The sequence below is a fragment of the Nicotiana tabacum genome, chromosome 6 (assembly GCF_000715075.1).
Source record: "Nicotiana tabacum cultivar K326 chromosome 6, ASM71507v2, whole genome shotgun sequence".
NCBI classification, from domain to species: Eukaryota; Viridiplantae; Streptophyta; class Magnoliopsida; order Solanales; family Solanaceae; genus Nicotiana; species Nicotiana tabacum.
In genome coordinates, this window is record NC_134085.1 from 15,077,550 (window position 1) to 15,149,638 (window position 72,089).

General features: G+C 38.7%; 2 protein-coding genes across 4 annotated transcripts in view; both read right to left on the reverse strand.

Annotated features, from left to right (window-relative positions):
* Positions 1–16,372: 16,372 nt before the first annotated feature.
* LOC107762705 (adenylosuccinate synthetase, chloroplastic-like) lies at positions 16,373–19,860 on the reverse strand. The gene is made up of 4 exons (XM_016581084.2): positions 19,395–19,860; positions 18,058–18,750; positions 17,488–17,799; positions 16,373–16,676 (listed from the first exon to the last, which is right to left on the reverse strand). Exons 1-4 carry the CDS (start codon positions 19,731–19,733, stop codon positions 16,506–16,508), a joined length of 1,515 nt encoding a protein of 504 aa, XP_016436570.1. The 5' UTR covers positions 19,734–19,860; the 3' UTR covers positions 16,373–16,505.
* Positions 19,861–70,346: 50,486 nt separating this feature from the next.
* Positions 70,347–72,089, reverse strand: part of LOC107785408 (uncharacterized) — a 6,221-nt gene continuing 4,478 nt past the window's right edge. For all 3 annotated transcript variants that reach the window (XM_016606714.2, XM_016606713.2, XM_016606715.2), the window contains 5 exons: positions 72,027–72,089; positions 71,573–71,804; positions 71,354–71,452; positions 71,072–71,257; positions 70,347–70,825 (listed from right to left, as the gene is read on the reverse strand). The exon at positions 72,027–72,089 is cut by the window's right edge and continues 18 nt beyond it. In XM_016606714.2, coding sequence (XP_016462200.1) covers positions 70,721–70,825; positions 71,072–71,257; positions 71,354–71,452; positions 71,573–71,804; positions 72,027–72,089 — 685 coding nt within the window. In that variant the 3' untranslated portion in view covers positions 70,347–70,720. The remainder of the gene's footprint in view (positions 70,826–71,071; positions 71,258–71,353; positions 71,453–71,572; positions 71,805–72,026) is intronic.

Sequence of the window (72,089 nt, forward strand, 5' to 3'; positions counted from 1 at the left end):
AATATTATGGGAAACTTACCTTTGGTCGTTTTCTGCTGCAGGGTTGTTTCAATGCTTGCGTGCTTTATCTCTTTTGGGCTAAACCTGCTTCTTGCACAGCTGCTTTGTGTCGCACCTGTCTCAATTTTCTTAAACAAAGAAAGATTATTAGTTTGACAACGGCGGTTGGTTTGGGGGCCTTGATTGTTCCAATTGCTCTGTCTTGGCCCAATTCTTGTTGAGAAACTCTGCTATTGATTGGATTTCACATGCGAAAACCTTTGGACTACTCAGACTTGCGTTTCCAGATTTTGTGATGATTTGTCTTATAAGGCTTTGGCTTTTCTGTCCCTTTCTGCTTGGGGACTTTGGTGGGGATTTTATCAGGGAGACTCTGTGGGGATTCTTTTTTTTTTTTGTAGCAAACTTGCTGGGGATGTGCTGGGGTGGACTTCTTTGGGGAATTGTACAAGGGATAGCCTGTGGGGATTTGTCGGTTTTGGAAGCAAATCAACTATCATGGCCAGTCGGGATGGGACTGACGCGCCACCGAGGTTGTACATTTTATTCGACTCTCGCCAAACGGAGCCTTGTAAAACCGGTCCTGCCACCTTTATTTGCGATTACTACGGAATTAAGAGTTAGATCAAAAAGAACTCAAAGAAAACTATGTAAAGGAGAACATATGAGTTTAAAGAGAAACGCCCCTTTCGGGCAGAAAAGAAGGACTTATCTGGAGTGTATGCCAGTTTCAAACTGACATGACATGCCTTTTGGACTGGATGCCCGACCTCCGAGAACTTGCATTTCCTCATGAATCAAAACAGATCTATATATTTTTTTTCAAAAACCCGGGAACCTTGCCAGGACTTTCTGAGGTGGAATCATCTTTTTGGCCGACAACGCCCTTTGCGGGTTTTCGCTAGTCGACCTCTCTCATTTCTCTTCTTACTGTCGCCTGCTAGTACTCCTTGCGAGTTTTTACTAAACAAGCTCTCTCATTTCAATTTCTCTTCTCTCGTCGCCTCACGGTGCCCAATAGGTTTTCACCGACAAGACTCTCTCATTTTTTATTCTCCTCATTTTGTTGTATCGGACCCAAATAATTCCATCTTCCTATTTTGAAATGCTTTGCTGATTGATCAGAAGGACTTAAAAAGGTTTGGGGTGAAAAGAATTTGGATTGAACTACAACTTTGGAACTCTTGGGTGGGATCATTGTTGAATCGTTATAACTTCTGCCCCAGTTTTATTTTCGGGGGAATTCCTGGATTTTATTGTTGGTGTGACTGAACCCCACGGAGAGGTTGCCTACGTATCCTTTCGGAATCAAGTCAAACGTAGTTCAGGCACACTTTTGTTTTTTTTTTTTTTTTGGATTTTTGTTTTTGTTTTTGTTTTTTTTTGTTTTTGTTTCTGTTTTTGTTTTTTTTCTGTTTTTTTTTTTCACTTTATTTTCAACAATATTTTCAGGTTCCAAAGAGGGTAATCAAAGAAGAGTAATCAGCTCAAATGGGTTTTGCAAAGAGTTGATAGTGTTTGGATAGCGAGAATGAAAGCCTTCGTCATCTCAAACTGTGCAAAGATATCGCCAGAGTGATTTAGACATATCACTGCACCTGCTTTCCAAGCAAGGCTGACGTCGTTTCTTCCGACGTCGCCCAGATACAAATGTTCCATTTGGTAACGTTTTTCGATGGCGTATGGACCCTTCTTTCTTTTTGGTACAATTGCTCGTGACAAACCGCAGTTGTTAAGGTTATCATTTTGTACGGGTCTAAACCCCTTTACTGCTCTCAAACTCTGTTTTAGTGACGGACATTCTCCCAACCATGAACCATTTTTCTTTAGTTGTTCCTATTTTTCAAATTCTTTATATCTCAAATTTTGACTCATTATTTGAAATCTGATTGGAGTTCTCGGGATCCGGGCATGAAGTCCGCAAACATGTCATGTTATTTAAAGCTGCATTTATCAGAATTGAAGAGAACACAAAAAGAAAACATAGAAGAAGAAAGTGAGTAATCAAGCATGATTTCATTTCTTGGCATTTTGGGGAAGACAAGGAAAAAGGTTGACATTCAAGAAATTAAAAAACATGAAACTGAAGAAAAACATCTGAGTCACCCTCTGGGGTTACTCGTGATGCAGAGAAAGTGGCAAGACAGGTTCATTAGGACCTCCGGTTGATCAAGAATGGCGTAGCCTTCTAGTTTTGAACTAGGTGCTTGGTCCCATATACGATACTTCAACGGTGCTAGTGCCCTCTCCTGGCTGGACCATGTGTATTTCGCATAGCTTTTCCCTTGTCGCCTCACATATTCCCTTGCTCTCGTCGAGCGGGGACACCTTATCATCTCCTTCTTTGTTGCATTTTGGTTCCTGTGGTATGCGTCCGACAAACACTGGCTCGTTCGGCCGAGGTTGTTTGATCGTCCCCATACCATGGAGGCCTGCTTGAATACATCACTTATTCCTTTTTCTGGCTCCGGAGATACCCTGGGTCCTTTCTCTGTATCAGCAATGGCGATTATGGCTTTAATTGCTGGATCAACTTCCTCGTCTTCACCAATCATCCCAACTATCGGCCCGTTGTTGTGGGCGGGCAACGGATTATTGGTCACATTTGGGATATCCTCATCTCTCAACACAATCTTCCCTTGGTCTAACAAATTCTCCACAGCTTGTTTCAATGTCCAACAGTCGTTGGTGTCGTGCCCTTATACCCCTGAATGGTATGCACATCTGACACCCCGCCAATATGATGGTGATCCCGGGTTCTGCCCGTTCGGTGGTATGGGCTGCAACAAATTCATTTGGACAAGCTTAGGGAATAGAGTGGAATAGGGTTCACCGATTGGTGTATAGTTGGGTCTCCTGGGTGGTTCCCGAGGGCGGAAATTATTTTGAGGAGGTCGAGGATTGTAGTGGTTTCGGTGAGGAGGCTGATTCCTAGGATGTGGGGCCTGCCCCCGATTGACTGGTTGTGTCCGCTGTATATAAGGCTGGGTGCTCATGACCATGTAGGGCTGAGGAGCGTAGGTCACATTTTGGTGGGGGAAATACTGTTGCGAGGTTCTTTCCGAAGAACAAAGCCCGGGATTATGATATTCTCCCACCTCTGCCACTGTCATGGACGTTTCCTCTTTTTTCTTCCCTCTTGCCATTCCTCCAGACCCGCTTTGGACGGCTTGGGAGGTTGCCCTTATGGCTGCCTGACTCAAAATTCTTCCCGTTTTCAAACTGTTCTCCACCATCTCTCCAATCTTAATCGCTTCTGAGAAAGGCTTTCCCATGGCCGACATCATGTTTTGGAAATAGTCGGACTCTTGAGCTTGGAGAAAAGTAGTGACCATCTCTATCTCGTCCATGGAAGGTTTTACCCTTGACGCTTGCTCACGCCATTTGATGGCGTATTCTCTGAAACTTTCCGAGGGTTTCTTCTTTAAGTTTGACAAAGCATTTCTGTCTGGTGTGATGTCGATATTATATTGAAACTGCCCTACGAAATCTCTGGCAAGATCATCCCATATATGCCAGCGAGATACGTCCGGGTCCATATATCATTCCGAAGCGACTCCCACCAAACTTTCTCCAAAATATGCCATTAGCAGCTCTTCTTTTCCGCCGGCTCCCCGCAATTGATTGCAGTATTTTTTAAGATGTGCAATGGGGTCACCGTGCCCATCGTATTTCTCGAACTTTGGGGTCTTGAAACCCGCTGGAAGGTGCACGTGAGGGAACATGCATAGGTCGGCGTAAGAGACGCTCTTCTGTCCGCTCAATCCTTGCATATTCTTCAGACATTGTTCAAGGCTTCTCATTCTCTTGGCAATCTCATTTTGTTCTACAACTTTAGGGTTCTGATCCTGCCCTGGTGTGGGCTCGCACTGAGGCGGTAGAGGATTAGTACTGGTAGCGAACCTAGTTGGTTCCATTGAGAACGATGGTGCTTGGAATGTAAAAGAAGAGGAGTCAAAGCTTGGCTTGTATATGGCAGGCTGTGCCGTAGCCGGGCAAGGCGATGCAGTAAAGATGTTCATGCTTGCATCGGGGGCTGACATTCGGGGATGAGGGTCAGAAGGCGATCCAACAGAGAAGGCTGAGGTGGCTGGGTACCCGAATGGGGTAGCAGGATAATCTATGGGAACATTTGAAGTCCCACTTGACCTGGAGAATAATTCAGGGAATCCGGGGATGACACTTGGCGGCTCTTTCCCATTATTCCAATCGTCCAGCATTTCCAGCATGCGGAGCCGTAGGATTCTGTTTTCTTCCGCAGTTGCGGACTCAGATGTGAGGACGGCTGAGATCGAGCTTTCCTCGGAAACAGGGATTGTTTGCAATGGAATTTCTGAAGACATTTCCACACTGCCTTTTGACCTGGTGAAGTAAGTGTGAGTACTACTCCTGGTCCTAACAACAGGTAGTTGAACACTTCTCCTCGACCTCGTGAAGTATGAGTGCGAGGCCAGACTTTCACCAAACCAACCGTCTTTCCAAAAGCCCTGGATATACTCATCGACAAGCGCACGGTTAATTTGCATCAAATAACAGATAGTTAATCTCACGTTGGGCATGATGCACCTATACAGTTAAGTGGATTACTATATGTTTGCTACGAGAGCATGCGTCATTCCGGCATTTTTCCTCTTATCAGTTCTTCCCCCTTTTTATTATTATTATTATTATTATTTTTCTTTTATTTTGCAGTAAAAGAAATGCGACCGGATCCGATGAGGATTGCCTACGTATCACGATGCCTACGTGAATCAGATCATTACGTAGTTCGAAACTAACAAAAACAAAGAAGCAAGTGCTCATTTAGCATAGGGCTCAAAAGATTTGGCTATTCTTTGTTCATTTACTTAAAAAAAATTTCTTTTTTTTTTGTTTTTTTTTTGTTTTGTTTTTTCTTTTCTACGGAAGAAAGAATGTATATGATGTTGCCCCTTAAATTTTGAAAAAGGGACTTTTAAGAAAATGATGTGAAATTCTGAGTTTTATTTATTTACAAAATCACTTCTAAAGAAAAATCCTAATATTTCGAAATTCAAATTTTCAAATATATATATATATTTTTTTTATTTTATATTTTTTTTATTTTAAAAAAAAACATTTTACAAAAGCGAGACTAAAGCAAAGAGTATTTTTTTTTAGATTTTTATTGCTGGTTTTTAATTCTTATTACATTATTTTATATGAAAGGCTTCAGAAAGAAAGAGATTTTTTGTTTTTATTTGGGTTTAAGAAAACCTTTATATTATATATATATATATATATATACTTTTTTTCTTTATATTTTCTAAAGAAAGAACTAAAGGGAATTTTTTTGTTTTTTGATTTTTGGAAATTGGGGCCGGAACCGATGAGGTTTGCCTACGTATCTCACATCCGGTGAGAATCAGACCCGCGTAGTTCGGTCAAATTAACCGAATTATTTTAGAACAAAACTCTTTCCTTTTCAACAAACAACTTTCCAAAAAGACTATTTTTCTATCTTTTGTTGTTTTTTTTTTCTTAGTAAATAAAACATTTTCACCTTTTATTATTGCAAAATTTCAACAGCGTTTTGACGGTAATTGGGCATTGCTATTTTTCAAAGTAGAAAATTAGTCCTATACACTGATATTATTATTTTTTTTTTATTTTTATTTTCAAATACTCCAAAGTCAGGTAACATGCATGTCCGAGACAAATAAATGCGCGGAAACAAATAGGATGCAACAAGATGGTCTTTTCATTTCAGGTTGCTAGTCCTAGATGGACCCAACCCCTATGTTGAGTCCCCTAAGTCAAATGCAACATGATGCAAATAAGCGTTCCTACTAGGGATCCGGCATGAAGTCGAGTTATACTAGGTTTAAACCTTGGTATTTGTTCTAGACTGTGTACCCGAGCGGACAACTCGAGTCGAGGAGGGGCAACTTACCGGGAACCAAAAGGCCGTTCGTCTTCGTAACTTATCCGTCCTCTTTCTTATTCCAGGTATCGACACTAACAGAATAAGGAGTCTCGACCAGCGAGCTTCTCCCCGGAGGTGAAGAGAGAAGGATTCGGCACAGTTTATATGCAGTTCAGATAATATCAAAGCGGTAAAAGACAACATTTAGTATGTTATGTCAAAACATGTAATAAATATCAGATAGTGAGGCCAAATACAACAATTATTCTAAGCTTGAATTCTTGAACCCTGAACCAGCGGTTCTGGGTCTAATTCTCCAGTAGTGGTTTTGTTATACTGGGTTTATAACCTGGGTATACGTTCTAGACTGTGTACCCGAGCAGACAACTCGAGCCGAGGAGGGGGCTACGTACCGAGGACCCGCGAGATCGTCCGGCTTTGTAACTTGTCCGACCTCTTTCTTATTTCAGGTATTGATACTAACAGAATAGGGAGTCTCGACCAGCGAGCTTCTCCCCGGAGGTAAGAAGAGAAGAGTTTCAGCACAGTTTATATACAGTTCAGATAATATCAAAGCGGTAAAAGACAACATTTAGCACATTATGCAGAAACATGTAATAAAGATCAGATAATAAAGCCAAATATAACAATTATTCTAAGCTCGAATTCTTGAACCCTGAACCAGTGGTTCTGGGTTAATCCCCAGCAGAGTCGCCAGAGCTGTCACACCTCCTTTTTGCGCGCCCGTCCCCGAGGGGTAAGATGCGCGGGTGGAGTTTTTCCAATTTAAGTGACAATATTCGAAATGGGATTATTTATTTAATTCAGAGTTGCCACTTGGGAAAGGTTTGGTTTTTGGTGTCCCAAGTCACCGGTTTATCTTGAATCCCAAATCGAGGAAATTTTCGACTTTTTCAAATGAAGTCTGCGAACCAGAAATTCTAAGTAAGGAATTCTGTTGACCCGAGGGAAGGTGTTAGGCACCCTCGAATCCCGTGGTTCTAGCACGGTCGCTTAAATTGTTATAATGGCTAAATAGCTGATTTAAATACATGTTGTGACTTATGTGCTTTTATTAAGTTTAAACCGCTTTTATTATTATCATTTATTTTTATAGAATTGCAACGTCGTGAAAATGCATCTCGAACCACGTCACAATCAATGCACCCGTAGTTGTTAACACATTTCGACTCCGTTGAGATTTGAATTTGGGTCACATAAATGTGCACCCGAATTTAAGAATGTAATTTAATTAAGTCGCGCCTAAAGAATCTAACGCGTTATTATCTTTGGGGAAAGCAGTGGAATTCACTAAACAGCCTAGCCTGAATTCTAAATATCTATTATGATTATTTATCGAGGGCCCCGCGATTTTTATTTGGCGAGGCTCGTCTCTATTTTAGAAAGGATATCCTAAAGTTGCTACATTTCTAGTGTGTTTGTCTCTAAAAATAGAAGAAAAGATGCATGCTAACCTCATTATAATGCTTTGGCCAAATCCAGATTTTTAGTTAATCGTCTGATTAATTATTTACAGAGTGAAGAAACGTTGTACCTCATGAAACATACTTTTAACTTGATAGAATAATTATATACAAGATTGATGAAATGCTACGACTGCTGCAAGAGCTCCCTAACTCTGACTTATTTAGACAAGATTAATTAAAACTACTTATTAGAAAATGTGACTAATGATATTTGAAACTCATCCTATAAACTGCCTAATGAAACTGAAACTCAAGAATCTGAAATTGTATTATCTTTAGCTAGATTTAAAACAACCATTTGCCCTTACATATTCAAAGCATGCTGAAAGAGCGAGTTTAAGTTAAACAATCGTATTAAATAGCTGCACATTTCATGAATTGTATTTACATCTTGTATACTACTTAAACGAATAAAATGTCGCAGTTTCAGATTGGCATAGACTTTAATTAAGTACCACCTTAATAATGTATCTCTATTAGGCTAACTGACTGGAGACTTACATATCTTAACAACATTTATATAAAAAATTCGTAAGCAATGCAAGAGATGATTATAACATTCTTCAGATCTTTCGATTCAACTTTCATTGCAACATCAGACAGATTCGAAATGTGTACCTGAGGAAATGCTTACAATGAAGAAAGTAGGGGAGTCAGTTGAGCAACAGTGCAAGCGGAACAGCAGTAACAGATGAACAACAGCAGGACAAATTCCCAGTGCAAAAATGCTATTTAGAGCCGATGAAAGATGGCAGAATGTAGCAAATTCCCAGCAATATAGAATCAGAATTTAACCAGAATGGATCCGGAACTGAACTGATATTACACACAACCAATAATCTCAAACAAAACTCAGGATAGATCAATATAGAACAGGCAAAATCCAGACTAGTTGAGAATCAAGACAGAGATGAAAAATGCAGTTCCCTTCTTCTGTGTTAGGCCTCTCTTTATCTATTTCTGTCCGTGTGTTTTCAGATCACTCTCCCTTTCCTGTTTTCTTGTCAATGCCCCTTATTAGTGTATTCCCTTCCTTCTAATGGTTCTCCCTCTGTGTGTGTGTCTATATGTGTATATATATGTATTTTTGCTCTCTCTTCTCTTTTTTTCTCCCAGTCTATCCGATCTCCTCTGATTCTATCCCCTTTTTTATGTCTATCTCCTAATGCCCCCTTTCTCCTGCCCAATTTTGTCTCCTTTTATAAGCCTCGACACCATCTCTTTTAACAGCCTCTTTTCCAAATGTCACAGTACCCCTCTCATGTGTCTTTTACCTTTTCAGATCCCAATTAGTTATTTAAGTATATAACCCCATCAATATTCCCTGGCAGGCTTTCCTTTCCTATTTTATTAACTAAAAGCAAGCATGGGCAGTAGAATATATCTGACAGCATATGCTGTCAAACCATTTCTAAATCAAAAGCCCTTTGTACAGGGACCAGGCTGTGCACAATGCACATGCTGTGCACAAGTGCACATGCTATCAACTCAGATTTCAATTACAGATCAAGCCTTAGGTTTCTGAAATCATATTAACAACTATAAGTAACTGAACTTGGTTCTTAATTGATTCAGGCAAATGTTCAACAGAAGCAAATCGATTTATTTTGTTCAGGCAGTTGAAACTAATTGACGACTCATGTCGACTCGACTATATTAGCATTAACATACACAATCGTAGCCAAAAATCAGACATTCAAAGTATAGGGCACATGACTTGAATTGTACTGGCTAAACAAAATTATACTTCGAGGAATCAGTTAATCAATACAAATTTGGAACACAACCAATACACATGCCTTATCAGAATAGGAGGGGTTCAAACAAACACCGTGGTTCAAGCAAAGTGGACAAACAGAAGTTGGTAAAAATTCAAAGATACAAATTGAAACAAAACATGAACAGCCATTCAATCACTCACATGGACCAAACAGAAATAAAGAAAGCAAGCAAGACTCACCTCAAATCTTGAAAAATCAAAAACCTTGACTCGGACTTGGACAGACTTTCTTAAGGGTGAACGGACTTTAATCGAAGTGTTTCTCAGATGAGAAACACTTCGATTAAGGTCCATTAGACCTTAATCTCTTTGGTTTGGACGGACATAGGCCAGTGATGAAGAACTACAAAGTTCCAAAACTCAGATCCGGGATTCATACTCCCCTGGTCAGATTCGGACCAAACCAAGTATGGTTTGGTCACGAGGGGGGTCTGGGGAGTGTCTGGTATGAATTTAGGGCAGATTGGTGTAGATTAGGTTCCGACTCGAATCTTCAAATGAAGATTCGAGAAGGTGGGATAGGATTCGAGGTGCATGGTTGATAGATTTGGGTTCAGGATGGCAAGGGGGTTCTAGGGTGTTAAGGGGAAGGTCATCGGCGTCCATGCCGCCGGGTTCTGGTGAAGGGAGATGAGGGCAGCTCTAGGGTTTCGTGGGGGAAAGGATGAGGATGAAGGCTAGGGTATTGGATGGGGGGGCAGGGTATGGTTGGGGACTTATATATGAGATGGGAGGGGTTGATCTTAGCCGTTGGATGAGGCGAGATGGAAGGCTCAGATCTTTCTTTTGATGAGGAAACGGCGTCGTTTCTCATTCAGAGTTTGGGGGTCGGTTTGGGTAAGACGGGTCGGGTTAGTTTATGGGTACGGGGTGTGAGATCTTGGCCGTTGGATCAGTTTGGTTTGAATGGTTGAGATGGATCGGCCTTGAAACGACGTAGTTTTGGTGTTAAACTACGTCGTTTTGTGTCCTGGGGTGGGCTGTTCGGACTGGGGGTTTGGGCTGTTCAATTGGGCTCCAAATTTTGAAATGGACACGGCCCAAACAAGTTTTGTCTTCTTTTTCTTTATTTCTAATTTCCTAAATACACAAACTAATTAAATAAAACCAAGCACCACTAATTAACACTTAACATATTTATTTCACGCAGATAAAATGTTAAAGGTAGGCAAAATTAAACACGGCAACAAATCAGGAAAAAAGAAAAAATGCGTATTTTTGTAATTTTCCATCTAACAAACGGGTCATGGTTTAAATTACGCATGACACATACATTTTTTAATTCTTTTGGAGCGATTGTCGCGTAAAACAAAAATCACGTGCTCACACGAGCTGATGTCGAAATGTTAACCCGTTCTGATTTGAACGAGGTCGAACTCTTCTCTTTGGCGATGGCCCTTGGCCGTAGGAGTGTTATTTCAAGCTGATGTCAAAATGTTAATCTGTTATGTCATTGTCAGATTTTGGCGAATCATAGGTGTCACACCTCCTTTTTACATACCCGAGGGGGTACAAGGGAGTTTTTTCCAATTAAAGGACAATCGAAACGGGATTTGTTTATTTATTTCAGAGTCGCCACCTGGGAGATTTAGGGTGTCCCAAGTCACCAGTTTTAATCCCGAATCGAGGAAAAGAATTAACTCCATATTACAGTCTGCATACCAGAAATCCGGATAAGGAATTCTGTTAACCCGGGAGAAGGTATTAGGCATTCCCGAGTTCCGTGGTTCTAGCATGGTCGCTCAATTGTTATATTTGGCTTGATTATCTGATTTTTTATATATTGAACTTATGTGCAAATTTTTAAATTTTGACCGCTTTTATTATTATTTTTTACGAGAATTGCAACGTCGTGAAAATATATCTCGAACCACGTTACATCAATGCACCCGTGGTTATTGACATATCTCGACTCGGTTGAGATTTGAATTTGGGTCACATCAATGTGCACCCGAGTTTAAGGAAATTAAATTATTAAAGGCGCGCCTAAAGCAACTAGCGTCTTGTTATTTTGGGGAAGGCCATAAAATTCGCTAAAACGGCCTGTCCCGAATTCTAAGTATTTTAATATATACATTTAGAGGGCCCCGCGACTTGTACATTTGTTTGTCGAGGCTCGTCTCATTTATTATTAAAGAATTTGCAACGTCATGGAAATGCATCTCGGGCCACGCCATAATCAATATACCCGTGATTAGAGACACATTTCGATTCCGTTGAGATTTAGATTTGGGTCACATAAATGTGCACCCGAGTTTAAGAAAATTAAATTATTAAAGGCGCGCCTAAAGCGACTAGCGTATCATTTATTTTGGGGAAGGCCGTAAAATTCGCTAAACGGCCCGTCCCGGAATCTAAGTATTTAACACATATTTTTTGTGAGGGCTCCGCGATCTGTACATTTTTTATGTGGCGAAGCTCGTCTCAGTTTTTATTTATTTATTTATTTTTAAAAGGATGCCATTTTTATGCCTTTAACAATACTAAGCCTTACGGCTTCTTCACGACTAAAATCTCATAACTTGTCAAAAATTTAATAAAATGAGTCTAGTGAATGAGTGTTTCGGGAGTAGTAAGAGCATGTACTAATAATAATTTTGTCCGAATGACCTAAGCAAAGGAAAGGACGAACAGATTAACATCAAACTTGTGTCATAGAACAACTGGTCCAACTTAATTAAATGACATCGGATAAACAAGAATCACGTAACGCAAAATGAGCAAAAATGCATATGATGAAAACATAAGCAGAAAATTATCATACCAATTTCTATATTGCATCTTCGAACATTTAACATAACATTTCCTTATCTAATACTTGAGGTTTACTAACCTTTGAACCCCGGCAAACTCAGGACGACAAACACGACCCCGACAGGACTCAAGCCGGACCTCTCTGAACGAAGAACAACGACGGAACCTCGGACAAACACCTCGACGTACCGGTCCTCGATGAACCAAAGATGACCTCGATGGAAATAGAAAGCTCGGACCCACAACTGTCAACAACCAAGGATTGTTTGGTTGCTACTGTATTTTCCGGCGCAACACCTGGTACGTGAAGCTGCAGCAGGAGGGGTCGTTTGGGCAGTTGAAGAAGAAGTCGATAGGATCTTTCTCTTCAGGTGGTTTTGGGCGATGGGGAAGGTGACGAGATGGAGGGAGCTGGGCGACGGTGGACGTGGGACGGAGAGGGAGCTGGGCGAGGGTGGTTGCTGGTGGGTTTGGACGTGGGGGAGCAGCTGTGGAGATCGGAGGGTCATTTGGGCAGTGGTCGATGGGGCTGAACGACGAGCAACAGTGGTTGTGGGGAAGCTGGAAGGGTCGTTTGGTGATGGTCGATAAAGCAGTAATGGAGGACTGCCGGTGGTTGTAGGCGATGGGGAAGTGGGGGCAGTGACGATGAAGGCGAAGCAGCAGTGTTCGTCGGATTTAATGGAGGAAGAAGGCGATGGTCGTCCGGACGTGAGGGGTGAAGCTGGTGGCGACGGGATAGTGACGACGCAGCAGTGATTGTTGCTGCTCAAAAGAACGAGGGGTCGTGAGGGTGGTGTTTGGACTGGTGGTTTTCGGACAAGATGGTGACGGAGTTGGGAGGAGACGGGGTGGTGTTTTGTTGCTAGGGTTTTTGCTTTGGTTTTCTTCTTCTTTCTGAAGAAGAAAGATGAACAGTGGTCTTCTAAAAATTTTTCCAAGTCCTCCTTTGTGTAGCTTTGCCCGTGCATTTAGTATCTCTTTGCTAGGAAAATGAGCCCCACGCGTGGTGGGGTTCGAGACTTGTGTCCCCCACGCGTGGTGGGGTTCCCCGTGTACGGGATTCCGTCCGTGTTCCCCACGCGTGTCCCCTCATGTGTGGTGGACTCGGATTATTATGGGCTAGGTCCGAAATTAGGCCTAAAAGCGGGTAATTTGAACCCGAATATTATTCTTTTGCCCGGACCCGATTAAGAACACGACGTTGTTCGACTAATCCTATGTAAGCAAAATAACTACAAAAATATAACTAATATTTAAAATAAAACTATATCTTTTTTTTTAAATATTTTTTCAAGATTTAAAATAGCTACAAAATATTAATAAAACTATTTTTGTAATTTTCGTTTTTTTATATAAAGATAAAATATAAAGTAATATTTTTTAATTTTTCAAAATTAAAATGACTATAAAACATTAATAGAACTATATTTTTTGGTAATTTTCGAAATTATATAAAGTACAAAATAAAATACAATTTTTGTATTTTTTCAAATTTATGAGAAATACATAAACTAAAATTTATATATATATTTTTTGTAACTTTTCTTTTGCGAGGAAAATAAAGTAAAAATAGTCAAAATAGTTATATTAGACCTAAATTAAATATTTAAGCTAAAAATGTGAAAATTCTCGGGGAGGGTCAAAAATCAGGTGTCTACAATAGGCTACCATACTGTCTGTAGAAATCAAAGCGGATCTTGGCGTACTCGATTTTGTGCCCCTTTTTTTGGGAGAGTTTCGGGTGTCCCTTGGGGGAGTCCCAGTTTTGCTTATCCTCTGCGTTTCCTAGGTGAGTCCCAGTTCGCTTAATTTCTGTGCTTCCTGGGTGAGTCTCAGTTTGCTTAATTTTGTTTGCATTGGAGAGTATGATGATGGAGAGTATAAAACGTTGTTGTTTTGCTGACTGGGGGGGGGGTACCGTATGCGTTCATTTCATGCATATATTGGAATTTCCCTGTATCTAGTCCCTTCATCATTCGGCCTGGAGGGCTCATCGGTAGGCGGGGCGATGAATTATCCCTAGAACTTGGAGACGTCCCCCTCATCACTTCGTTAAAAATCTCCTCGAGAAAACCCAATTGGGACAAAAACCGGGTGAGAGAAACGGAGTACGACTTAGGGGGCGTCATTTTCCAGAAGTTGAAGTGTTTGGGATGGTGATATTCCAGTTACTTTGTAGTAGTTTTTCTTCCATTGTTTCTAGTTGGAATGCTGCTTTACTCGCTTGCCCGTGCGACACTTGTGTTCCTGTTTAAGCAAACAACAGAGGGTAAACCAAAATGAGATTTTCCTTACCTCGATCCAATGAGTCGGTGAACGGGGGTAGCCTTATAGCGTTACTCGCTCTGCCTGGCATTTAAGTGGTTGATGGATTTGTGGTTTTTAGATTTGGCGCCCGTATTCAGCTCTCCTTGCTTTTTTAAAGGTGTCATAGTTCCGCGTGGCTTGGGTTCGCCTTAATTTCTGCGCTGTAGAAATCGAGTCCCGATTTGATCTCGTTTGATCCGTACCATAACAAGGGAGACATGTCATACCTTGTTCATGGATCGTCCGATATGTGGGGGATGTGAGAGTAAGGCCGGATGTGGCCATTCTTTTATAGGATTGCGCAACAGGTATCGTTGTCTCGTGTGGGTTTTGCATGGATATTGGTTGTAACTTCTGCTTTTATGTAGCAGCCTGATCTGGATTAGCATGTGAGGTTTACTTACCGCTCTTTCGGGTGGGTGATTATATTTCACCGGTTTTGGATCTGAAGGAAACAAGAAAATTTGGCTAAGATATCCCCATAGACGGCGCCAAATTGTTTGAGCAAAAGAGTTTAAGGCTCTTTTGCCAACTCCAATTATCAATAATAAAGGAGATAAATCTTAGCCAAACATAATTAACTTCGGATCCAAATATACACATCGGAAAATAACGAAAGGTAAGAATGTATCAGATTTATTGATATCGTAATCTTATATCAAACACGAGAATTGGGCTTACATATCTAAAGCAAGAAAGAATCGTATGTGAGAGAGAGCAAAGAGGAAAAGCAGAGCCCATGTTCCTCCGTGAGAGATCTCCCCTTTGTTAGTGCTTACACCCATCTATATATATAGTTCCTAGAACTTCTATTCAGTGGTCTTTGACCAACATGTTTTTCTACGACTGTCCTTTTCGTCATTACTCGAGTACAATATTGACTTGACATATACTGTCGATGATTTGACCCCGAGGTCGGCCGTGGTGTTCTTTACTATTTCGCCACCTGAGCGAGATCCCAGCTTGGTCGACCACTATGGTCAGATTTTGACCTATACAAAATATTTGTGGAGTAGTATTTTAATGATGACAAATAGTCTACACATATTTGATAACTAGACTTAGTTATTAATTGTTGTTGAATCAGTGAATTGATAATGTATTCAATCTAACCCATTCACAATCGATTGTATGAATCATCCACACCAATCACCAGTCCGCTCTGCTCAAGTCTTTTAACGCAATAAATAAATAATTTAACTTTTAACACAAATGAGAAATCTTGCAAATCGCTAAACAAGAAATCAGTCCAAACCCATTCGCTGTTTATCTTGTTTTCTCTTTTAAGTCTGATTCTATAGATTGTAGCCTTAAAATTGCTGTCCGTCATATGATTTTAGGACGTAACACCTTGATTCAACTACTTTTACGCTTTGATTTGACTATTTTACCACTGGTCATTAATCTACCACAACCCTCATCTATACAAACTTAAGACCAGTTATGCTTCGGGCTTTGGAACAGAGATGGAGTCAATATCTTCAAATAAATAACTGAACTAATGATGTTAATGTTTCTATGTGCTTTTACTATTTAAGTCATGGTAGGATTGTACATAAATTTGCTTCAAAATTTGAGGTCTTTGGCTCTGAAACAAAAAGGATTAACGTTGCGTACAAGAATCAGACAACAAAAGTTAGAATGGAGACAGTTTAATATGGCTAAAATATCATCACAATCATCCCCTTACCCTTCTACAATCTCTGGCAAGTGAACAAGAGATTATGCCACCAGATCACTACGACGAAGGAGAAATAGTAGGGAACTACTTCGATAAATTGGAAAATTCAAGAATATAAAAGGATGAGAACTGAAACATCATTTGTGTGGATGAATGAGGCACCATTCTAAACATCCCTCTGCAAATCTATAGTACAGAGCAAAGTGAAAATTTCACATCGATAAATTTTCAATAAGTTACAGTGCTGGAATCAGAGGAGAGTAAACTGAAGACTAAAATAGAAGAGGATCATCCAAAGCACTCAGTCATTTCACCAAATTGAGATAGAAGCCAAGATAGTGACGCAGCCAAAGCTTCTTATTGGAGGAGATGTGAACTCAAGGCAAGCAGGTCCCAAGGCAAGCAGGGAATATTTTTAGCCGCATATCGCTTCAGGAGCACCAGGGGGGAGGAGGTTGAAATCTGGCTTTGGAGATGAAAAATACATCACTGAGGTCATTTTATCAACTTTTTAACTGTGGTTACCAATAGCTTAACAACACAAAGGGCATTAGTTCTACCAGCACTTTGAAGAATAAGATCAGGGCAATATGACCAAATTCCCTGAGATCACTTGTAGATGAGGGCATCACGACCAGGCCCAACACCAATGTAATGGATAGGTACTCCAACAAGTTCTTCTATCCTTTCTACATACTCGCGTGCAGCCTTAGGCAATTCTGAATACTTTCTTATGGAAGAAATATCAGTCTGCCACCCAGGCAAGACTTCGTACTCAACCTGGTTGAATGAGATATACAGTGAAGATATTAAGTAACAGAAGATACTTATAAAGGAATTAAGTGAGAGTGAAATGGTAACAAGAATTAAGAAACCATGCTTATAAAGGACGCCAGAACAAAGAAGATTCATATAAATAGCCAAGATAGTCAACAACAACAACAACTACCCAGTATAATCCCACTAGTGGGGTCTGGGGAGGGTAGTGTGTAGGCAGACCTTACCCTACCTGGGGTAGAGAGGCTGTTTCCAAATAGACCCTCGGCATCCTTCCCTCCAAGAACTCCCCACCTTGCTCTTGGGGTGACTCGAACTCGCAACCTCTTGGTTGGAAGTGGAGGTTGCTTACCATCAGAGCAACCCCTCTTGCCAACGAATCATAATAAAATGGAGAGGATCACAAGGCAAAAGGGGCTTAAATAGAAAAAATCCAAAAGCTTCACATTCTTCTTTTTCTCGGTGGAGTCAAAGAAACTTTCTTAGCCTAGTTGGGTAGGAAATATATCCTAAGAGTAAACCAAATTTATATCATCATAGAAAGGGGGGAAAACAATTAAATGCCATCACTGGCATATGTTTCTTTCTCATTCATAAATATGTCAGTCTGTTTGACATTCATGTAAAACTTTAAATGAATAATCTTAACTTCAAAAGACAAGGAAATAGAGGAAAAGAGCTGGTAAGTTCCAATGAGCCTATATGTAGTTTAATCTTCAGCCACACAAATTATTAAGACCTCTGACATCTTATAAAAACTGGATACCATGTTTATGCTAAAAGGCTGGTGCAGAATAAAAGAAAACAATCTCACCTTGATTTGGTCAAGAAGACGAAGATCAGAAGGAAATGATTCAACTGGTGTACCATCTGGCTGTCTGTAGGAAACACCCAACTCAATTTCTGAAAGATCTGACAACACGTCTAGCTTAGTTAGATTTAAGGAAGCAAATCCATTTATCTGACAGCAAAATCTCAGTGCAACTATGTCTAGCCAGCCACAACGACGGGGGCGACCAGTCGTCGTGCCAAACTCCTGCCCGGCAAATCGAAGGAGGTCACCACCTTTACCCAAGATTTCTGTTGGGAAAGGACCAGAACCAACTCTAGTAGTGTATGCCTTAACCTGCAAGCAATATATCAGTTAAAATAAATTGTCTTTATCATCAAATTGCAATAGCATGGTGAACTGTTTCCAAAGTTCATTGTAGGCTAAATCTGAAGCACTATATTTAGTCTCCTGCTTTGCATGTTGGATCCACACTCAATAACTTTTTAGAGGAAAATTGATTTTTTTATCTCACAATATTAGCGAGACTTTCTGGCAAAACTGAACACCAGGATTTTCATTCTTTGGTAGCAGAGAAAAAAGAAGTTGCCTTACCACACCGATGAGATCACCAACCACTCGGGGAGCAATGCCAAGACCAGTGCAGATTCCACCGGCTGATGGACTGGAGGATGTCACAAAAGGGTACGTTCCAAAATCTATGTCCAACATAGTTGCCTGACCACCTTCAACCAAAATCTTCTTTTTATGAGATATAGCATCATTCATGAAGTGTACAGTATCTGTGATGAAGGGTTCCAACCTCTCAGCAAATTTCTTATAGCGTTCCACTTCTTCCTTCAGCATGTCAGGGCCATAACTAAAACCTTTGAACCTTGAAGCTGCATCGGATAGTAAAAGATCAAGCTTCTGGGGGAAAGTATCCATATGCCTTAAATCACTTACTCTTATGCCATTTCGGATGACCTTGCTTGAATAGCAAGGCCCAATGCCTCTCTTGGTGGTGCCAATAAAGGATTTAGCTAGTTCAGCTTCTCTAAGCCCATCTACTTCTTGGTGAAAATCAAATAATAAGTGAGCACGATCAGATACCAAGATCCTTCCTTGACAAGAAACTCCATTAGATTCAAGGCCATCAATTTCTTTAAATAATCCTGGTAGATGCACCACAACTCCATTACCAATAACACATAGAGTTTCCTCATTCAGAATACCCGAAGGAACAAGGTGCAGAGCAAACTTTTTTCCCTCTGAATTGTAAATAGTGTGCCCAGCATTGGCTCCACCCTGCCAAAATCAACATTGAAGGGCTGAGAGTAGAAGGAAAAAACGTATCGACCATTTATTCTTAATTGCTTCCCCCCACCCCCCTCCCATTTTCTCTCTCCGGATAAGGGGGAGAAGGGGGAGCATTGCTTCTTGGAGCCTTAAGCAACCATAAATTAGATTTATACCCCGTGATTCTCCTCCCACTTCTTTTGTTAACTTTTTTATGACAGTTTTGATTTATACAATTATTAAATTTTATTACAAGTGTTTTTATGACTTAGCTAAATATTACATAGTTTGATTTAAAATTTGAGCTAAATACAAAATTGGCAAGTAGGCCAAAACTAAATGCATTCGCTAGCAAAAAAAATGTACAAAATATATACTTATATTATATGTATACAATACACATATATACAAAATATCTACGTTTCGTCGGCTAATACTTTTTAGAGCGGCTAAGAATATACATTTCGCCTCAAATTTTGGGAAATTCCTGATTTCGCCACTACTTAGAGGACAAATGAATTACCTATCTCATTTTTCGAGTTAACTAAAATTAAATATTTCGCTAGAAATTCAATAAAACCAAGGCCATTACTGTTACAAAAAATACGACAAGAAATTAGTTTAGCGAAAATGCTTAGGATATCCGTGAATACCTGACAGCGAGCAACTATATCGAAATGCTTAGCCAAAATATCAACGAGCTTTCCTTTCCCTTCATCGCCCCACTGGCAACCCAACACGCCCGATACCTGACTCAGCGACTCAATCCGACTCAGTTCCGACTCCTTCGAATCCACCACCGCCGCGGACGGCGGAGCAACCGGCTTCGCAGAGCAAACAACAAAGGAGGAATAAGAAGAAGTTCTCTTCCTTTGGTGGACCTGGAGCAGCCTACAATTGTAGGTCCCACTGAAACCCAGGGCCCCACTCCGGTGGGTAGCTGCCGTAGAAGTGATTGGGGTAGGGCCCACCCTGAGGGTGGAGAGATTCATGGTAGTCGAAGGGGGTGGGATGGGTGGGTGGCGAAATTGAAAGAGAAGCGTTTGAGGGTTTAGTTAGGGTAGAAAGATATTATTTGAAAATAAATTACGAAACGGAGAAATAAAAGATTTAAATTGTATGTAAAGAGGACTGATATTAGGAGCAAGTTGTTTTTTTTTTCTAGTGCACTACTTGTAAAAAACGCCGAAATTCTTATTTGCAAATATTGTTTGGCTATGTTTTCTAGTGCAAGTTGTTTTTTCCGGTGCAAAGTCTATCGGAAATAGTTTTTTTATTTGTACAAAATAAGGGTAAAGATGCACATTCACTACATTTTTTTACTTGTACAAAATGAGGGTAAAGATACATATTCACTACTCACATCATGTCACACCTGTAAGATTATTCTAAATTTGGCATTATTGTTATTTGGCTATGAGTATTTAAAAATGCTGAAATATAAGATTTAAACTTGAAGTTAAGATACTTACTCCGATCCAAAATAAGTGATCTTTTAGCCGTTTTCACACAGATTAAGAAATCCACCTTTTAACATTAATTAGCAATTAAATTGACCATATTAACTTTTACTATCTCTTTACATAAATACTCCTAACACATACTCCAACACTATTTACTCCAAGGGCAATGTAGGAAAAAAATAATTAATTCATTCTTGAAATTTGAAAAAATTACTTATTTTGGACCACAAATAAAGGCAAAAAAATCATTTATTTTGGACCAGAGGGAGTACTGGTTTAGATATGTGTTTTAAGTGAAAATAATGATTTTCACTAATAAATTTTGAGTTTTTACGGCAAAAAATATCAAGTAAAGTTTATGTCCTAACATAATTTTAACTTTAATTTTTTTTCTTTTCATTTCAACTAAAAATGTACTTTTTTTTTCAGTTTCAGCTCAAATATTAAATTTAATTAAAGAAAAAGGGCATTATTTGGGGAATAATTTTAAATGGGGAAATGGAGGATTTAAAATGAATACAAAGGATTGGTATTGGGAATGAAGTTGTCCCTGTAACGAATCTTTGGTGTTGAAAGGGAGCCAGAGAAAAGACATGAGAGGAGGAGAGTAAGTTTTTTTTCTAAATATTAAAATATAGGTAAATCTTTTTGAACATTTATTTCGTGATAATAGAAGCATGTTCAATTTTTAAAATGTTTAATAAATTCTTCACAAAACTGACAAGTTCATTAAGAACATATTATGAATATTTCAATTTTTTGAGAAAGGGATTTGCACATCATAATTGAAAGTAACAGTTTAAGACAATTACTTAAGGTCATATTATTTCGGACTTATTTTGATGAAAAAACTGTTTAAATGATTGAATATTTTCATATATTCTTATTAACTGCAAATTGTTTTATCATTTTGTTTGTTTTTGAAGGGCCCTCTTGTTTGGTCCTTTGGTTTTATCTAAAGTCAGCTAGTGTTGGCCTTACAAATCGAGAAAGCACATACAAAATAGTACTTTTTTATATTTAAAAAAAATTATTTTTAACCTTTTTATTTTTATTCTTAATTAAATATTTGTAGCAACAAAAAAATTTATGATTAACTCACACATCCAGAAGATGAAAGTAGCAGAGATGAGGATATTGAGGTGGATGTGCAGGCATACAAGGATAGATAAGACTAGGAATGAAGATATTTGAGAGAAGGTGGGCGTGACACCGTGGAGGATAAGATGCGGGAAGCAAGACTCAGATGGTTCGGGCACATTTAGAGGAGGAGCACTAAGACTTAAAAAACTTTCCTTTTTTCTTAAACTTCATTATCAATTAAAGTGCACCAAATAAATCTAGACAAAGGTACTAATAATAAATAAAATTACTCTCTCTATCAACCGGAGGAATATTTCTATCAAATTGGATCTATATTTTACCTTCTTACCCTATTTGGCCCACTTTATATATAACTTGAAATTTGTTTTCGAGATTGTTACCAAATAGCGACCAGATTCAATACTTTTTTTGGTATCCAATTATGTTTAATTTAATATATTAAATGGACGACTATTTGAGTTAATTTTTCTAAAATTGTTTATCTCTTAGTCCAACATTAAAAATCCATTTTAACCTACATATGCTGGGGCATGACAATCAAATATGGCAGGCCTTGAACGAATGAATATTTCTCAGACTCTTCCACTAAAGTCTTCGAAATAACAAGGCTTTTTCAAGTATAACACTGACAATTTTTTTTTCTTTCTTCTCTCTTCTTAAGCTGGAAAAAAGAATTTCGATTAATAGGTGTCTAAATTATGGGTGTTAATCAAGTCGGGCTGACCCGTTTTCAGCCTGCTTCAACCCGGTTCAGCCCGCTACTGTTCACGTCGGGACGGATTGGGACGGGGGCCGAGTTGTGTACGTTCACGTTTAGATTAACGGTGCCCCGAACCCGTTATACCCGAATTTCCTTAACGGTCTGAACACGGGCTGCAGTCCGTTAGCAGCCCGGTTTTCGTTTGAATTTTTTTTCTTTTAATTAAATTGGACCGTTCCCAACGGTCAAATTCAGAAATGACCGTTGGGGAACGACAAGAAATTGCAGAAATGGTCAATTTCGGCCCCTCCATTAATAATATAGCCCTCCCACCCCAAAATCTATAAATAACCCCCCTTCTTCTTTCATTTTTTCTCACAAATTCACTCTCTTACTACTCTTATTCTCTCTCAAGTATCAAGCTCTCAATTCTCTCTTGATATTATAGTTCTTAAATTCTCAAATCTCAAATTCTCAATTATTTATTATTTCAAGTTTCATCAACAATTTAGTTTAGCCATTACAAAATTATTATTATCAAATACCAATTATTCAAGTGAAGTGTGGTATCAATTATCAAGTATTCAAGTATTATCAACTATCAAGTTTCAGTCTATCAATTGAAGTTTGAATTTTGATATCAAAAATTCAAAATTAGTGCGGCATAAGGAATCCCGGTACACTCGTTCCATCTCTTTCTCTTATTTGGTGTACACTTATTTTATTAATTAGTTTCTTAAGTTAGTTTCTTAATTTAATTTCTTACTTGAATTTCTTAATTTAATTTCTTACTTTAATTTATATAATGGATTTACTTAGAGCGGCCAAAAAAGCGTGCACTAGAGGTGGTAGTAAGAAAACTTCAAAAAGAACAAGAGGTGGTGTTGGTTCTTCTAGTAGCTTTACACATATTTCTGAAAGTTCATCTGAAAATTTAAATGTAGATTATGAGCGAATGCAAGAAAATTATGGTGTAGATGATGATTTAGATGCTTTGTTAGATGATATTTAATCACCCGATAATCTTGACACACCACCACCTACACCTGGTAATGCTAGTTAAACTCAAAATGTTAGGGGTGCACGTGCAACAAGTAGGCCTCCTCTCCCTATTAAGAAGAATCGACGATTAAGAAGTAAGTGTTGGATGTTTTTTGAAAGACTAGAAGATCAAAAAAAATATGTAAAATGTAAAATTTGTAGTGAACATTATAAACATGTGCCCGGTAAAGGAGGGGGAACGGGTCAACTTCGTAGGTATATGGAAGAGAAACACCCTCTTGAATGGGGAGTAGATGAGTTATCTGGGCAACAAAGACTTAACCCGAGTACTGGTGGGTTGGGAAATACGATATTAAGAAAGATCGGGAAGAATTAGCTAAAATGATTGTTTTAGGTTGTTTACCTTTTAGTTTTGCTTCTTCACCGTATCTTGTTACTTATATTCAAAGAATTTATAACCCTATGTTTAAAGGTATTCCTAGAAGTACTTGTAGAGCTGATATCTTTAGGATTTTTGGACAATATCAGACATATATACGTTATTTGTTCGCAAGTCTTCCTTGTAAAGTTTCTCTTACTTCTGATATTGGTCGTGCTGTAAATGGAAATGATTATTTGACTGTTACATGCCATTGGATAGATGATAATTTTTGTATGCAAAAACATATTATTGCTTTTAAATATGATGAAGATCAAAGTCATACCGGTGCATTTATAAGTAATACTATACATGAAATTGCTATATTTTATAATCTTGCAGAAAAAGTTTTGTGTATGTCATTTGATAATGCTTCTAACAACACTGCTGCTATTACAATATTAAAATTGCATCTACACCCACCAATTCCTGAAATATTTCATGTTAGATGTGCATGTCATATTTATAACTTGATTGTGAAGAGTGGCCTTCAATTATTTAGAGATGAAATTACTTTAATTAGGAGAGTTGTTGGTGTAATTCAAGGAAATAATAGAAGTGCTAGATTAAATGCATTTAAGGAAAAATATGTACACTATGGACTAAAACCAAGCCTCATGCCTGAAGAAATAGTTACTAGGTGGAATTATACTTATTTGTTCTTAAGATGTTGTTATAAATATAGAATGCCTATAAGTGAAGTTGCTAATTCTCATTGTAATGATCCTAACCGTTTGTTAACATCTAGAACTTGGGAAGTCATTCATGATATTATACAATTTTTACAAAAAATTTATGTGGCTACACTTGAGTTTTCTGGAGCTTATTATCCTACCATTTCAAGTGGTTTAGTTCATATTGCTGAAATTTCTCTTTTACTACATAATTTGAAGCAGAAAGAAGGATATGCTACTGTTGTTGAATCTATGCTAGATAAGTTTAAAAAGTATTTCTACTCAATTCCCTATATTTACCTAATTGATGCTATTTTAAACCCTACTGTCAAAATGATAAAGTGTCGTCAATTAATTAGAGCTTTATATACTTATATGGATATTGACCCAACTGAAACTCCTGATATTGACACTTGTATTTCTGAGCTACACACACATTTACAAACTTTATATAATTATTATGCTAACATTGTTGATGCTTCTTCGGTTGTAGATGCAAATATTCCTTCAACTAATACTTCAACATCTGGAACAACTATAGATGATGATGATTGTGTTCAAGATTATCAGATTTGGTCTACACTAGGAGAGCATCAACAAACCAGTAGCAGGAATATTGATGAACTACAATTCTACTTGCAAAAGTCACCAGAGCCCCTCACAAAGGATTTTCTACCGCTGAGTTGGTGGAGGAGCAACTCAAATCAATTTCCTGTTCTTTCGGCCATGGCTCGAGACGTGCTAAATGTGCCGATTTCAACAGTCGCATCAGAGAGCGCATTTAGCCGAGCAAGGCAGCAGCTAGGAGATACCCGTCATTCATTTGGCAGCAACGCTTTGAAAATTCTAGTGTGCTTCAGAGATTGGATAAGATCCGAATGGCGAAATCAAGGGCGTGACGAGGTAGACGAAGAGGAGGACCAAGAAATTGGAGATATAATGGTTTATGGTTCCGATTCAACCAATCCCAAAAACCAAGAACCTCATGTTGACATGGAAGAACTTACAAAAATGATGCAAAGCATGTGATGTACTATTTCTTATTTTTTATAATTATTGTAAACTTTTAAGTTTTAATTTGCAAGTTCAAAAATAAAAAACAAAAAACAAAAAAGAACTTGCAAATTAATTTGAAATATTAAAAATATAAATGAAAGCCTTCGGAGTTTGTTCCTTAAATTTGCCTATTGGTCTTATACTCTTATTAAATAATTTTTTGTAGCCACTTACTTTCCAATTTCAATTTTATAATTATAAAATACAAATTTCAAATTTAAAACTTTAAACTTTAAACTTTAAACTTCAAAGTTTAATTCTAACCCTTAAAAGTTTGCAAATATTTAACTATCAATAACATTGAATAAGAAAAATAAAATTTAAATTAAAAAAAAAAAAAAAATTTGAGCCCGACCCGCCCAAGCCCGTGTGAGCCCTAACCCGTACGGGCCCACGAAAACCCGAAAAATCCCAGCCCTATAACAGTCTGTAATCCCCAGCCCACCCCGCTAACCGAACGGGCTGGGGTTTTTCCCGTTCAACCCGTCCCAGCCCGCCCGATAAACACCCATAGTCTAAATCTGACGCTGAAGTTTTGCTGGGGCGAGACCCGAACTCTATTGAAGGAGCGTCAGACCTCGAAGTTCAACCTAAATCTGAAAAAATCTTACTCTGCAAAGGTTGGATCAAATTAAAAATTATAAGAAAATCTTGTAGTAACTTGAATCTAGAGTGCTGGGCGGGTTGATTGGGTTTCATTAATATTAATTTTGGGAATTAGACCAGTTGAAAAAGAAAGTTGAAGATGAATACAATTTTCGTATACATGTAATATACCATTATACAATATTATTAAAAAAAACAAAAAAAATTATAATAAGTGTATAATATTATATATTGGGTATGTAAACATTGTTATACAATATTGATCTTTCTGTTTGCGAATTTTTGATGCAATAGTCCTTTTGTAGTAAGTTTCTCTTTCACTATAGTGATTTTAGCTTTGTTGCATGTTTTTGACTTTTTGTTTTGCTATGCTTCCATTTGCCTTTTGTTTTGGATAGATTTTATTTAGATTTTTTTTGGCATTTAGTTCGTATCCTTTCTGTTTTCCATTAACACTTATTTTTTTTTTTTTTTTTTGTGCTTGTGAAATACGAGAATATATTTTTATATACAAGTTTATACAAAGTTATACATTATTATACATGTGCAGTTAAAATTGAAATTAAAATTTTTATATTTTTTCTTACTAAATCACGAATTATAGCAATAAATTCTATCAATTATTTTTATTTGCTTTCTACTATTTGGAACTTGGGGAAGAAGAAAATTTAGATCTTTTCAAGTTGCATTGTGTGCGTTCTGCATTTTTGTAGCTGCAATAGAAATTTATATAATCAATTTAAGTTAGTTGTGTACAAAGAATCTAAATTCATACAAACTTGTGATAGAAGATCTGGAGAATCAAAATTTTCGTATATGAGTATATTATCTTTGGGCTACAAATTCATAAAGTTTTATCTAAGCCATCAGGTTGCAGATGTATGAGTTGTAATTATATGTAATTCTCTCTTAAAATAAGAACTATTAGAGAATGCATGTATACCCTTTTTCTATATATTGTACGTAACATAGCATATCTTTAGGGGCTGATAGAATCTCTCCTTTGATTCCTTCCTTAATTAATATAACAATTTAAATGTCTATGTATTATCACTTTGTGGAATTAGTGGCGGACTCAGACTTTTGTGTAAGGGGGTTCAGATATATATTAAAATTATCGACCTTGTCTAGAAATAATATTAGTAGACATAACAAATGAGTTTTACCCTCCGCGTAACAAACCTTAAAATGTGTTTGCCTGCCACTCTTTATTTTCTTTTAAAGTCGTGCTCTACAAAACAAAAAACCAAAAAATAACAACAAATCTATGTATGCACCTTTTAAATTAGGCAAAATACATAAGTTGTCACCTGACCTATGACCCAAATCCCCCTTACACACTTTCTGTGGACGATAATAATATTACACACGCAACCTTTCTAAAGTGTATCTAGTACACACCATCTTTTTGTTGACCAGCTTTTCAAAATATGTGTAATATCACGCACTAATAATATCGTGACACGTGTCAAAATAGAAAGAAAATACACTAAAATACCTAATTTACACCATAATTAAAATTTCTTCTTTAAAAAAAGAAAAAATAAATAAAAAAGATCCCTCTTTCCCGCTTTTAGTAATTCCTCCCCCCCCCCCGCCCCAACCCACTTAATCATCTTCTCCACAATCTTTCCACCATTAACGCCATAGTTAGTAGCACCATGTCCCATTTTCTCAATATTGCCAATGGAGCTTGACTCTTAGAGATGAATAAGAGCTAAAGATGCCCATCTTCTTCTACAAAAAAGTTTTTATTTTTATTAAAATCACCATTGTCATAACAATACCACTATCGCCATTAATTTTTAGAGCAAAATCCACAAACACTATAAACCCCATTTTCAAACCCATTCAATTAAAAAACAATTGAAGTCAAAGAAAGAATCAACATATCTGAAAATAAAATTATGAAAAAATATAGAGAAACTAGTCATTGATTTCATTAGCAGATCTGAAAGGGTTAAATCTTGGAGGAGATGACTAATAATTTAGAACTTGGATCTAGCTCTACAATTATTGTTGTATTTTAGAGTTTAATCTATGGAGAAGACAAAGTGGGTGGCCAGATCAAGAGGAAAACGTGTGGGGTGGTAGGGTGTGGAAAATGGACCAAATTATCTGGAGATGAAATAGTTAAAAATAGAAAAAGAAGAATTGACTCAAAAAAAGTTTAAAAGTAAAAAAGGCTGGACATATGGCATTTAAGTAATGATTAAGACCCAAAAGTTTTACATTCACCCGCTTCTTTTACGTGTAAAATACGCGCACGCCATCTATCAAATGTGGTGTGTACTAGATACACTTTAGAAATGTTGCGTGTGTAATATTATTATCGTCCACAGAAAGTGTGTAAGAGGGATTTGGATCATAGATCAGGTGGCAACTTATGTCTTTTGCCTTTAAATTATGACCATTTATTAAACTTTAATTGTTTAAAAATTATTTTACTTCACCGAAATCAATCCAATCTATACCAAAATACTAAGTAATCTGCTTATTTAGTAAATTTAACAAATTAACAATCGCTAAAATATTTATTGCTATAATCTAATCAGTGCTAATAATCACAATATAATCAAAGGCGGATCTAGAATTTCGGGAAGATGGGTGCACCATTCTGAGATGTGGAAATCGAGTAAACTCCAGGCGTGTGGGAACTGAGTAGTATGGAATTGATTGGATTAGTGATTTAAAGAATAAAAAGAAAAGTTATATTAGTAGAAATAGTTAAAAATAAGAAATTAAAGCAGTAATTTTGAAGGGATTCGATCTCATGACCTTAAATTAGCAAGAAATAAGTGGCCAAAACCAATGAACCACTTTGCCTCTTTTGACCATGGGTGCCATCAAGTAATATTTAAGTCATTTTTCGCAAATTATGTACATAATATATTTATATATACTTTAAGTCGAGGACCACAGATTCACGTGAACCACATTTTATACCGTGGATCCGCCCCTGAATATAACGTATTGAAAACTAACATAATACATATTTTAATAGTATAAGAATTTAACAAATAATAAAACAAGAAACTGTGAGGAAGCAACAACGAGGAATAGGTAAGTAAAATAGTTCAAAATATTTAAAACATTCAACTTAAAAAGGTGTAAATTTAAGACTATTTGAAGGAAAAATAAAATAAAATTATTATATATGTTTAAACAAATTGTACAATACCATGAATTGAGAACTTTTTAAAATATTGATATTTCGTCTGTAGTCCAGAAGAATTGAATACAATAGGAGCAGTAAATCTAACCACTTTTAAAATTAAAAAGGGGCCAAAACTACCCCCTAACGAATCAACTTCAGTCTCTAAATACCACTCGTTAACCTATTTTTCTAAGACTGACCCTACCATTAAAAATCTAATATATTTGTGCCCTTAGTTCTAACAAACAACTTATGAATTAAATAAATATTTTCTTAATTCCACGTGGCTATTTCTGATTAGCCATTATATATGGCACATTTCAATCCGTATTTTAGCCTACCCATTACTTATCCAGACCGACCCGATTCAGTAAAAATACTTTTACCCTCAAAACACCCGATGTTAGGTCATTTGTAACCCAATTCATATACTCTACTAAAAAAGGAGAAATGGTCAGCGAGTTTGGAGTTTGACATTTTGGAATTTTCTGCTATAATTTTGTATTGAAGTTGACAGATTCAAGTTGTTCTTTAAAGTTAAAGTCTTCTTTTCATTCGAGTAAGACTTTATTGTTGTTTTCGTGCTTAGAGTTTTTGGAATCTTCCATCCCGTATTGCTTTTGATGTTCTATGATATTTCAGTTGTATCTTCAATGTTAGTAGATATCTTTATGTAGTAATATTTTGTTGCATGTGGTCCCGCTTAGATTAATATCATATGAACTTAGGGTTTTATTTTATTAACATCTGGTTTATTTATTCGTACGGGGTTGTCGTTTTTTGCCTATTCCAGTTGTTTATTCAAAGCTTTTGTCTTTGTTTGCTCAATTTTCAATTACTTGTGGTTTTGTCCCTTTATTGTATTGGTCTGGACTTAGGGGTTCAGTGGTTGTTAATGCCTGATTTTTTTATTCATATGGGTCTACTTGTTTGCCGACTCCGACCGTTTATTCAAAGCATTTCCCTTTGTTTACTCAATTTTTGATTGCATGTAGTCCCTGTCCCTTTTTTATGTTGGTCTGGACTTAAGGTTTGGATGGTTGTTGATATTTGGGATTTTTATTCATATGAGTTCTACTTGTTTGTATATTTTAGTTGTTTATTCAATATTTTTGCTTTTGCTTACTTTGTTTTGGTTGTATCCTTGTTCCTTGATCAGTAGATGCCCTCTTTAACTTATCTATCTGTATATTACTGATGCGTCCTTTTTCTTTGATCTTTTGTGGCTTGCATTTATTTTCTTTGAGAATGATTAAGAAGGTTGATTTGGTCTTTAGTCATGGGGGTAAGTGGGCGTTGGAACTTCAAGTGGTGTATCTTAAAAAAAGGAAGCATGTATTGAAAGGCTATGATGTGGATTTGTTGTCTTATATAGACATTTGTTCTGAATATATTGAGAAAGGTTTTAGTAGGTGAAACAAGTACTAGTAACAGGCCTTGCTGGTAGGTGCTTTTTAATGGAGGGTGATGGAGACATTAGAATACTACAGTCTTTACTGTCTAACCGATTCAATGATATTCAAATACATGTTGTAGATGAGGGTGAATTACATGTGCCAACTCCTAGTATCATTCACCATGATAAACCTTGTAATTTCACAGTAGAAGTAGATGTTGGAATTAGTTGTGATTCATCTGAGGAGGAGGAAGCTTATGAATCTAACTCTAGTGATTATGATAGTGAAGAGTTAGAACTATTTATAAGAGAAAGGAACAAAGAAGTTAATGACACACTAGACAAGTATAAAAACTTGGAGAAGGGTATGAGTTTTTAAAGACTTGGCTGAAACTAAAGAATTATGGGGTACTATGCAGTTGCTAAAAGGAAGAGACTTAAAGTTAAGAAGAATGAAGCTGGTAAAATTAGATACAACTGTGATATTGGATGTCCTTTTGTGTGTTTTATATCCAAGGATAATAGAGATCAATGATTTAAGATCAAGGCTTTGAACACAAAATATGAATGTGGTCCAGCATTTCAGAATAAAAGAGCTACTCCCAATACTTTAGCCCAATATTTCAAGAACAAAGTCCAAAATAATCGTAAGTACAAGGCCAAAGACAAGAGGGTAGACTTGGAGAATAGATTCAGACTGAATATTAACTATTTAAAGATGGAGAGGGTTAAGAGAATAGACTTAGAGAAGTTGGAGGGTGTCTACATTGATGACTATAATAGGTTAGAGGCTTATGCCCAATAGTTGAGGGATAGTAACCCTGGTACAGATTATAAACATATCAAATGATGCTTCGGAAGAGGGAAAGATGAGATTTATTAAAATGTATATATGCTTTCACGATTTGAAAAGTGGATGGAAAACAGGGTTGAGGCCTCTAATAGGTCTGGATGGCACATTTCTAAAAGGAAAGTGGAAAGAAAATTTACTGGTAGCTATGCCACACTTTCATCCACTTGCTTGGGCAGTGGTGGATAGAGAAACATGTAGAACTTGGAAGTGGCTTATAGGGATGTGGAGATCTTCCTTAGAGTTGGAAGATGATGAATGAGTGATATTTATTTCGGACATGCAAATGGTAATAGATTAACAACTTGTATTATTTTTCACTGTTAGTTTATTTAACTACTAAAAGACCCACCTTCTTTATTTGTTTTGATTGTTACGGGGTTTGACTGATGTTGTTGCAACTATGGTTTTCAAATCACATCATAGATGGTGTGTTAGGCACATAGAAGCTAACTGGAGCAAAAACTGGAAAGGTGTAGATATGAAAAACTGTTGTGGTGGTGTGCTTGGATCTCTTATGATGAAGAATTCAAGGATCAATTGAGGATCCCAGGGACTATTTCCGAACAGACTGCTAAAGACCTAATTTGGTACCCACCATAAAACTGGTGTATGGCTTATTTTGACAGAACATGCAAGAATCATATGGTTGACAACAACTTTACATAATCATTCAACAAATGGATTCTAAAGACAAGACACAAATCAATAATCAAGATGTTAGAAAAGATTAGAGTCAAGGTAATTAATATTTTAGTATTTTATTAAACTAACCGATTTAATGTATTATTATATCAATATTTGATTATTGGTTTTCCCTTGTTTGAAAGGTAATGACAATGTTAAAAAATCATGAAGATGAATATAGACCCGGAGAGATGAGTTCAGTCCATATGCCATGGGGTTATTGGGTGATTTCAGAGAAATTGCACAAGGGTGTGAAGTTGATTTTAATGGTGACTTTAGATATGAAGTACATGAAGGTCCAAAGAAGCATACTGTTGACTTTTAACTAAAGAAGTGCACATGCAGATCGTGGGACTTGACATGAATATTTTCATATTCCCATGCAATTAGAGCTTTAATTGACAAGAAAGAAGAGTCATGGAGTGAAGTACAATGGTGGTATTCAAAAGGAATATTACATGGATGTGTATATGCATAAAATACAACTAGTTAGGGGTGAAAAATTCTATAAGGTAGAACCAAATTGTCACGACCCAAACTGGAGGGCCATGACTAGCACCCGACCATACTTGCCGAGCACCAACATACATTTTATCTAACCTTTTTTTATTATCTTTTAGGGTTGACGAGATCAATATAAATGGTAGACATGGATCATGGACAACCAACAATAAAATATGATGGCATGAACATACATAGCAGGGGATGACCAGACAATCAAGAAACTACATATAAGGTACGAGCTACCACGCTACCATGAAAGACTATACAACAAAAACCAGCCGACAAGGCATACCAAACTATACATGAGTCGACACTTGTCTATGAGCCTCTAAATGAACATAAGTGCTGCAACATAGCCGGAACAGGGCCCCGACATACCCATAATGTCTATAACAAAAATGCATACCAAGACCACGGCAAGTCCGGAGAAGGGATCTCGCCAATCACTGCTGAACTGGACAACCTACTGTGGTGGGGGAGCTGCACCTGCCTGTCTATTAGGGCCCGCAGCACGACATGTAGCGTCCACAAACAAAAATATGTCAGTACGAATAAAGTAATGAGTATGTAAGGCAGGGAACCATAAATACGAACAGTAATGTAAGCAGGGATAGAGAATATACAACCTGGAACATATGAGTACCTCTTAGGGGCTACTGACATGAAATGCATGATACATATGTATGTATACATAAACTTTAAAACATATGCCTCTGTGAGCATCATCATCATCATATCGTACCCAACCATAATAGGCTCGGTAAAAATGTACCCGGCCGTCATAAGGCTCGGTAGAATCGTACCCGGCCACGTGGAGCTCGGTAAAACCCAACTGATTAGTGGTTGCACAATAGGTGCCGTACCCGGCCAACTATAGCGTGGCTCGGTAGAGTAAAATAGATACATATATATAATGCATGCTCGACTCATGGAATCACATTCTAAACCTTTCGGAGTGACGTAAGGTCGGTATCCTCTGTACACGTTATTAGGACCAACTCTTCATTACGAACCTTATAAGAGTCAGGAAGTACTAACAACATTGATAACATAAGAATAAGAGAAGCAACATTAACATCAATCGTTCCATAAGAGGGAAAGCAATGTAAGTACTGCTAGCTTCTAAGAGTAGAGTATCTTTGGAAGCTCGTTCATTACATTATGTACAATCGGAGTCATGCAAAAGAAGAAAAGGGATAGCCTCACATACCTTGTATATACTGCCCCAATCACAAGATATTCAATTGTCACAACTCCTTAGTCTACAATAAGAGAAACGATACTATCGTTATCATTTAAGTGTCATAACTATTATGTATCGATCGCATTCTATTTTATGTTGAAACGGATAACACCTCCCCTATATATATGACTTAACACCATTCAAAATAATCACCAAACATCCCAAACAACATCAATAATAAAAATATTGAGCCTCCCAAAACAGTCCACGCACAACCTAATTACATCATACATACGATGGCCACCGTAGTCGTGTCAAACGACCCGGAAATATTACGAATAACTATCAGCCCACAACCCTACATATATATGGTGTTTATCCACACCCTTCCACCTCCAAAACTCCACAAAACAGTAGTAAAACACGCAGCCCAATAGCAACACAAAACAGTCCACAAAACAGTCCGCTACAAGTGAATAACTCGAACTCACGACTTCCGATCACCATCCCGTGAGTTCTTACATGTATAGAACGAATTACCATGAATTCACATCAGAGAAAAATGTACGAAATATGGAAGTAACTTACCTTACTTGTTGGATAACTCAGCCCTTCCCTTAGTTCTTCAAACTCTAGGTTTTACCTTCAAATAGAACTTGAAAGAGAGGGAAAATTGATTAGGGTTTGTGTGGGATTTTTGGGGAGGAGTTGCAGGGGTTAACTTGGTTTTGAGGGTCTAAAATATGGATGAAATAACTGAGTTCATAACCCCTTAAAAGTCCTCTTGGCCGACTTAGGTCTTTTAATTTTGTCCTATCATTTTGGCAAGTAGGTGATGCACTTACTTGTCATCTACCAATCTGCGCATGCTTGCAAAAATATGAATATCTCTATACTCCGAGATCGTATTGACAAAAGATTTAATGCTTTGGAAACGAGACTCATAGATCTTTAATATGGTGGGTAGATCACCCCGTAATTCCTTGTAAATTAGGACAAAATCTTAGAAACATTTAACCTAATGTTTAAGTAAAATTATGAACCTAAGTTGCGACAACGTTTGTCGACTTTTGTTTCATAACTCTTTTGACTTCAAGACTTATGATACAGATATTATATGATTCAAATACCTTAATACATGACCTCTTGAATGTATTAAGAACCTCTAGGTTTACCTGAAAATATGAGTTACAACATCCTTGATTCGTTTAACTTCTAATACTTGTTAATCACCCTTGTATCACTTAAGACCAATAGGATTAACTTCTTATCATCTCAAAGGTAATTCCTTGTTGGATTTATGTTAACTAATATATGTAATGAACTAACGCGTGTGGATATGGGTTGTAACACCCTTCCCCTCTTAGGAACATTCGTCCTCGAATGTAAGGGTTCATGGGGAGTTTAAATCATCGTGGATTCCGGCCAAGTTTCTCCTATAAATAGAGGGAAAACTTGCAAGTGGTTAACTGAACGTATGGCCTTAAAATAGTATGCAAAGCATTATGGACATGTACATTATCTGCATATTGCCATTTTGTATTAAGTAAGAGTATTCTCAAGTTATTGCTTACCTCATAGAGCCATTTCACCTTCCAATGTATCATGTGTTCCACCAGCATCCTTGTTATCTTCATTCTGGAATAGGTACGGGTATTTAGACTTCATCTCCTCTTCTGCTTCCCATGTTATTTCTTCCATATTCTTGTTCCTCCACAATACTTTGATGGAAGCTACATCTTTTGTTCTCAGCTTGCGGACTTGTCGATCTAATATAGCCACTGGCACTTCTTCATATGATAGGTCCTCTGTAACCTGTACATCTTTGATAGGGACGACTCGAGAAGGGTCTCCAATACATTTCCTCAACATAGATACATGGAATACTGGGTGGACAAATTCCAATTCGGATGGCAATTCGAACTCTTAAGCAACCTGTCCAATCCGTCGAAGAATTTTATACGGCCCGATATACCTTGGAATCAGCTTACCTTTCTTCCCAAAACGCATAATACCCTTCATTGGTGAGATCCTCAGGAAAACCCAATCACCAACCTCAAACTCCAGATCACGACGTCAGACATCAGAATAAGATTTTTGCCTACTTTGTGCCGTCCTCAATCGCTCCTGTATCACTTTCACCTTTTCAATAGCTTGGTGAATCAAATATGGCCCATATAATTCTGTTTCACCGACTTCGAACCATCCAACTGGTAATCTACATCTTCTCCCGTATAGTGCCTCGTATGGGGCCATTTTAATACTGGAATAGTAGCTATTATTGTAGGCGAATTCTATGAGTGGAAGATGGTCATCCCAATTTCCCTTAAAATTTAGAACACATGCTCATAGCATATCTTCCAGTGTCTGAATGGTACGTTTAGCCTATCCGTCAGTCTGCGGATGAAATGCAGTGCTGAGATTCACTTGTGTGCCTAAACCCTTCTGAAAAGACCTCCAAAAGTTAGCTGTAAATTGAGCTTCTCGGTCTGATATAATAGATACCGGCACACCATGAAGCCTAACAATCTCCTTGATATACAACTTCACATAATCTTCAGCCGTGTAAGTTGTCTTAACTGGCAGAAAATGGGCACATTTTGTAAGTCGATCAATTATCACCCAGATGGAGTCAAACTTATGATAAGAGCGAGGTAATCCAATAATGAAGTCTATATTAATCACCGCTCATTTCCAGGTCGGAATCTCTATATTCTGAAGCAATCCACCGGGTTTCTGATGTTCTATCTTTACTTGTTGACAATTGGGACACTGGGCTACAAATTCTATAATAGACTTCTTCATGTTATCCCACCAATACCGCTCCTTGACATCATGATACATCTTTGTCGAGCCGGGATGGATGGAATATCGGGATTGATGAATCTCATTCATAATCTTCTCTCGCAACCCTGCCACATTAGACACACATAATCGGCCCTGGTATCTCAGTGCCCCATCTCTTCCGATCTCAAAAGCCATACTTTTACACTGCTGAATGCTCTCTCTTAATCGTACTAAGATAGGATCTTCATATTGCCGTGCTTTTACCTCGGCTACCAAAGATGATTCTGATGTATTCTGTACAGTAACACCTCCGTCATCAGAGTCTAACAATCTGATTCTCATATTGGCTAGCTGATGAAGCTCTTTAGTCAACCCCCATCTACCTGCCTCAATATGTACTAAGCTTCCCATTGATTTACGGCTAAGAGCGTCTGCCACAACATTGGCTTTACTAGGATGATACAATATCTCGGCGTCGTAGTCTTTTAGTAATTCAAGCCACCTATGCTGCCTCAAATTCAACTTTTTCTGCTTGAAGATGTATTGTAAACTCTTGTGATCTGTGTAGATGTCAACATGGACGCCGTATAAGTAGTGCCGCCATATCTTCAAAGCATATATTACTGCAGCCAATTCCAAATCATGGGTTGGATAATTCTTTTCATGCTTCTTCAATTGTCTTGATGCATAAGCAATCACCTTCCCACGATGTATCAATACGCACCCCAAACCTATACCTGAGGCATCAAAATATACCACAAAACCTTCTATTCCTTCAGGGAGAACGAGCACTGGTGCGGATGTCAATCGATTCTTCAGCTCCTGAAAACTACGTTCACAAGTGTCAGACCACTAGAACTTGGTAGCTTTCTATGTTAACTTAGTCAATGGTGATGATATAGAGGAAAACCCTTCTACAAACCGCCTATAATATCCTGCTAGCCCTAGGAAGCTGCGAACTTCTGATAGTGTTATAGGTCTCGGTCAATTCTTTACTGCATCGATCTTCTGAGTGTTGACACTAATACCCTCGTCATATATCACATGGCCAAGGAACGCTACTGAGTTAAGCCAAAATTCACATTTGGAGATCTTAGCATATAACTTACGATCTTGAAGCGTCTGTAATACTATCTGCAAGTGGCCCGCATGTTCCGCCTCCGAACGAGAATATACTAGAATGTCATCAATGAATACAATCATGAACACATCAAGATAGGGCCTAAATATAGTATTAATGAGATCCATAAAAGCTGCTGGGGCATTTGTTAGCCCGAACGACATCACCAAGAACTCAAAGTGCCCGTATCTTGTCCGGAAGGCCGTCTTTGGAATATCCTTCTCCTTAACCCTCACCTGATGATACCCTGAACGTAAATCAATCTTGGAGAAATATTTGGCACCATGAAGTTGGTCAAATAGGTCATCAATTCTTGGAAGTGGATACTTGTTCTTTATAGTAAACTTATTTAACTGTCGATAGTCGATACACATCCGTAACGACCCGTCTTTCTTCCGCACGAATAGGACTGGTGCACCCCAAGGTGAAGTGCTAGGTCTAATGAAGCCCTTATCCAGCAAGTCCTTCAACTGCACCTTCAACTCTCACAACTCTGCCGGGGCCATTCTGTACGGGAGGATAGAGATCGGTTGAGTGTCAGGCAACACATCAATGCTAAACTCAATATCCCTTTCAGGAGGAAGGCCTGGGAGTTCATCTGGGAACACATCTGGGAATTCGTTGACCACGTGGATTGATTGTAAAGTAGGTGGTTTCGCCTCCGCATCCCTAACGCGAACGAAATGATAAATATAACCTTTTGAGATCATTTTCCTTGCCTTAAGATATGAAATAAACCTACCTTTTGGTGTAGCAATATTCCCTTTCCATTCAATGATGGGTTCACCAGGAAATTGAAACCTAACCATCTTCGTACGACAGTCAACATTTGCATAGCATGAGGCCAACCAGTCCATTCCCATTATCACATCAAAATCAACCATTTCTAACTCAAATAAATTTGCCGAGGTTTGACGACTACAAATCATCACAGTGCAACCTCTATATACCCTTCTAGCAATCACAGAATCTCCTATCGGAGTAGATACCACAAGGGGTTTACTTATCAATTCAGGTTCAATGCCAAACTTATTAGCCACAAAGGGTATAACATATGATAATGTAGATCCCGGATCAATCAGCGCATATACATCTTAAGAAAACATAGATAATATACCTGTAACAACATCTGGAGACGACTCGAGATCCTGTCGACCTACTAGAGCATAGGTTCGATTTTGACCACCACTCAAACTCGGCACTGCACCTCTACCTCTACCACGACCTGTCGACTGCTAAAAACCCCGTGCTGGAGGTCGAACTGATGAGGAAGAAGTAGACACAGATCCAGTCGGCTGAGCCATACCATCACCTCCCCTGTTAGGACAATCCCGCATCATATGGCCAGGCTGTCTGCAAGAATAACATGCATCAGAACCTCGATGGCACAGTCCAAAATAGGCCTTGCCGCACTGAACACAACGTGGTGTTGTGGGTCTCGTCTGACTAGTATCCCTATGATGTTGTGAGCCTGATGCCTGCGAACTCTGACCTGGACCAGAATGGGTAAATCGATCATATCGAGGCATCTAAAACTGTGGAGGAGCACTAGCTACAGGTGGCGCCGAACTCCTCGAAGACTGGGGCCTGACGATGCCTCTGAAGTCATTAGAATACCTTGAAAATCTCGTCCTCTTATGCTGGACCCTATCCTGCTCCCTATCTGCCCTCTGTTGGCATTTACGATCCTCTAGGGTCTTGGCATAAGCCTGAATACGGGAAATATCCATGCCCTCCACCAATTAGGCTGTCGTGCACTCATTTATCAGATGTGGTCCCAATCTGTTCACGAACAAATGCACCCTATCACTCATCTCAGCCACCATATGGGGAGCATACCTTGCTAAAGAATCGAACTACATACTGTACTCTCGCACACTCATATTACCTTGTCTAAGGTTCAAGAACTTATCAGCTCTAGCTCGTCGTATCTCAACTGGCAAGTAGTGATGAAGAAAGGCCTCAGAAAATTCCTTCCACACAGCTGGAGGAGCGTTCGGACCCCTGGATCTCTCCCAACTATCATACCAGAGAACCGCTAAATCCCGTAGCCGATAAGAAGCCAACTCTACTGCCTCTGTATCACTAACATGCATAACCCGCAGTGTACCATAAACCTGGTCAATAAAAGTCTGCGGGTCCTCCTTGGGGTCTGATCCGGTAAACACTGGAGGGTCTAAATTAATAAAATCACGAACTCTCGTACTAACTGGTTTATCAGCAACACCTGTATTCTGCCTCTGAGCCTGAGCAGCTACCAAGCTAGTCAATAACTGCAAATCACTCCGCATATCCTGGTCTGTAGTTCCAGACGGAGGAACTGGAGGTGCTGGGTGCCTCCTAATATCCTCTGGAGGAGACGGGGTAGATGAGTTATGAGACGACATCTCACTCTGAGCCTCACTTTGACCTGCTCTGGCTTGGGGCACCTGACTGGTACCCTCTCCCGCAGCTGTATCAAGCCATCTACTAATTGTTTGCTTCCTAGTCAAAGGCATCGCTGAAAGAAAACAAGGTGAATATTGGAGACGAACACTTACGGCTCAACTCTACGCACGATCTAGATTCAGGAAGAAGGTAACAACCCTAGATGTCATGTAGCCTCCTGATTATAAATGTGGTGCGCTACACATCCATAATCAAGACTCTACTAGACACGGCTCATAGGCAATCCCTAAGACAGACTTGCTCTGATACCAAGTTTGTCACGACCCAAACTGGAGGGCCATGACTAGCACCCGACTATACTTGCCGAGCACCAACGTACATTTTATCTAACCTTTTTTATTATCTTTTAGGGTTGACGAGATCAATATAAATGGTAGACATGGATCATGGACAACCAACAATAAAATATGATGGCATGAACATACATAGCAGGGGATGACCAGACAATCAAGAAACTACATATAAGGTACGAGCTACCACGCTACCATGAAAGACTATACAACAAAAACCAGCCGACAAGGCATACCAAACTATACATGAGTCGACACTTGTCTATGAGCCTCTAAATGAACATAAGTGCTGCAACATAGCCGGAACAGGGCCCCGACATACCCATAATGTCTATAACAAAAATGCATACCAAGACCACGGCAAGTCCGGAGAAGGGATCTCGCCAATCACTGCTGAACTGGACAACCTACTGTGGTGGGGGAGCTGCACCTGCCTGTCTATTAGGGCCTGGAGCATGACATGCAGCATCCACAAACAAAAGGACGTTAGTACGAATAAAGTACTGAGTATGTAAGGCAGGGAACCATAAATACGAACAGTAATGTAAGCAAGGATAGAGAATATACAACCTGGAACATCTGAGTACCTCTGAGGGCTACTGACATGAAATGCATGATACATATGTATGTATACATAAACTTTTAAAACATACGCCTCTGTGGGCATCATCATCATCATATCGTACCCATCCATAATAGGCTCGATAAAAATGTACCCGGCCGTCATAAGGCTCGGTAGAATCGTACCCGGCCACGTGGAGCTCGGTAAAACCCAACTGATCAGTGGTTGCATAATAGGTGATGTACCCAGCCGACTATAGCGCGGCTCGATAGAGTAAAATAGATACATATATATAATGCATGCTCGACTCATGGAATCACATTCTAAACCTTTCGGAGTGACGTAAGGTCGGTATCCCCTGTACACGTTATTAGGACCAACTCTTCATTACGAACGTTATAAGAATTAGGAAGTACCAACAACATTGATAACATAAGAATAAGAGAAGCAACATTAACATCAATCGTTCCATAAGAGGGAAAGCAATGTAAGTACTGCTAGCTTCTAAGAGTAGAGTATCTTTGGAAGCTCATTCATTACATTATGTATAATAGGAGTCGTGCAAAAGAAGAAAAGGGATAGCCTCACATACCTTGTATATACTGCCCGAATCACAAGATATGCAATTGTCACAACTCCTTAGTCTACAATAAGAGAAACGATACTATCGTTATCATTTAAGCGTCATAACTATTATGTATCGACCGCAACCTATTTTACGTTGAAATGGACAACACCTCCCCTATATATATGACTTCACACCATTCAAAATAATCACCAAACATCCCAAACAACATCAATAATAAACATATTGAGCCTCCTAAAATAGTCCACGCACAACCTAATTACATCATACATACGACGGCCACCGTAGTCGTGTCAAACGACCCGGAAATGTTACGAATAACTATCAGCCCACAACCCTACATATATATGGTGTTTCTCCACACCCTTCCACCTCCAAAACTCCACAAAACAGTAGTAAAACACGCAGCCCAATAGCAACACAAAATAGTCTACAAAACAGTCCGCTACAAGTGAATAACTCGAATTCACGGCTTCTGATCACCGTCCCGTGATTTCTTACATGTATAGAACGAATTACCATGAATTCACATCAGAGAAAAATGTATGAAAGATGGAAGTAACTTACCTTACTTGTTGGATAACTCAGCCCTTCCCTTAATTCTTCAAACTCTAGGTTTTACCTTCAAATAGAACTTGAAAGAGAGGGAAAATCGATTAGGGTTTGTGTGGGATTTTTAGGGAGGAGTTGCAGGGGTTAACTTTGGTTTTGAGGGTATGAAATATGGATGAAATAACTGAGTTCATAACCCCTTAAAAGTCCTCTCTTGTCCAACTTAGGTCTTTTAATTTTGTCCTATCATTTTGGCAAGTAGGTGATGCACCTACTTGTCATCTACCAATCTGCGCAGGCTTGCGAAAATATGAATATATCTATACTCCGAGATGGTATTGAAAAACGGTTTAATGCGTTGGAAACTAGACTCATAGATCTTTAATATGGTGGGTAGATCACCCCGTAATTCCTTGTAAATTAGGAGAAAAGCTTAGAAATATTTAACCTAATGTTTAAGTAAAATTATGAACCTAAGTTGCGACAACGTTTGTCGACTTTTATTTCATAACTCGTTTGACTTCAAGACTTATGATACAGATATTATATAATTCAAATACCTTAATACATGACCTCTTGAGTGTATTAAGAACCTCTAGGTTTACTTGAAAATACGAGTTACAACATCCTTGATTCGTTTAACTTCCAATACTTGTTAATCACCCTTGTATCACTTAAGACCAATAGGATTAACTTCTTATCATCTCAAAGGTAATTCCTTGTTGGATTTATGTTAACTAATATATGGAATGAACTAACGCGTGTGGATATGGGTTGTAACACAAATCATGCAATGGAGCAACCAGAAATAATCCAAATGGATGGTCGACCAAGGTAAAGAGAAAGAGAGAGAAGGATGAGGCAGGGAAGAGAGATGGGGTTTGGTTAGTTTCAAGAAAAGGACAATCATGACATGTGAATACTGTTGTGAGAGAGGTCACAATATCAGAAAATATCCTTTGGTAATGCTAATCATTCCCTTCTTATTAACTTAAAATATTTTTAACTTCAATGTCTCTAAATGTGATACCTTCATTGCTTGAGTTTCTAGGTGAAAGAGAAACATAGCCACCTTTTCCGAGGTGAAGGATTTTCCCAAGAAGTACAAGATGTGCCCTTGACATCACCCCAAGATAGTCAAACTTCTAAATTTATTTTTGTTCCTACACCTAGAATGAGGCCAATGACAACACCCCAAGATAGTCAATCCAGTCTTAATGAAGCACCTTCACACGCACATAAACAAAACACCTCTGCTCAATTTGCTCACAATGAAACACCATCAGCACCGTCAGCACCATCAACAGTTTTGGATGATGACTATGACTATGAAGATGGAGATGCAATATTTGAAGATGATGATGAAGATGAATATTCAATTTTGAGGCCTAAGGTGATATTTGAAGCTATGACTAGGCTTCAAAAGAAAAGGCTGAGGTAACTAAAACTAGTACCAGGAAGATTGCATTCAAGGGTGATTAATATGGTGACAATGTGCCTACAAATTTGCCCTATTCACCAAGAAAAGTCACTTGGAAAGAAAAATAAACAATGACATCAAGACAATTGTTCGTAGAAAAGGAAAAAAGTTGGTAAATTGAAGGTTAAGAAGATTAGCAATAGGAAAAAAGTTGGTAAATTATTGCTTTTAAATGACTAATTTAAAACTTAGGAAACAAAACTTTGTTTTTATGATGACCGATTCAAAACTTATTTTTGTTGTTCTTGTGGTGAATCAGTTGTGGAACTTGTTGTTTTGATTCACCCCAAAAATCTTTTGTTGAGCTTAAATTAGGGTGAAGTACATTATGACAATTGGTTGTTAAGTATCTTTGTTGGATACATATAACAATGCCTTGTTATCTATTGAAGATGTTCTTGTTATCTATTGATGATGTTGGTTGTGTTCGAATGTTCATAATATGATGTTGGTTCTTATGGTAGTACTTTAGATTTTGATGTGCATAATATACCAATGAAAACAAAACTGAAAACTGCAAACTCAATGAAAACGCAATACCAAATACATTACAATGACAACCGCAAATTCAACTACTAGCACTAAAACATAAAAACATTAACCTAGCTAAAACTGCAAATTTCCTTCATTTAACAACTATGCCAACACTAATAGGAATTAAACATCATAATATCTCGACACTACTAAGCAAAATAACTTCTCTACATCATCTCGCAAGCCAGAAAGAGAACAACAATCAGCAGATTTTGTAAGCCACAATGTCAGTAGATTCCTATGGTCACCACATTTGGACACTACTAACCAAAACAACAACTTCTCTATATCATTTTGTAAGCCACAAATATAACAAAAAATAGCCCATGACCATATTATAAACTTTTTTCATTGCTTCAATTTCAACTCTAAATTTGAAACTTTTTCCTCCAATGTAGATACATTATTCCAATTTCCAGCTTTACTACCAACTATATCATCGACCATCTTCCTAAGCTTATTTCTTTCTTGAAGAAGGGCATCCACATTTATACATAAGGAGGAAATTATTCATCGGGTCATTCCCAATAACGACAACCATAGTCTCGTAACTTGTAGCGAGGATATTTATAGAATCTATAACCACCATTCATAAATGCCGTAACAATAAAATGATTGGCTATCAATCCGCAATAACAAGCACGAGAGTCACCTGGGTCTTAAGAATAAGTAGATGAAAATTCAGCAATTTGAAGCAAAGAAGAAAAAAACTCCAATTTATCAAAGATTTCGAGTTAAAAGATAGGCGATGAGAGATGAGAGAGGAGAGAAATTGTTGTAATTTGGTATATGAAATAGGTTGCAAATGACCTAACATCGAGTGTTTTGGGGGCAAAAGTAATTTTACTGGATCGAGTGTCACGACCCAAAAAAAAACCGACCCGGTTGTGATAGCGCTTATAGTGAAACTAGGCCAGCCGACATAACTCCCGAATCAACCATTTTCCAATAAAAGTTATTTTTATACCATTTATAAACCAATAATCTCATAATGAAAATTTAAAAGAAAAGTGCGGAATAATTACACAAGCCCGACATCGAGGTGTCACTAGTCATGAGCATCTACCAAGGTCTGAATACAACAAGAGTCTAAAAATATACTAAATACAGTAATAAAAATGAGAGGAAGGAAAGCAGTGATGCGAACATCGTGCAGCCACCTTGCCAACTCCGATGACTCCGCCTCTGAACAATCAACACCCGCTACCGGGTTTCGAAATACCTGAATCTGCACACGAGGTGCAGAGAGTAATGTGAGTACTCCAACCCAGTAAGTAATAAGAGTAAATAAAGATTGAGCAGTAGGAAACGATAAATCCACATTTCAGATAAACTCAATAAGCACAACATGCTTTTTCAAATCAAAATACGAGTCAATTATCTCATTTAAAATCCAGCTTTTGGTAAAAATTATTTGAAAATGCTTTTCAACAGTTTTAAAAGGGGTTCAGTACCATTTATAATAAAAGAGATGAAAATCTTAATCGGCTCCTCGGGCAAAACATAGTTCATATACAGCCCCTCGGCATACCAAAAATTCACAATCCCTTTCATAACTTAAAACTTCAGTTTAAATGAAAGATTATTTAAAACAGTTGTTCAACATTTTCAATAGAGGCTTGGTCTAAAGATGAGTGAAAGTAGTAATTAAATTAATATATTCAATACAAAACTCACTTTAAGGAGGAATGAAAAACAACAAGGTCATAAACAGGCACCTCAGGCAAAGCATCACTCATGTACATGTATATCTATAGCCCCTCGGGCAAGCCTCTCAGTCACTCGTGACCAAACTCTTACCAATCAGCGCTCACACTCAGCACTCACACTCAATAGGTACCATATAGTAACCGCTGCGGTGTGCAGCCCGATTCATATATCGCTGCGGCATGCAGCCCGATCCATATATATAGTCGACTGCGCTTACTAGGGGTGTGCAGACTCCGGAGGGGCTCCTACAGCCCAAACACTATATCACTGCAGCGTGCAGCCCGATCCATAAATATATAATCCTCACAACCAGGCCCTCAGCTTCTCTCAGTCATTAACCTCACAATCAGACCCTCGGTCTATCTCAGTCATCAACCTCACATTCAGACCCTCGATCTATCTCAGTCATCAACCTCATGATCACTCGGACCATCAGTAAAACAGGGAACTCAGCCCAAACAGTTTTCACATTTTAAGAAGTAAAGTGATAAAACAAGATTTAAAAAATAATCATGTAAAACATGACTGAGGATATGCTTTCAAAACAAATAAAGTGAGGAAAAATAGTGAAAGTGCCCCCTAAGGGTCTCAACAAGTTGGCTCAAGGCCTCAAGCATGGCATACAACACAAAATATAATATCAATCTCTGAAATATGGAATATCATAAGATTTCAAATCAAATACGCGACCTAACAGTTATATGGGATGGACCAAGTCTCAATCCCCAACGGTGCATGACTCCACGCTCGTCATCTAGCGTGTGTGTCACTTCACAGTAGCACAACGATGTGAAATCCGGGGTTTCAAACCCTCAGGACAACATTTACCATCATTACTTACCTCGATTCGGTCCAAACTCTAGACCCCGATGCCTTTGCCCTTACGAATCAACCTCCGGATGCTCCAAATCTAGCCACAATCAGTACATAACTATTAAAATATGCTAAGGGAACCAAGCCCACTCGAAAATATCCAATTTGCATAAAAAATCACGAAATTGCTCAAACCCGACCCCCGGGCCCACATCTCGGAATCCGATGAAAATAACATCAATAAAATCCCCGTTCACTCACGAGTCTACCCATATCAAATTCGTCAAAATCCGATCTCAATTTCCCATTCAAATCCCCAAAAGAAATCTCAAACTTTTCTTCCATTTTCCCCCAATTTTCACTCTAATTTCTCAAATTAAATGATGAAATTCAAGACCAAATCATGGAATTAAACCAAATATGAGTGAAGAATACTTACCCCAATAGCTCCACTGAAAATCTCCTCAAATTCCACCTTATCCCAAGCTCTCAAATGGTTTTTATGAAATTAGACTTAAACCCTCGATTTAAAAATATAAACTGTCTACCCAGACATTTCTTTATCGCGAACGCGGCATATCCCTTGCGCTCGCGAAGCACACTGCTTCACTGACCGAAATCTCTTCTAATCGAACGCGAGAAAGCTCTCGCGAATGCGATGCACAACACACTCATCACGATCGCGACCCCAACTACGCGAACGCGTAGAACAAATGCACTAAGGACCCAGCTATCCTTCTTCCTCTATGCGAACGCGACCTGAACCTCGCGAACGCGATGACCAAAGACCACACACCTTCACGATCGCGGAACCATCTTCGTGAATGCGAAGGCCAATTCCACAACCTCGCACCTTAATCCTTCGCGAATGCGGGACATGCATTGCGAACGCGAATGTCAAAAACCTGCAACACTAACAACAACAATTCTGCAATTTTTCACAACGTGAAACGTTACGATTGACCACCCGAAACTAACCCGAGGCCTTCGGACCTCAACCAAACATGCCAACATATCCCATAACATCATTCAAACTTGTTCCAACCTTCGGAATGATCAAAACAACCTTAAAACAATAAATTTGCATCAAATTCAAGCTTAAGAATTTCAAGAACTTCCAAATTACGCTTTTGATCAAAAACCAAACCAAACCACGTCCGAATGAGCTGAAATTTTGCACACACGTCACAAATGACACAACGAAGCTACTGCAACTTCCGGAATTCCATTCCGACCCCTATATCAAAATTTCACCTATCAACCGGAAAACGCCAAAATCTCAATTTCGCTAATTCAAGCCTAAACCTTCCACAGACTTCCAAAAATGCATTCCGATCACGCTCCGAAGTCCCAAATCACCTAACGGAGCTAACCAAATCACAAAAATTTTGATCCGAGATCATCTACTAATAAGTCAAAAACTTGGTCAAACCTTTCAAATTTTAAGTTTCAAATTGAGAACTTTTCTTCCAAATTCATTCCGATTACCCTGAAAACTAAATACAACGATTTACATAAGTCATAATACATCACGCGAGGCTAGTCATGCCCGAGAACTGGCAAGCAAAGTGTAAAATCTCAAAATGACCGGCCGGGTCATTACATCCTCCCCCACTTAAACATACGTTCATCCTCGAACGTGCCCAGAGTTGTTCCAAAAGCCAACCAATCGCTGAATAAACTTACCATGCACATACCCGGGGGTGATCCCACGTCCCCTATCTTGTATAGGTCCGATAACACAATATAATTGAAATTTTACAGTCCAACCTAGCCCATGAACCTTAGAACCACATTTCCACTTCTGAAACCATCCACAAGATAAAAATCTACTCTGAATAAGCCCGAACAAGCTGTAATAACCCATAGCCGCAATCTCAGTGCAATTACATGATATACCACATAACTCAAACGCTTGCAGCGATAACTTCTAATCACAACAGCTGCACACAACAACCGAATATTGATAGGAAACCTCTTATCAACTAAAGTCTCATTCCAACACTTTCATATACTGCCATTGATAAATGAAACATGCAGTAAGCCATAACTGTTTTTCTCAGATTAACCATTCATGAAACCACTTCTCCTTTGGAAAAGACCATAGCAAATTCCTATGCTGAACTTCGATATTATCCTTCCAACATGCTGAAATCAAATCCGTTTGCAGTCATTAAAGATCCCAACAATCTCATCTAATCCAACACAACTACTCTGGTGACATGACACATCAATACAGACTAAAGTCACGACTTGTGCAATCTGTGCACCAATAAGCCACAATCTGAACTTACTCAAATCATGAAAATGACTCAAATGAAAGAGCTGTACCGCAATCTCACTAGTACCACCACAACACAAGGCTAAAAACCCGCCACACATTGTAGAAACAAAACACACGAATCTAACCCGCAGGATCATACCTCCACATAGCTTCGCTCCAATGCGCGACCTCATCCAAGCACTGGTCCACATGAAACACCTTAAGTCACTATGCTCAAAATCGACAACCGTGCATAACATGATGTCTAAAGCCAATGCAATCATCATAACCACCACGAAGCAATTACATAACACCACACAACTCGAAAGGACATAAACGATACGCCATCCACCGAGCAATACCCAGTACTCTTCCCGCTTGAATTCCACTGAGAGGCCCTAATAAAGCCGTACCACATGTGCCTCTAACCAACGAATCCTAACGGCTCGCAACACGGAAAGGTAACTCATAGATCCCCCTGATTACTAATAGCTCAATAACAACCGAATCAACATATCCCTCACCAAAGGCAACTCGAAGTCAACAAAGCCGTCTCGATGCAAAACACGCATCCATATAGGTCTACCAATGAACCACACATCAACTCTAGTCACACACAACAGATAAATAATCCTCCGAAGGTTCAAAATGATTGAATCATAGCACACACTATCATCTGACTAATTACCACATCCTTGCCGTCCACAACCACGAGCTAACCTGTATATGAAAACTTCTAGTCTTGAAGTCCATAATGCACCCGAATTACCATATCTGATCCCAATTTTTCCGCTCATATATTTAACACACCTCTAGTACTCAATCATCTCATGAGAGGTACACCTATAATTCTTCTAAGCCACAAGCAAACTCTAATATCATCCGTCGATCAAACACGATAGTGCCTCAATACCAATAAAGCATCCGTAACCCAAACACATCGCCCTTTCTAAAATGTTATACCCTCATCAAGCCACACCAATCAGTGATCTCATTTATCTAGTCACCTGAAGCTGCCCATGCTATCTAAGAATTTATGACATCCCTTTTAAATCTGAACTGTGACCTTACACATGCAAATCTCAATCTTACACAACGTACTGCATAACACGTACTATCCCAGGATAACCACGAGAATTTCATATCCCCTCTGAACCACAAGCATCTATGTACTCCACTAGCCAAGAACTTCCCATTGATCCCATCTAGAAGTAAATCACTATACATCCCATGCTCCTCACGCCCAATAAGAAAAATATACCTCTCTAACTGTGGTGGAAACCATCTAGAGCTCTCTGAATTCCATTTGCACACCACTAAATCGTCAGGACTTAATCCCTCTAACTCAACCGAGCTACGCAGATCACTAAAAACCCAAGAGAATTATCGCGAAACACCTGTAGAAACTCATTACCTCGTAAGCATCCAAGAACTAATCATATCCTTACCATACCGACTCGGCCTACTACCTAACTATCCCATCTATCCGAGTTCCCTTCTGATCTACCGTTAGCTTGACACTTCTTCTTACTATAATATCACAATTCCTCACCCTAGACTCACCACACGAGACCCAAGCACAAAACCACACCGTCTAAGACTCATAAGGCGCTAAATACTCTCTTAAATATTCGCAAAAGCACCACATTCAAAATACTTTACTCTAAAGAGACTTCCTGTGAATCTAAATCAGTTACCTTTACCTTCCTGATACTGATACATAGAATCCCATAATTGATATAGAAATGCCACAAATCTTGACATCTTCCAAAGAAAACTCAGTTTCTACCACATATACAACTTTAAAATACCCAATTGTTACATGTAAAATCTTGAACACATTAGAACCATTCTCGAGAGTCATTCACTCTATTCAAACTACAATTAGCTTGATCAAACGAACAGAACCACCCGTGCCTCAATAGCACTTCGACACCACAGAGTGTAACCTCATCTTAGAACAACCAAGCAATTTCCTGCTCTATGCACCGAGCATCCATTACCAACAACGACTCAAGACATTCTGTGATTCTCATACACCTATGAAGCATGACATAACCTTTGTTAAAAATTTTCCTTTACTCGAGCCATCCTCGATCTCAATCTCCATAAGCCATAACTGATTCACCAGTATGCCTCAAAGTGGAACCAACATAGCACATAACCATGCAATCAACTAATCAATATCAGACTCCCACATTTGGCTCGAAGCCATAGATCAAAACACACTCTATAACTCATAGCGCATATACTGTATTGCTGCCATAATACCATAGTGAGATTTAAACTCAATCCTTCATAAGCTCATGAAACACAGACCATTTGACACTTTAAATCTTCTGCAAATCTCGCATTCATCCTCGCAACAGTCAAGCCCACTCTCTTAAGTGACCCAAATTTAAATTTTCAACACTTATATTTTACTTGTAAATAAGATCTTCTAACAGGCGACATGAGAATCACACAACCTCAGAACACTCCGCAGGAGATAACCCACCTGTTTTACCTCCAACTAACATTCTTGTATACCTTCCACTATCATAAACATAACGGAGTCACTTAGTCCTCCTAAGTCTGAACTCATACCGCAACATGAAATTTACTTCACTCCCAACTAGGAAACATGAAAAGATTCTTCACACGCCCATAACTCGAGGCTATACCTCAAATCGAGATGAAAATCAAGTACCTAATAGTTCTTCTATCCTCCAGCAGATCTCACAACCATAACATACTCATTACATAGCCATTCAGCTATCACTTCTACCAATATGGCATACCGAACGTACAATTCAAAAATACTTGCTCACACAATCAGTACCTCAGTGCTCAAGCCATAGACAAAAATCCGGCCTCAAGTCCTCCAGACTGGCCCAACATCAACACACAGAGATCATATCTCGCCCCTCGATAAGGGAATCACAAGCCATCGATGCATATCTAATACTGAGCGCTCATGCGTGCATACTAACGCGTGGAAGGAATTCAAAGAGTTACTTTTCAAGCCGAATCAAGGACGTACGATAAGAATTCAAGAATGTGAAGTTTTTCCTAAAGGTTCTGCACACGTCTCCGTACCGATTCGCGAGACTCTACTAAACCTGCTCATGACTAGTGAGACCTATGTAACCTAGGCTCTAATACCAACTTGTCACGATCCAAAAAAAACCGACCCGGTCGTGATGGTGCCTATCGTAAAACTAGGCCAGATGACACAACTCCCGAATCGACCATTTTCCAATAAAAGTTGTTTTTATACCATTTATAAACCAATAATCTCATAATGAAAATTTAAAAGAAAAGTGCAAAATAATTACACAAGCCCGACATCGGGGTGTCACTAGTCATGAGCATCTACCAAGGTCTGAATACAACAAGAGTCTAAAAATGTACTAAATACAGTAATAAAAATGAGAGGAACGAAAGCAGTGCTGCGAACGTCGTGCAACCACCTTGCCAACTCCGATGACTTCGCCTCTGAACAATCACTCGCTACCGGTTTCCGAAATACCTGAATCTGCACAAGAGGTGCAAGGAGTAATGTGAGTACTCCAACCCAGTAAGTAATAAGAGTAAATAAAGACTAAGCAGTAGGAACGCTGAATCCACATTTAAGATAAACTCAATAAGCACAACATGCTTTCAAATCAAAATACGAGTTAATTGTCTCATTTAAAATCCAGCTTCTGGTAAAAATCATTTGAAAATGCATTCCAACAGTTTCAGTAGGGGTTCAATACCATTTATAATAAACGAGATCAAAACCATAATTGACCCCTCGGGCAAAACATAGTTCGTATACAACCTCTCGGCATAACAGAAATTCACAATCCTTTTCATAACTTAAAACTTCAGTTTAAATGAAAGATTATTTAAAACAGTCGTTCAACATTTTCAATAGAGGCTTGGTATAAAGATGAGTGAAAGTAGTAATTAAATCAAAATATTCAATAGAAACTCACTTTAAGGAGGAGTGAAAAATAGTAAGTTCATAAATAGGACCCTCAGGCAAAGCATCACTCATATACATGTATATCTATAGCCCCTCGGAAAAGCCTCTCAGTCATTCGTGACTCAACTCTTACCAATCAACGCTCACACTCAGCACTCACACTCAATAGGTACCATATAGTAACAGCTGTGGCGTGCAGTACCATATAGTAACCGCTGCGGCGTGCAGCCCGATCCATATATATAGTCGACTGCGCTCACTGGGGGTGTACAGACTCCGGAGGGGCTCCTACAGCCCAAGCGCTATATCGATGCGGCGTGCAGCCCGATCTATATATATATATATATATATATTGTTGCGCGCGTGCAACCCGATCCATAGATATATAATCCTCACAACCAGGCCCTCGGCCTCTCTCAGTCATTAACCTCACAATCAGACCCTCGGTCTATCTCAGTCATCAACCTCACAATCAGACCCTCAGTCTATCTCAGTCATCAACCTCACGATCACTCGGACCATCAGTAAAACAAGGAACTCAGCCCAAACAGTTTTCACATTTTAAGAGGTAAAGCGATAAAACCATATTTTAACAGGTAAACATGATTGAGGATATGCTTTCAAAACAAATAGAGCGAGGAAAAATAGTGAAAGTGCCCCCTAAGGGTCTCAATAGGTCGGCACAAGGCCTCAAACATGGCATACAGCCCAAAATATAATATCAATCTCTAAAATATGGAATATAATAAGATTTCAAATCAAATACGCGACTTAACAGTCGTACGGGACGGACCAAGTCTCAATCTCCAATGGTGCACGACTCCACTCTCGTCATCTAGCGTGTGTGTCACCTCAAAGTAGCACAAAGATGTGAAATCCGGGGTTTCAAATCCTCAGGACAACATTTACCATCATAATTACCTCGATCCGGTCCAAACTCTAGCCCGTAATGCTTTTGCCCTCACGAATCGACCTCCGGATGCTCCAGATCTAGCCACAATCAGTACATAACTATTAAAATATGCTAAGGGAACCAAGCCCACTCGAAAATATCCAATTTGCATCAAAAATCACGAAATTGCTCAAACCCGGCCCCCAGCCCACATCTCAGAATCCGATAAATACTGCATCAATAAAATACTTGTTCACTCACGAGTCTACCCATATCAAATTCGTCAAAATCCGATCTCAATTTCCCATTCAAATCCTCAAAAGAAATCTCAAACTTTTCTTCCGTTTTTCCCCAATTTTCACTCTAATTTCTCAAATTAAATGATGAAATTCAAGACCAAATCATGGAATTAAACCAAATATGAGTGAAAAATACTTACCCCAATAGCTCCACTGAAAATCTCCTCAAATTCCACCTTCTCCCGAGCTCTCCAATGGTTTTTATGAAATTGGACTTAAACCCTCAATTTAAAAATATAAACTGTCTGCTCAGACATTTCTTCACCGCGAACGCGACATATCCCTCGCGTTCGCGAAGCACACTACTTCACTGACCGGAATCTCTTCTACACGAACGCTAGAAAGCTCTCGCGAACGCGATGCACAACACACTCAACACCTCGCGATTGCAACCTCAACTATGCGAACGCGTAGAACAAATGCACTGAGGACCCAACTATCCTTCTTCCTCTATGCGAACGCGACCTGAACCTCGCGAATGCGATGACCAAAGACCTCACACCTTCGCGATCGTGGAACCAACTTCACGAACGCGAAGGCCAACTCTACAGCCTTGCACCTTAACCCTTCGCGAACGCGGGACATGCATCGCACGCGAAGGTCAAAAACCCGCAACACCAACAACAACATTTCTACAATTTTTCACAACATGAAATGGTCCGATTGACCACCCGAAACTCACCCGAGGCCCTCAGGACCTCAACTAAACATGTCAACATATCCCATAACATCATTCAAACTTGTTCCAACCTTCGGAACGCTCAAAATAACCTTAAAACACCAAGTTTGCATTGCATTCAAACTTAAGAATTTCAAGAACTTCCAAATTACGCTTTTGATAAAAAAACCCAACCAAACCACGTCCGAATGACCTGAAATTTTGTACGCACGTCACAAATGATACAACGAAGCTATTGCAACTTCCAAGATTCCATTCCGACAACTATATCAAAATTTCACCTATCAACCGAAAAACGCGAAAATCGCAATTTCGCTAATTCAAGCCTAAACCTTCCACGAACTTCCAAAAATGCATTCCAATCACGCTCCTAAGTCCCGAATCACCTAACGGAGATAACCAAATCATAAAAGTTCTGATCCGAGGTCATCTACTAACAAGTCAAACACTTGGTCAAACCTTTCAAATTTTAAGTTTCAAATTGAGAACTGTTCTTCCAATATCATTCCGATTACCCTGAAAACTAAAGCCAACGATTTACATAAGTCATAATACATCACGCGGGGCTAGTCATGCCCGAAAACTGGCGAGCAAAGTGTAAAAGATCCAAACGACTGGTCGGGTCGTTACATTGAGTCGGTCTGGATAAGTAATGGGTAGGCTAAAATATGGATTGGGATGTGCCATATTTAATGGCCAGTCAGAAATAGCCTCGTGGAATTAATAAAATATTTATTTAATTCATAAGTAATTTGTTAGAACGAAGGGCACAAATATGCTAGATTTTTAACAGCAGGGATAGTCTTAGAAAAATAGGTGAACGAGGGACATATATAGACTGAAGTTGATACGTTAGGTGCAGGTATGGACCTTTTCTGCTTTTAAAATAAGAACAAAGCACTTGTAAAAACTGTAAAGAGTGTCAACTCGAACTCTGGATCTGAACGTAAAGATGAACCCTCGCTGAGCCATCACGCCAAGAATTTTTATCTATCAAGTGCGTTCAGCTTCTCAATTTTGTATGTAATCTGTTTCTTAGCAAAATAATTTTCACATAAAAATAATGATATTTTTCGACGGGTTCAATTGAACCCACCAACGTGGGTCCATCCCTGTATGGAATAGAATATAAGAAAAGTGCTCTACTGCCTCTGCATTTTACATAAAGAGAGAAATTATATAAAAAGCATGTATACTAATATCTTCTTCAAAAGAGAGATAAAATACAAAATGAACCAATTTTAATAATATACAAAATGAACTAACTTGAATAATATTATCTGTTATAAGGACCTTTATATTTATATATAATGACAAGGAAAGGTTCGTTCAACATCCAAGATACAAAAAGCTCTTCTATTTAGAGAATGTTTTGCTATAGTTATTCTATTTATATAGCTCTTTTAACAATACAAACCAAGATAATTGGCAATAATTCAAATATTTTATTTCCGTTTTCTATTTAAATAGCTCTTAAAATGTCAAATTTGTTATTCAAAAATTGATTTTGACTGACTACCCATCATAGAGCTGACATAGAAAACTTATTCATTAAAGGGGAATTATAGTTCATGAAATCAAAATAAAGTAGGATTACTGTTACACAATGTGCGTACCAAGGTGATGTATAATAAATATGAGACTTTTTAATCATGATTTAAATGAGTCTAAAGACATAATATGACTATCTATGATGTTTGGGTATAAATTCTACTGTTTGGGAAAAATCGAATTTAAGTTGCAGAAAAACTAACTAAGGATTTTTCTTATAACGAAATATTTTGAGCAATACATTTCGTGTATTATATGGGGTCTTTTGTAATGATCCAGTCGGTCATTTTGAGATCTGTATCCCCGTTCCCCCATTTACTAATCATTTTGTGCTTTACTGCTATTTAATGATTTACCGGGACGGTTGGTTCAGGTCCGGAAGGATTTCGAAGTGAAATGATACACTTAGTCTCATAATGGAAATCTTAAGTTGGAAAAGTTAATCGGATATTGACTATATGTAAAAGACCTCAGATTTAAGTTTTGATGGTTCCATTAGCTCCTTTAGGTGATTTTGGACTTAGGAGCGTGTCCAGATTGTGATTTGGAAGTCCGTAGTAGAATTAGGCTTGAAATGACGAAAGTTAGAATCTTGGAAAGTTTGACCGGAGATGGACTTTTGGATATCGGGGTTGGATTCTGATTTCAGAAGTTAGAGTAGGTCCGTGGTGTTATTTGTGACTTGTGTCCAAAATTTGAGGTCAATCGGACCTGATTTGATAAGTTTCGGCATCATTTGTAGAATTTAGAAATTTTAAAGTTCATTAGGCTTGAATTGGGGTATGATTATGTTTTTGATGTTGTTTGAGGTAATTGAAGGCTCGACCAAGTTCGTATCGTATTTTAGGACTTATTGGTATGTTTGGTTGAGGTCCCGGAGGCCTCGGGTTGATTTTGAGTGGCTAACGGACTTGCAATTTGATTTGAGAAGTTGCTGAAGTCTGTGTGTTGCTGGTGTACTTGCACCTGCGGAGTGGGAACCATGGACGTGAGCCCACAAGTGCGGGTTAATGTCCACAGATGCGGAGATGGAGGAGAGAAGTCAAAGGGACAGACGTGCGAAGGTTTTCCCGCACCTGGAGACCGCAGATGCGAGGTGGAGGCCGCAGAAGCGAAGGAAAGAAGGGGAGCTGGGCTCCGCAGAAGCGGAGGATTTCACATAGGGGCGTATCCGCAGGAGCGTATATGGGGGCCGCAGGTGCGGAGGTCACCGCAGAAGCGGGCATTTTGTCGCTCCCGCAAGGCCGCACAGGAGGCTTAGTTGCCGCAGGTGCGGAAAGCCTGGGCAGAAACTATATAAGCGGGGGATCCGAGATTTTTCACCATTTCTAACATTTGAGCTCGAATTTTGGAGGTTTTTGAGAGGATTTTCAAGAGGATTCTGAGGTAAGTTTCTTGTGTTCATTTTTCTTTAATAATTATGTTTCTCCATTGATTTTCCACCTAGTTGGTGTCTTTTTGAGGTAAAATTTGGGGGTTTGAGGCTAGGGATTTGGGGAGTTGATTTTAGGGGGTTTGAGTGGCGATTTGATGTCATATTTTGATAAATTTGGTATGGTTGACTCGTGGTTGGATGGGATTTTGATTTTTGTAAGTTTTGTTGGATTTCGAGATGTGAGCCTGGGAGGCCGGTTTGAACCAATTTTGGATTTTCGAGTTATAGCTTCGTAATTTCTTGGAGAAATGATTCCTTAGCCTGTGTTGATTGTATTGTATTGTATTATTTGTGGCGAGATTCGAGACGTTTGGAGACCGATTTGCGAGGCAAAGGCATATTAGCGTAGGGCTTTTGCTCGGATTGAGGTAAGTAACAGTTCTAAATCTGGTTCTGAAGGTATGAAACCCCGAATGCCCAAACAACAATAACATGATGTATCAACAAAGAATAATAGAGACTGAGATATGATATACAAGAAGAATCTGAGATTGAATGAACAAATAACAGGTAATTCAACATGTACACGACCTTTGTGGGCTCCAACAGTATCAACACATAGCCTAAACACGATTTCTAACACGAATTGCAGTTAAATTTCTATAACACATGGAGGTGACGCATATGCTAGGTGACGGGCATGTGGGCATGAACCATAGGAATTGGGACTTGGTCTATTCCATGGAAATTGTGAAGTTGAATAACTTGTTGCTAGCTATATATTCTCCATGTGTTATAGAAATTTAACTACAATTCGTGTTAGAAATCATGTTTAGGCTATGTGTTGATACTGTTGGAGCCTACAGAGGCCGTGTACATGTTGAATTACCTGTTATTTGTTCACTCAATCTCAGATTCTTCTGGTATATCATATCTCAGTCTCTATTATTCTTTTTTGATACATCATGTTATTGCTGTTTGGGCTGATTTTTATGACTTTTGAGAGCCAGATAGACTGGAGAGGTTGGTGACTGAGTTAGGGCCTGAGTGTTGAGATGTGAGCGATATGTATTTATATGGATCGGGTTGCACACCGCAACGAGCATCAAGGCTGTATATATATGTGGATTTAGTTGCATGCCGCAACGAGCCTTACGGCTATATATGAGTGGATTGGGTTGTACGTCGCAACGAACCTTATGGCTATTTATATATTGATGGAATTGGGCTGCACGTTGTAGTGATATAGAGCTTGGGCTGAATGAGCCCCTTTAGAGTCTGTACACCCCCACTGAGCACATGTAACTATTGAGTACGAGTGTTGAGTGCCGAGAGCCGAATGTCGAGTGACGAGTGCCAAGTGCTAAGATATTGAGAAAAATTTAGTGACTGTTGTTCTGAGAGGATGCTCTTGATGTCATTATTGTTTCATTTAGCTGCCATATATCACTGTTTGGAAGTTTTCTGAAAGATGTTATATTCTGTTTTACTCAAATTTGATATGGGATTGCTAATTTGGCCTAAATTATCGAAATTGAAGCATGCCTAATTTTTTCTATGTTGAAGATTACTGAAATATGAACTATAATTGTATAGCCCATCACTATCTTTCAGTTTTTTTATAGTATTGTTACTTGCTGAGTTGGTTGTACTCACGCTACACCCTGCACTTCGTATGTAGATCCAGGTGTTTCTAGGACACGGTGGGTGTTGATACCTTGAGCAGCTGATATTTGGAGACTTCGCAGTAGCTACCCCACATTCGCAGCCCTTTTTTCTCCTTTTCTTTTCATTATTTCTAGTTTCGGACTATGTTAGATAGTTATTCCACAATTGTGCCACTTAGATGCTCATATACTCTGTGACACTCCGATTTGAGAGTTGTTATTCCGTGCTGTATTTTGGTATCTTTTTATTCTGTTTATGAGAAATTTACTATTTAAACTGCTTTAAACCCATTTTTGTCAAAAGTGTTAGAATGTTTCGTAAATGTCGGCTTGCCTAGTACCACAATAGGTGCCATCACGACATGTTAGGATCTGGGGTCATGAAAAATTGGTATCATAGCCTAGGTTACATAGGTCTTACGAGTCATGAGCAGGTTTAGTAGAGTCTCGCGGATCAGTATGGAGACGTCTGTACTTATCTTCGAGAGGCTGCCGAACCCTTGGGAAACTTCACATTCTTGTATTCTTGTCATGCGGATTTGTTGATTCTGGTATCTAAGCTTCTATTATTCTATTCTCTCACATATGGTAAGGACACGTACTATTGGACAGGATGGACAGACATCAGTACCACCAGCTAGTCCTATGAGAGGCCGAGGTCGCGGTAGGAGCAGAGGTGCAGCTCGTACAACAGCTAGGGCAACAACTGCAGACCCACCAGTTGCCCTAGTTCAGGTGCAGGTTCTAGTTGCGGATGAGCAGTGGGGCCAGCTCAGGCACCAACTGGGGGAGGTACTCAGACTCTCGCTATCCATACATCAGAGCAGGTGATGCATGGACTCCAGACACTGGGGGCACTTCAAGCCCAACCGGTTGCAGTTGCTCAGGCCCATGTGGTTCCTGCTATGACTGATGATGAGCAGAAGAGACTAGAGATGTTTGGGAGGATCCGACCTCCATCTTTCAGTGGGGAAGAGTCGGAGGATGCCTAGGGCTTCTTAGACATGTGTGAGTGGATTCTTCGTACCGCCGGTGTTCTAGAGACCAGTGGGGTCTCGTTCACTACTTTTCAGTTCGCTAGGGCAACTTTCAGTTGGTGGGAGTCTTATGAGAGGCGCAGGCCGATCGGTGCAACACCATTTATATGGCTGGAGTTCTCCATTCTCTTCTTGGAGAAGTTCATGCCATAGTCTCGCAGAGAGGAGCTATGTAGACAGTTTGAGCATTTACGTCAGGATGGTATGTCTGTGATACAATACGAGATGAGGTTTTCTGAGTATGCTCATCACGTAGTTTGGTTGGTCCCCACTGACAGGGAGAGGATTAAGAGGTTCATCGATGGCCCCACATATCAGTTGCGGTTGCTTATGACTCGAGAGAGGGTATCTGGTGCTACTTTTGACGAGGTAGTCGACACTACCCGGTAGATAAAGATGGTCTACTGTTAGGAGCAGGGTGAGAGGGAGGCCAAGAGGCCTCGTGGACTAAGTGGTTTTGGCGATGTTCCTTATGGGAGTTATTTTCGCCACTGCAAGGGTCGTCCTTATAGGCATGCTCAGATGGCTCGTCCAGTTCACCGTTGATAGAATATAAGGGTCCACCAAACTCTATACAGAACCAGGTTCTCTATCAGGTTCAATAGTACACACACATAACAGTAAATAAATGACAAGAGGAATTTTACGTGGAAAATTTCCAGCTCAACGGGATTAAAAACCACGACGTACCCTTGTAGGATTTCAACTTCACTACTGAGCAAATTTTAGATTACAACCTATACAACCTAGGAATTAACCTCTTAATCCCTCACTAACTTGTAACACACCTATTACAAGCCATTTTGTAATAACACTATTACAAAGACTTTACAACATGACTAACTCTAGCCAAGACTTAAACACACAGGTTTAAGGTTTACAAAGGAGTTCCTACAGAATGCTTCTAAACAAGCTAAGTAGGAAATACAAGTGAAGAACTATTACAAAGTTACAACTCAACTAAGGACATAAAATGACTTGATATGGGAACTGGTCCGTAGTTGCTTTGTTCTTTGTTCTTGAAGCACTTGAAACTTTCTTGTGGGATAGTCATGTGAGTGAGCTTGAGTAAAATCTCTAAGTGTTCAAGTGAATGTATTTTACCTCCCTTGATGTTAATAATACATGTACGACCTCACACACAATGATGTAAGCAAGGTAGGTAAAAAGTCTTCCATAAAAAGTTGACTGTTGCACTGTTCCTGTATAGTAGCATGTGCAGGCAGCAACTTTCCAGTTGGAGAGTTGACTTTCGTATAGTGTCCTCGAGAACTGGTAGGGATCTATTCCCTCAGTTGTTCCTTCCACTCTGAAGAGTTGATATCCCATGCTGGATCCCAACCTTGAACCTTGTGATCTTAAGGTCTTGTAAATGTGTAATAGGTTCCTTATCTGCTTCTTGATAGTAAGTTTGTTAGATCATCAAAACATAAGGTAAAAGTATTTAAGATCTATCAAAAAATCTTAACTATCAACCTGTTGTATCATCCAACGATGGTTCATATAGTTCTCATCAGGGCTAGTCATCTCTCAGTGCCCTTTTAGCTCAGAGTTCATCCTGTGCTCCAACGATTTAGGGCTAATCAATGCCGGGTTCTTCTACCAATTATCCCGATGCTTGAGGCTCCCTTCAGTCCCCACCACCAGCTCCGAGGAGTTGCTATGAGTGTGGAGAGTTTGGTCATATCAGGAGATATTGTCCCTGCCTTACGGGAGGTCCGACTCACACAGGAGTCAGACTACGGCTTCAACGGCAGTTACTTCACCACCCGCACAACCAGCTCGAGGTGGGGCCTAATCAGCTAGAGGTCACCCTAGAGGGGGAGGCTGATCAGGTGGTGGTCAGGCTCGATTATACGTTATGCCTGCTAGACCAGATGTTGCCTCAGATGTAGTGATCACAAGTATTGTCTCAGTTTTCCATAGGGATGCCTCTGTATTATTTGACCCTGGTTCCACTTATTCGTATGTCTCATCATATTTTGCTCATTATCTGGATATGCCCCGTGAGTCCTTAGTTTTATTTGTTCATGTATCTACGCCAGTGGGCAATACTATTATTGTGGACCGTGTATATCAGTCGTGTGTAGTGACCATTGGGAGTCTGGAGACTAAAGTTTATCTCTTGTTGCTTAGTATGGTTGATTTCGGTGTGATCTTGGGTATGGACTGGTTGTCTCTATGTCATGTTGTTCTGGATTGTCACGCTAAGATCATGATGTTGGTGATGCTAGGGTTGCCACGGATCGAGTGGTGAGGTTCCTTAGACTATGTTCCCAGTAGAGTGATTTCATATTTGAAGGCCCAACGGATGGTTTGGAAAGGTTGTTTATCTTATTTGGCCTTTGTGAGGGATGTTGTGCTGATACTCCTACTATTGATTCTTTTCCGAGGGTGCGGGAGTTTCTGGACATGTTTCCGACAGACCTGCCAGGCATGTCGCCCCACAGGGATATTGACTTTGGTACTGACTTAGTGTCGGGCACTCAGCCCATTTCTATTCCACCATATCGCATGGCACTAGCTGAGTTGAAGGAATTGAAGGAGCATCTTCAAGAACTCCTTAATAAAGGGTTTATTAGGTCTAGAGCCGAGTGCCGAGTGCTGAGATATTGAGAAAAATTGAGTGACTATTGTTCTGAGAGGATGCTCTTGATGTCATTATTGTTTCATTTAGTTTCCATATATCACTATTTGGAAGTATTCTGAAAGATTTTATATTCATTTTTACTCGAATTTGATGTGGGATAGCTGATTTGGCCTAAATTGTTGAAATTGAAGCATGCCTAATTTTTCCTATGTTGAAGATTACTGAAATTTGAACTATAATTGTGTAGCTCGTCACTATCTTTCAGTTTTTTTAGTATTGTTACTTGCTGAGTTGGTTGTACACACGCTACACCCTGCATTTTGTGTGTTGATCCAGGTGTTTCCGGACACGGTGGGTGTTGATACCTTGTGTAGCTGATCTTTGGAGACTTCGAGGTAGCTGCCCGGTTTTCGCAACCCTTGTTTCTCCTCTATCTTTTCTTTTCTTTTCATTGTTTCTAGTTTAGGACTATATTAACAGTGTATTCTAGACTTGTGCCACTTAGATCCTCATGTACTTTGTGATACCCCGGTTTGGGAGTTGTTATTCTACGCTGTATTTTGGGATCTTTCTATTCTGTTTATGAGAAATTCGCTATTTAAACTGCTTTAAACCCATTTTTGTCAAATGTGTTAGAATTTTTCGTAAATATTGGCTTACCTAGTACCACGATAGGTGCCATCACGACAGGTTAGGATTTGGGGTCGTGACATCTTTTTGGGACATATTATATACCAAATTAAAGGTTTTGGAATGTAGTTTCCAACACTCTTAATCGTTCATTCATACGACATCCAGATAAAAAAATATGAACGTCTGAAGAAGGGCCAATGCGAGGGTGCCAAGCTAGTATCTCTTTGACTTTTCAAAAGTTGATATATATAGGTATTAATTCGTCTTTAGCTTTATTTTTCATATAACACGAATAGAGAACCCCCATAAACCTATCTTTAAGCTCTCTACAAGGGTTTCAAAGAAGATTAACATCCCGAGTACGAAATCAAGAAGCGATAACATTAGAACGATCCCTACGACATAAGTATCGCTATATCGCCTCCCTTTTTCTTTGTAGTTTGAGTTTTGGAAGGTACTTCATAGTTAAAAAAATTCCTACTTGTTGTATTTAAGCTTTTAAATATCAAGAAAGGTTGATAAATTTATTTCCTAATAGTTAGAACTTACGGGACGGTAATCGGAAGCCGTGAGTTCGATTTATTCCACTTTTAATGGACTGTTTTGTAGTCCACTCATGTTGGCCTATTGTGCTACTGATTTATGGAGTTTGGAAGGATAAAGGGCTGGAGAAACGCCACATATGGTAGGGTAGTGGGTTGGTCGCTCGTCGTTGCAGTTTCAGGCTACTTGATAACTTGTTGATTGGGTGTGTTATGGTATATTTGGGGTTTTTGTTGTATTAAAGGTCCTAAATTGTAGTTAGGTTGTTTTTCAGTTGGTGATTATATTGTGTTGTTATATCGCCTATAGTAGGCTTGAGGGAGCAGTAAAATCAGGGGAAATGCTGCCCTCCTTTTTTTGTTACAGATTAAGTTACTTTTGTTATATAAATGTGAGAGTCATTCGTAACTTGACAATAGCTTCACTGTCATTGCTGTAGATTATGGTGCAGTAAGCTGAGTTTTAGCATTGTTATTGGTCATATTATTTTAGGTTAGGGTATCTGGGTTGATACACAAAAGATTGGGGCATTGAAGACTTGGCTTATACCCACGACACCGACGGAGGTTCGTAGCTTCCTAGAATTGGCAGGTTATTACTAGAGATTTGTGGAGGGCTTTTCTTCTCTTTCAGCACCATTGACAAAGTTGACTAAGAAGGCAACTAAATTTCAGTGAACTGATGCTTGTGAGCGAAGTTTTCGGGAATTGAAGGACAAATTGACTTTAGCACCGGTTCTAACACTCCAAGAAGGAATCGATGGTTATGCTATCTATTGTGACACTTCAGGTGTTGGATTGGGTTGTGTACTGATGCAGTATAGTAAGGTTGTAGATTATGCTTTTAGAAAACTAAGAAAACACGAGAAGAATTACCCGACCCACGATTTAGAGTTCGCCGCAATGATTCATGCACTAAAGATGTGGAAGCACTATTTGTATGACATTCATGTTGATATCTATACGGATCATAAGAGTCTTTAGTATGTCTTCAAGCAAACAGAATTGAATTTACGTCAGAGGCAATAGTTGGAGCTACTGAAAGACTATGATATTGATATTTTATACCATCCAGGGAAGGCGAATATAGTAGCCGACGCCCTCAACCGTAGATCTATGGGTAGCCTATAATATTTACAGCTAGAGAAGAGTGAGACAACCCGTGAGATTCATCAACTAGCTAATCTTGGAGTTCAACTACTAGATTCAGGTGATATCGGAGTTACTATTCAGGACACGACAACATCCTCTTTAGTAATTAAAGTTAAGGAACGCCAATATAAGGATCATGTGCTAGCTCATTACAGAGATACTGCCCCTCCAAAAGAGAAGACACCATTTGAGATTGCAGGAGATGGAGTCTTCAGATTTCGAGGTCAATTATGCGTTCCTAATATGGCAGGTCTGTGCCAACAGATTATGGGAGAAGCTCACTATTCTCGTTATTCTGTTCATCCAGGAATGACGAAAAAATATCATGATATCAGGGAAATATACTGGTGGGGTGAAATGAAGAAGGATATAACAGAGTTTGTTACTCAGTGCCCTAATTGGTAACAGGTTAAGATTGAGCATCAGAAACCCAGTGGACTATTGCAGTCTATAAAGATTCCGACTTGGAAATAGGAAGTAATTAATATGGATTTCATCATAGGCTTACCTCGTACCCAGAATAAGTTTGATTCTATATGGGTGATTGTTGATAGACTTACAAAATCAACCCATTTTCTGCCTATCAGGACTACATATACAACAAAGGATTATGCAAGGCTTTATATTAAGAAGATAGTACGATTCATGGTGTCCCTATATCTATTATCTCAGATATAGGTTCTCAGTTTACAGATACTTTCTGGAGGTCCTTCCAAAAAGGATTAGGGATTTAGGTAAGTCTTAGTACATCATTTCATCCCCAGACATGGGTCAGGCTGAGCGTACTATTCATACACTTGAGGATATGCTACGCGCTTGTGTGATAAACTTTAGGGATAACTGGGACGATCATCTTCTGCTTATTGAGTTGGCATATAATAATAGCTATAATTCCAGCATTCAGATGGCTCCATACAAAGCTCTTTACGAACGAAAGTATAGGTCACCTATCGGATGGTTCGATGCTGGGGAAACTAAGTTAGTATGACCAGAGTTGGTACAACAGGCAGTTGAGAAGATTAAGCTTATACGGGAAAGGTTATTAGCAGCTCAGAGTCGTCAAAAGTCCTATGCAGATAATCGACAACAAGACTTGGAGTTTTAGGTACACGACTGGGTATTTCTAAAGGTATCACCGATGAAAAACGTTACGGGATTTGGTAAGAAAGGAAAGCTTAGCCCTCGGTACATTGGACTTTATAAGATCATACGCAGAGTAGGCCAAGTAGCATATGAGTTAGACTTGCCTTCCAACTTGGAGTCTGTACATCTAGTCTCTCATGTGTCTATGCTCCGTAAGTATATCAGATATCCTTCTAGAGTCATTCCAGTTGACGATTTCATGGTCACAGAGCAGTTAACATATGAGGAAGCTCCCATTACTATACTAGATAGACAAGTTCGGAGATTGAGAACTAAGGACGTAGCTTCGGTTAACGTGCTTTGGAGAAACAAGAATGTGGACGAGATGACTTGGGAATCTGAAGAAGACATGAAATTTAGGGGTGTGTTTGGTATGAAGGAAAATATTTTTCAATTTTCCCTTGTTTGGTTGGCTTAAATGTTTTAGAAAATATTTTCCTTATGAATTCATTTTCCTCCAATTGGAGGAAAATATTTTCCTTATCAAGAGAAGGAAAAATATTTTCCAAAACTCCTTCTTAACCTTCCCCGCCCTCACCAACCTACCCCATCCCCTCTCTCCAAAAAAAGGCTTTTTTTCTTTCAAATTTCAGTTTTTCCATTACCACCCACCCTACTACCCCTCCACCCCCACCCCCTTCCGAAAAAAATTATTTTTTACCTTTTTTTGTAATTTCAAATTTCTATTTTTTTCGTTTTTCTGCAACCCCCCCTCCCCTGAAAAAATATTTTTTAAATATATTTTTCATTTTTAGTTTTTTTTATTTATCGATTTAAAGATTCAAAATTGTACAAGTTCCAAAGTTATGAGTTTGGAGTTTTATGTATTTTGACGTTTACGGGTTTAGAAATTATAAAGTTTACGGGTTCGAAAGTTTATGAAATTTGTGGGTTCGGAAGGTTGTTGGTTAGAAAGTTTATGACTTCATGTTTATTATATCTAAATTATTTATGAATACTCTTGAGAAGTCATTTTCCTTAATTTGCATACCAACACCGAACATAAATAAGATTATTACTTTTTTTTCCAAGAAAATATTTTCCACGGAAAATATTTTTTGTTACACCAAACACACCCTAGCTATCCTCACTTGTTTCCACTTCCGGAGGAAGAGCAGACTGAGACATCATAGCCTTTGGGTACGTATATGATACTGGATTCTTATGTTAATTACTGTCATTGGTCGTGTGAGGCCATTGGTGTTAATGATGATTGTGGCCCCATGTGGCTTTGTATTGTTGGTTTTGCTAGGTTGGTAGTAGTACCGTTACAGAGGAGACTCTGCCAAAATTTCTATAGATCTCTAGGAGTATAACATTCGAGGACGAATGTTTATAAGGGGGGAAGATTGTTACACCCTGTGCGTCCCAAGTATAATGAATATGAGACTTGTTAATCATGATTTAAATGAGTCTAAAGTTATAATATCACTATATACGATGTTTGAATATAAAATATAAAGTTTGGGGAAAATCGGATTTAAGTTGCGGAAAAACCGAAAGGGTTTGCCTCGTAACGAAGTTTTTTGAGCAATAAATTTAGTGTGTTATATGAGTTCTTTTTGAAAAATATTATATATCAAATTTAAGGTCTTGGAATTTAGTTTCCAACACTCTTAACCGTTCAATTATACATCGTCCGGATAAAAAGATATGAGCCTCTGAAGAAGGTCCAATGTGAGGGTGCCAAGCTAGTACCTCTTTGACTTTTCAAAAGTTGTTGATATATATAGGTCTTAAGTGGTCTCCCTCTTCATTTTTCATAGAACACGAACAGAGAACCCCCGTAAATCTATCTTTAAGCTCTCTACAAGGGTTTTAAAGAAGATTAATATCCCGAGTATGAAATTAAGAAGCGATAACATTAGAATGATCCCTACGACGTAAGTATCATTATATCGCCTCCCTATTTCTTTGTAGCTTGAGTTTTGGAAGGTACTTAATAGTTAAGAAAATTCCTACTTGCTCTATTTAAGCTTTTAAATATCAAGAAGGTTTGATAAATTCGTTTTCTAATAGTTAGAACTCACATGACGGTGATCGGAAGTCGTGAGTTCGATTTATTCCACTTTTAATGGACTGTTTTGTAGTCCACTCGTGTGGACTATTGTGCTACTGATTTATGGAGTTTGAAAGGATAACATGTGTGAAGAAACGTCACATGTGGTAGGGTAGTGGGCTGGTCGCTCGTCGTTGTAGTTTCTGGCTATTTGATAACTTATTGATTGGGTGTGTTATGGTATATTTGGGATTTTTGTTGTATTAAAGGTCCCGAATTGTAGTTAGGTTGTTTTTAAGTTGCTGATTGTATTGTGTTGTTGTATCGCCTATAGTAGGCTTGAGGGAGAAGTAAAATCGGGGGAAATGCTGCCCTTTTTTTTTGTTACAGATTGAGTTACTTTCCTTATATAAATGAGAGAGTCATTCGTAACTTGACAATTGCTTCACTGTCATTGTTGTAGATTAAGGTGTAGTGAACTGAGTTTAGCATTGTTATTGGACAGATTTCTATAAGATATATTAAGGCTATTCCTTCTTTCCTTTTGGCATGATCCATATGATACAATGAAACGAGCGAACACGCAACTTTCACAAATGACTCTATTCTTAGAAGTACTAGGGTTGCCTATGTTCTTGATTCCCCATATGTCCTATTATTATATCGTCTGTTCATGGGTCTAAAAAAATACGTAAGTTGATAAAGTTTATTTCATGATATTAAACGAAGGCATATTGATCTTATGAAATTCCAAGAAATCTTATTGACTTACTTCATTATGCTTTGCATTCATTTATACATATATATTAACCTATGACCAGATGACATTATATACGCGTATATTATATGTATATGGGATATAAGGAATAGTTATGACGTTATATATGCACAACCACCTGATCAGTTGGTATACATTGATAATTTCGCCCACTAAGGCCGAGGTGATATAATGGGATGCCCTTAGAGGCTTGATGATATTATGTAAGCATATACATATGCATGATATGACATTTATAAGCATGTGCGTGACATTATAAATGTTTCATGATTCACAGAGCTATTCACACTTACAGGTTGAGTCATTTACTCCATGTTTCTTTCATGTCTTTTATATACTGATATTTATGCTTACATACTCGGTACAATATTCGTACTAACGCCCCTATTGCCTGGGGGCCTGCGTTTCATGCCCGCAGGTGTAGGTAGACAGATTGACGGTCCCCCTTCTTAGGATCCTTGCTCAGCGAGAGTTGGTGTGCTCCATTTGATCCGGAGCTGCTATTGAGTTTTGGTACGATACTTTTGTATACATATATGGGTATGACAGGGCCCAGTCCCGTCCTTTATACAGTTGTACACTCTATTAGAGGTCTGTAGACAATCATGTATAGTTGGATAATATGTGGCCTTGTCGGCTTCTGTTTTGATATATAGTTGTCCATAGAAACCTTGTTGGCTAGCCCTACACCGTATTCCGTATATATATGTATATATGTCTTTTGGGCATGTTTCCTCAGATATGTTATTCACATGATTCATCAGTTTATTGACAGATGTCATGCATGACCTACCCCTATTTTATGTTTATATCTTAGACGTGTGCTTAGGAGTATTCGACAGTAGGACTTGTGCACTCGTCATTGCCCATCAATTTGGGTCGTGATAATTACCTGCTAAACATTAGTCATTTTGGCAAATTAAATTTGTTTCAAAATATTTTGCGTTTTAGACAATAAGAAGCCATTTATTTATTATTTTTCCAAATTTACCAATACTACTATAATAAGTGAAGTACTAATTAAATGAGACATCTAAAGGATAAATGGTGAAAAAAGAGAAGGGGTTCACGTCCTAATGGTTGATTTATCTTATTTGATCAATATATTTTTTAGGTGTGTATTGGCACGAACGAAAATATTTTTCAATTTTTTCATGTATGGTTGACTTAAATATTTTGAAAAATATTTATCTCATGAATTCATTTTCAGGAAAAACATTTTCCGTCATACCAAACACACCTTTAATGAAATGCCTTCAGATTTGACTAACTTTAGTTGTTTGTAGAATCCAAATACTGAAACTCAAAACGGAATAGAAGACGAGGAAATACAGAGGATGATATTTTAAAATGTATAAGACACAAGGTTCATTCACACAAAACAGCATCTGAAATTTATTGGATATAGAACTTTCATCTTCTTCACTGAATATTTTCCCCTTTGGGAATCAATATTATGAGTTGTTCTCTATAAACATGAAACAAAGGGTAAGAATTGTTCCCTAATTAAGTGGCTAATTTTCATCTTGTACAAAAAATATAGCTCCTAAGAGAAGCTAATTCATTTACATGTATAAAAAATGGCCTAAATAAGAATAACAAAAGACATGTTTTGCCTTAAGCTGTCACTGCACAGAATGTAGTTGACTAAAAAATTGGTATATACTGGCCGAGAGCACAGTTTCTAATGCTTTTAATGCCTCCTTGTGCTGTATCCTGTTTCAGGTCTTTAAGTATAAAGTAGTTTATCGCTCTGTTCGAATCAAGCATTCTTTAGGTAATCCGAATTCCTTTTTCTGCAGCATAAGTTGTCGTCTCCAAGGATCATTATGCAACTTGTAGTGCAACACCTAAGGAAACAAAAGGAAAAACATATCTCTCAGCATATTATTATTTTCGGAAAGATGGAATTATTGTCGATCATCTACATGTACTAATCAAGGCTTTTTCTTCTTTTCTATAGGTTTTTCTCCTTTATCTCTTGCATTGAGAAGAAAAAGAAAAACACATATCTTTCAGCATGATGCTAAGATTCAGAATTGTATTAACAAAACAATCTACAGATACAAAAGCATTAGAGAAAACATGATGTGTACCTGTATGAATGTGGCAAACACATCATCTTCCTCTAGCTGCGAAAACTTTAGACCCCAGTCCTCAACACTACCACGTAAAGCTTTCTGTCTCTCAGCTTCAAGCACAACTGAATCCCGATACAAGAATCTTTGCCAGATTCTCTTCACATTCGCCAATTTAAATTCTATTTCTGTTTCGTTAAAGCTCTACAAGAAGTAAATATACTATCAGTCAATCCTAGCTACACCTACCATGAATGAAGGGAAAACTTCTACATTGAACTGAAGAGAGTATAGAGTTACCCGGAGAATGTTTAATAGATTGGGTATTTCATCTTCACGTATCCTAACAGCAAAACTTTCGTAGTTGAGAAAATTCTCATATGGCAGGTATATCCCGTCCTGAGCATAGGGAAATGGAAGTCAGACACATAGGACATAAGAGTGAGCATTCAAAAAGCTTCATATGAATGCGCTTATCTGTCGCAATCCACTGGAATAAAGCGTGCAATAATAAACAACCTGAATCACCACTGGAATGCACCCTTGCAAAATACTATCTTCCATTCTTCCGCTCCAACCATCCCCAGGCATAACCCCACAAAAGACAGAACTTGCCAATTCCTCGTGGTAGTTCCCAGCACGTAGTGGTGTCACTATCACATCCTCTGCATGCTGCTTGCCAAGCTTACCTTCCTTGTTAAGGGTTGATCCAAATTCTTCGGCCACTTTTTGCCTTATGCCCATACTATACCTGCAGATTTCACCAACAGCCTCACTAATATTAAATTTTGTCAAAACAAGCTGTGTGCTAAGGATGATTTGTAAACCAACAATACAAATGGCCAACATGCTCTCTTCTACCAATAATGGTTAATGAGCGAGCTGTCAGAGACCCGGAGGTTAGTGTCTCGAACATAACATGGTTCACGTCTTGCAGTAGAAATCCAAATCTTATAGGCTTCAGATCACTTACGTAGCTTCTGGTCTTCCATTTTTATAAGCTGGTCCAAGATTTCCATTAAAATAGAAGAATGTT

Bases quoted from the DNA above. Each gene is read 5' to 3' on its own strand.
- LOC107762705 (XM_016581084.2), bottom strand. From the start codon at position 19,733: ATGAATCTCTCCACCCTCAGGGTGGGCCCTACCCCAATCACTTCTACG. The intron at 17,800-18,057 runs GTAAGGCAACTT...TATTGCTTGCAG, and splicing joins TTGGTGATCTCATCGGTGTG to GTTAAGGCATACACTACTAG. The intron at 16,677-17,487 runs GTGAGATTGTTT...TCATTCAACCAG, and splicing joins GTCTTCTTGACCAAATCAAG to GTTGAGTACGAAGTCTTGCC.